Raw genomic sequence first — 72,089 nt, 5'->3', positions numbered from 1 at the left:
TCCCCTGGCCTGTTTTGAGTAGGGTCATGAAAATTGGCACACATGTGTATCCCCTCAAGACGCACAAAAAAGTCTCTTGGACCCCCCCTCCAAACCCAACAGGAAGTCCGCCATTTTGAAATTTCTGTTAATTTTTGGTGATTTGTGACCCTGCTACAAAACTTTTCATGCCTCGCATACTTCATCCAATTGAGCTAAAACTCACTGTGTCAACTCAGGACACCATAGGGAATAGACGCATTCAAAAACTCTTACAAAAGTCTGACGGTGGGGTGGGGGCGTGGCCTCAAAGTTGACCATTCGCCATTACAAAGGAGCTCACTGTATTTATTGCCCTAATGCGTAGCCCCGCTGGCCAGTTTGACACAGGATCATGAGAATTAGCACACATGTGTATCACCCCAAGATGCACAAAAAAGTCTCTTGGACCCCCCCTCCAAACCCAACAGGAAGTCCGCCATTTTGACTTTTGTGGCCATTTTTTGCCTATTTGTGACCCTGCTTCAAAACTTTTCACGGCTCACATACTTCTTGCAATTGAGCTGAAATTCACTGTGTCCACTCAGGACACCATAGGGAATAGACGCATTCCAAAACTCTTTCAAAAGTATTACCGTGTGGCGGGGGAGCGGCCTCAAAGTTGACCATTCGCCATTACAAAGGAACTCGCTGTGTTTTATGCAGTACTACCCATATACTTTATGCAATGTGGACAAAATCTTACAGTACTGCTATAGCCCCGAGTCTGAACAGATATATATGCTAATAGGATGATACGGTCATAGCGCCACCTACTGGTAGCAGGAAAGTTTGGTTGTAAACATGTGTTTGTTGTATATCTGTGGAAATGAGAGGAGGAGAGCATAGCACAGGAGAGTATAGGAGACGAGAGCATAGGAGAGAAGACTGCGATGACCCCGCGGATCGCAAGGTGCGCAAGGGCCCGCAATGCTGCTTGCAGCTTTAATTTTACCTGTTTATGGTTTAATAATATGAACAATGAGCATTCAAACGTGTTTCTGTGTGGGAGCTTCTTTGATGAAGATCAGAGTGAGTCTTAAATGTTCATATGATTTATCAGATTTGTCAGAACAAATATAAAACAAATACAAGTGAATATACACACACACACTGCATACAAGACTATAACATACTATTCAGCCCATTCACCCATGTGAAAATATATACAACATATACAGGTCAAATATTATACAATAAAATTAAACGGCACTGCATAAAGACAGCCTTATCTAGACATGGAGGACAGTGTCAGTCAGTGTTGATCCTAACTGGACAGGCTGATTTCACACAAGTGTGACTGACTTGGAGTTACATTGTTAAAAAGATTTCTTCTCTTCATTGTTCTCCTCTTTTTTTCATTCATTAGAGTGCTAACCATTACACCATGGAACCTCCTCTTTACGCAAACCTGCCTGGAAGAGAACCAGAGACATGTCTTGTCCAGATGGTCTGTCTTTCCAGAGTCTGTCAGTGGTTAAAATGAGTGAGCTGATGTCCAGGTGTAGAACAAAGGAGCTCCTGCTAGCAGTGGTACAGTTTGTACCTACCAGCTTCAAATGAGACAGAAGTGTCCTCTGAGGACTCACACAGCACTACAGTAGATCCTTATTATAGTCATCCATCTTGTCACATGACCTCACAACACACTGAACTGTTAGTGGGATTTGAACCCACACTATCAACAACAAATTTGGAACACCTTTTCCCCTCTCATTGATCCTGACCAATTATTAACTTCTTACTGATTCTTGTTGTCCATTGATTCATTGATCAATCAGTGACATCATCAATGCAGCAAAGCTGAACTTCATGTGGTTCATTAATGCCAGCCTCTTATTGGTTGTTGCTGGTCATTAGATAAAGAATGACAGACCTATAAAAGGCTGAACTTTTCTTGCTGAACCTTCTCTTCCCTCCAGCCAACCCTACATTCAGGTACTTTTACTGCCATAAGCTGTTGGCAAAGATAGGACCACTGTCCTCTATGGACTAGACTGATACCATCAAGGCCACAGCAACAGTAACTGTAATGTGAGGAACTGGGCCTGCTCATCTGACAAAGATTGCTGAAGGTAAACCTGTTTTATATTTGGAACGATCTTTATATGTCTTTAATGTAGTGCTGACTCTGCGGATGAAGGCCCCAGTCGAGCTGCCTACGGCTCCAACACAAAGATGTGCAGGCAGCGTTGGTGAGGTGGTCACCGCTGCAGAGGACCAGCAGATACATGAGACTGCAAGCAGGTAGGAGACCGGCTACATGTTCTTTTACATGAAAGAGTGGACTGCTGATCGACACACACTTGGCCCACTGTGAGTGCCACCACGACAAAGATATATTTGGCTGTCTGAAGCCACTCATCCAAGTGCTGCAACCTGAAGCTGAGGCTGGACACCAGTGGCTGCTTGGGCGAGGAACAGGATGTCAGCCAGCTGGAAAAACAAGCACTGGCTGAAGGACTAAACTTTGCCAAATTGCCGGAGCAGATTCCATTGGTGGAACTTATCATGAGGTGGAGTCCTCAACACACAGTAGAAGAGAGATCCCACTAGCAACTACAAGAAACAGATAGTCAGCTACCTACAGACACTGGAGAGGGATCAAATAATCAGCTGCAAGCTCTACTTCCAGCTTTATCCAGGCCTGTATGGACTCCAAGATACACAAAGAAGGAGTCTCCACAGAGCCATCATCAGCAGTACAAACTCAGTCACACAGAATGCGGTTAAGCACTTAGCTGAACTCCTGACACCACACTGCTTGTTCTGTGCAAAAAAGGACAAAGAGTTATTTACTCACTTGCTAATATGTGAAGAGACCTGAGGTTACAAAAGCAGGATATGGTTAAGAATTAAAAGTTAACGCCACTGGAATTTCCAGTTAATACTTGATCACTGTAAAGCCCTCTGGTAGGCTGTGGCCTTAATCTGCTATATAAATAAACGTGACATCAACATGGTGTGAGTGCAGGCTCGAAGACGCTCTTTGGCAACCTTAGGTGTTGTTCATGTACACAAACTGGTACTGAATATAGGCGACTGCAGCTCTAAGGAATACCATAACCCCATGTTAGCAGCATGTGTGTAGGTTAGTAATTCACAGCATGAAGATTTGATCCTTTAAGAGCTCCTTGAACGTCCTGCTGCTGTGTCTCCTCTGGAGTCTGCTGTTGGTAAGTTTGATCAGATGGTGTCTACCCTCTGCTGGAATGAAACAGCTCAGTGCATGTGTCACAAAGAAGTTCAAGCATTTCTTAAGGAGGGCTGTTAGGGTGTGTATATATGTGCTAATGTTGGTACCTGATTTGTTCACGGGGGATGGGCTGTAGCTCAGCTGAACTAAGGATTTGGACCATGAGTGAGACACAACAATATGTAAACGTAATTACATGATCCAACAACTCACCAAGTTCACTTTTTGGAGTGTCATCAAAGGAGAACTGTGCATGTCACACAGTCAAGTGCTACCACCAAGTGCTGCCACCTGTCAGGTATAGGTATCAAGCATGTATCCAGGGTCAGTTCTGCAGGCTTGTTATACTGGCCCTTACACGGTCCTAGAAAAAGTAAATGACTGTGATTACATACATTTTTATCTGCCATGGCATTCACTACCTCAGATTGGTCAACACTCACAACATCTACATGAGCATCAGTGTGACTTGGCTGCTGAGCGGGACCATGAGCGCTTATGCCGGGTTGGTGCTCAGCCAGATGAAGTTTGACTCCCAGCAGCCAACCAGTGGTCTCGTGTGTGAGGCCGTCTCCCTTAAAGAGCGCCTCCCACTCACCACAAAGGAGGACCTGCTGCTGTTTGGACCCCTGTCTGTAATAATGTGTCTTTGCATGCTGGCCATCTGCTACTGCTATGTGTGTGTGTATCGGGCTGCACTCGGCGTGAACACAATGTTGAAGTCCAGCAACCACCGAGCCAGATGCACCATAGGACTCTACCTCTCACTGTTGTTGCTCCAGCTGTCATCAATCATATTTCATATCATCTTTACCAGGACGCTGAAGAGAGAAGCCCTCTGCAGCGTGACCACCTCCATGGTGGTGCCTCTGATAATCATAATTCCCTCGTGTATCAATCCTTTCTTCAACGCCAGGAATCCACAAATCAGTTATCTCCTCTTTTCTGCATCCAGTCAGAGGAGACAGGCTGAAGAAGTGGTAGAGATGGAGGTAATTAGGGCCCGAGCACCGAATGGTGCAAGAGCCCTATTGAAACCCTTAGGATTATTATTTTTTTTTTTTTTTTTCTTTCCCCCCCTTAGATCGCATTTTTGGGGGCCTTAACATGCCCAAAAACTCACCAAACTTGGTAGAAAAATTCACTCGCCCGAAAAATTTTGAAATTTGCTGACTTTTGAAATGCACATATAAAAATGGCTCTATAGCGCCCCCAACGCGTAGCCCCTCTGGCCGGTTTGACACAGGATTATGAAAATTGGCACACATATGTATCACCTCAAGACGCACAAAAAAGTCTCTTGGACCCCCCCTCCAAACCCAACAGGAAGTCCGCCATTTGAAGGTTTGTGGCCATTTTTGGCGATGTGTGACCCTGCTGCCAAACTTTTCACGCCTCGCATACTTCATCGGATTGAGCTGAAATTCGCCGTGTCCACTCAGGACACCATAGGGAATAGACGCATTCCAAAACTCTTACAAAAGTCTGACGGTGTGGCCGGGGCGTGGCCTCAAAGTTTGACCATTTCTGAGGACACAGAAAGTCTCTATAACTTCTTCGTTTTCTGTCCGATCTGTACGAAATGTCACATGTATGATCAGAGTCTGACCCTAAACACATCTATACAACAATATTGAGGCTTTGACAGAGCGCCACCTACTGGCTACACAAAATGTTGTGTTTTCATAGGTTTTTCTGCCTGCCCCTGTGGCCTGTTTTGAGTAGGGTCACGAAAATTGGCACACATGTTTATCACCCCAAGATGCACAAAAAAGTCTCTTGAAACCCCCCTCCAAACCCAACAGGAAGTCCGCCATTTTGAAATTTCTGTTAATTTTTGGCGATTTGTGACCCTGCTACAAAAGTTTTCACGCCTCGCATACTTCATCCAATCAAGCTGAAAATCACTGTGTCCACTCAGGACACGATACAGAATAGACGCATTCCAAAACTCTTACAAAAGTATTACGGTGTGGTGGGGGCGTGGACTCAAAGTTGACCATTCGCCATTACAAAGGAACTCCCTGTATTTTTTGCCCTAACGCGTAGCCCCGCTGGCCAGTTTGACACAGGATCATGAAAATTAGCACACATGTGTATCACCCCAAGACGCACAAAAAAGTCTCTTGGACCCCCCCTCCAAACCCAACAGGAAGTCCGCTATTTTGACTTTTGTGGCCATTTTTTGCCTATTTTTGACCCTGCTTCAAAACTTTTCACGCCTCACATACTTCATGCAATTGAGCTGAAATTCACTGTGTCCACTCAGGACACCACAGGGAATAGACGCATTCCAAAACTCTTACAAAAGTCTTACGGTGTGGTGGGGGCGTGGCCTCAAAGTTGACCATTCGCCATTACAAAGGAACTCCCTGTATTTTTTGCCCTAATGTGTAGCCCCGCTGGCCAGTTTGACACAGGTTCATGAAAATTAGAACACATGTGTATCACCCCAAGACGCACCAAAAAGTCTCTTGGACCCCGCCTCCAAACCCAACAGGAAGTCCGCCATTTTGACTTTTGTGGCAATTTTTTGCCTATTTTTGACCCTGCTTCAAAACTTTTCACGCCTCACATACTTCATGCAATTGAGCTGAAATTCACTGTGTCTACTCAGGACACCATAGGGAATAGATGTATTCCAAAACTCTTTCAAAAGTATTACCGTGTGGCGGGGGAGTGGCCTCAAAGTTGACCGTTCGCCATTACAAAGGAACTCGCTGTGTTTTATGCAGTACTACCCATATACTTTATGCAATGTGGACAAAATCTTACAGTACTGCTATGGACCCGAGTCTGAACAGATATATATGCTAATAGGATGATACGGTCATAGCGCTACCTACTGGTAGCAGGAAAGTTTGGTTGTAAACGTGTTTGTTGTATATCTGTGGAAATGAGAGGAGGAGAGCACAGGACAGGAGAGCATAGGAGACGAGAGCATAGGAGAGAAGACTGCGCTGACCCCGCGGATCGCAAGGTGCGCGAGGGCCTGCAATGCTGCTTGCAGCTTTAATTTTTTTTTTCTTTCCCCCCCTTAGATCGCATTTTTGGGGGCCTTAACATGCCCAAAAACTCACCAAACTTGGTAGAAAAATTCATTCGCCCAAAAAATGTTGAAATTTGCTGACATTTGAAACGCACATAGGAAAATGACTCTATAGCGCCCCCAACGCGTAGCCCCTCTGGCCAGTTTGACACAGGATTATGAAAATTGGCACACATATGTATCACCTCAAGACGCACAAAAAAGTCTCTTGGACCCCCCCTCCAAACCCAACAGGAAGTCCGCCATTTGAAGGTTTGTGGCCATTTTTGGCGATGTGTGACCCTGCTGCCAAACTTTTCACACCTCGCATACTTCATCGGATTGAGCTGAAAGTCACCGTGTCCACTCAGGACACCATAGGGAATAGACGCATTCCAAAACTCTTACAAAAGTCTGACGGTGTGGCCGGGGCGTGGCCTCAAAGTTTGACCATTTCAGAGGAAACAGGAAGTCGCTATAACTTCTTCGTTTTCTGTCCGATCTGTACCAAATGTCACGTGTATGATCAGAGTCTGACCCTAAACACATCTATACAACAATATTGAGGCTTTGACCGAGCGCCACCTACTGGCTACACAAAATGTTGTGTTTTCATAGGTTTTTCTGCCTGCTCCCCTGGCCTGTTTTGAGTAGGGTCATGAAAATTGGCACACATGTGTATCCCCTCAAGACGCACAAAAAAGTCTCTTGGACCCCCCCTCCAAACCCAACAGGAAGTCCGCCATTTTGAAATTTCTGTTAATTTTTGGTGATTTGTGACCCTGCTACAAAACTTTTCATGCCTCGCATACTTCATCCAATTGAGCTAAAACTCACTGTGTCAACTCAGGACACCATAGGGAATAGACGCATTCAAAAACTCTTACAAAAGTCTGACGGTGGGGTGGGGGCGTGGCCTCAAAGTTGACCATTCGCCATTACAAAGGAGCTCACTGTATTTATTGCCCTAATGCATAGCCCCGCTGGCCAGTTTGACACAGGATCATGAGAATTAGCACACATGTGTATCACCCCAAGATGCACAAAAAAGTCTCTTGGACCCCCCCTCCAAACCCAACAGGAAGTCCGCCATTTTGACTTTTGTGGCCATTTTTTGCCTATTTGTGACCCTGCTTCAAAACTTTTCACGGCTCACATACTTCTTGCAATTGAGCTGAAATTCACTGTGTCCACTCAGGACACCATAGGGAATAGACGCATTCCAAAACTCTTTCAAAAGTATTACCGTGTGGCGGGGGAGCGGCCTCAACCCTAACCCAATGCTGCTTGCAGCTTTAATTTTACCTGTTTATGGTTTAATAATATGAACAATGAGCATTCAAACGTGTTTCTGTGTGGGAGCTTCTTTGATGAAGATCAGAGTGAGTCTTAAATGTTCATATGATTTATCAGATTTGTCAGAACAAATATAAAACAAATACAAGTGAATATACACACACACACTGCATACAAGACTATAACATACTATTCAGCCCATTCACCCATGTGAAAATATATACAACATATACAGGTCAAATATTATACAATAAAATTAAACGGCACTGCATAAAGACAGCCTTATCTAGACATGGAGGACAGTGTCAGTCAGTGTTGATCCTAACTGGACAGGCTGATTTCACACAAGTGTGACTGACTTGGAGTTACATTGTTAAAAAGATTTCTTCTCTTCATTGTTCTCCTCTTTTTTTCATTCATTAGAGTGCTAACCATTACACCATGGAACCTCCTCTTTACGCAAACCTGCCTGGAAGAGAACCAGAGACATGTCTTGTCCAGATGGTCTGTCTTTCCAGAGTCTGTCAGTGGTTAAAATGAGTGAGCTGATGTCCAGGTGTAGAACAAAGGAGCTCCTGCTAGCAGTGGTACAGTTTGTACCTACCAGCTTCAAATGAGACAGAAGTGTCCTCTGAGGACTCACACAGCACTACAGTAGATCCTTATTATAGTCATCCATCTTGTCACATGACCTCACAACACACTGAACTGTTAGTGGGATTTGAACCCACACTATCAACAACAAATTTGGAACACCTTTTCCCCTCTCATTGATCCTGACCAATTATTAACTTCTTACTGATTCTTGTTGTCCATTGATTCATTGATCAATCAGTGACATCATCAATGCAGCAAAGCTGAACTTCATGTGGTTCATTAATGCCAGCCTCTTATTGGTTGTTGCTGGTCATTAGATAAAGAATGACAGACCTATAAAAGGCTGAACTTTTCTTGCTGAACCTTCTCTTCCCTCCAGCCAACCCTTCATTCAGGTACTTTTACTGCCATAAGCTGTTGGCAAAGATAGGACCACTGTCCTCTATGGACTAGACTGATACCATCAAGGCCACAGCAACAGTAACTGTAATGTGAGGAACTGGGCCTGCTCATCTGACAAAGATTGCTGAAGGTAAACCTGTTTATGCTATGTTAATGCTTCCGGCGCGGCCTCGCGGTAGCAGCCAGCCAGAGAAGCTCCGCACACCGCGGGTGTATTAAGTTGTTTTTCGTAATTTATTCCTACTCTACACACTCTACTTCGTACTAAACCGAAGTATAAGCGGTCAGGCACTGCAATAATGCGTCTTTTTCGGACTTTCTTCGTGGTCTTCATCGCTTTTGGAGCACTTTTATCATGCCGCGTCTCGGCCGTGACGGAAACACGCCAGGGCTCCATTGTTTACACCAGGGATCAGCTGATGAGTCTCCAGCACAGCGGGATGTATGGCCAGCGACACGAAATCCCCAAAGAACTAAGAAGGAAACAACGTGGAAGCAGAGGGGGCAAAAGAAGACAGCTGAGGAAAAGAAGATACAAGCCGTATCTTCCTTCTATCGTCATGGGTAATGTTAGATCACTGGGTAATAAGATGGAAGAGTTAACATCTCTCACAAAGAGCGAGTGTGTGTTTCGTGAGGCGTCTGTAATGTGCTTTACAGAGACGTGGCTGCACGCAAACATACCGGACTCTACCGTGAGTTTAGCCGGCTTTCAGTTGGTACGGGCGGACAGGAACTGCACCGAGAGCGGCAGGAAGAAAGGAGGGGGACTGGCGCTCTACGTGAACAACCGGTGGTGCAGCCCTGGACACGTTACGGTAAAGGAGCGTGTGTGCAGCCCGGACATTGAACTGCTAGCGGTGAGTCTACGTCCGTATTATTTGCCCAGAGAGTTCTCTCACGCCATTGTACTCGTTGTATACATTGCTCCCTCGGCTGAGGCGTCGCGGGCTACTGACGTCATCAGCTCTGTGACCGCGAGGCTTCAGACCCAGCACCCTAATGCCTTCATAGCGATTTCTGGCGATTTTAACCATGTTAATCTGAAATCAACTCTGCCCACTTTCAAGCAGTTTGTGGACTGTAAAACAAGAGAAAATAAAACTCTAGATTTACTGTATGCTAATGTTAAAGAGGCATACAGCTCCATAGCTCTCCCTCCCTTGGGCAGATCAGACCATAGCCTAGTCCACCTCAAACCCCAGTATATACCAGCAGTACAGCGGCAGCCGGTGACCACCAAAACTGTACGGAGGTGGACACCGGAAGCCCTGGAGACCCTGCAGGGATGTTTTGAGGTGACTGACTGGGATGTGTTCTGTGACACCCACGGTGAGGATGTAGACACACTCACAGACTGTATCACAGAATATGTTAATTTTTGCACAGATTCTCTAATCCCCACCAGGTCAATACGCTGCTTTCCAAACAATAAACCATGGGTGACAAAGGACATCAAGGCATCACTCAACAGAAAGAAGACAGCCTTCTTGAGTGGAGACAGAGAGGAGATGAGGAGGGCCCAGGCAGAGGTGAGGGAGAAGATTGGAGAGGGCAAGGAGAGCTACAGGAGGAAGCTGGAGAGCCAACTTGCCCGGAACAACTTGAGGGAGGTATGGAGTGGTATGCGAACCATCACCGGCCACAATAGGATCTCCGACCAGCTGATGGATGGAGATCTGCAGGAGGCCAACCAGCTGAACCTGTTTTTCAACAGGTTTGATAGTCCACTCCCTGACCACCCTCCCCCTCCCTGTGATGCACCATTAACACCTGTCGATAACAACAATGTACCTCCTCCTCCTCCCCCTCCCCCTAACCACACTAACCAGTTTCACCTCCCCATCAATAACATCACCCTGCCCCCCTTACCCCACCTCCCATTAACAACCCCCCACCCTCCCCCTTCAGATCTCTCTCTCTGCTCTTCTGTGTCCACAGTTACCATCACCACAGAAGATGTGAGGAGGGAGTTCAGTCGCCTACGACCGGGAAAAGCTGCAGGACCGGACGGACTCAGCCCCAGAGTACTCAGGGACTGCGCCACACAGCTGTGTGGGGTCTTCCAGCACATCTTCTCCCTGAGTCTGAGCCTGATGACTGTCCCTGCCCTGTGGAAGACAACATGCCTTGTTCCTGTGCCCAAGACCAAACATCCAAGCACACACAGCGACTACAGACCAGTTGCTCTGACTTCACATGTGATGAAGTCTCTGGAGAGGCTGGTCCTGAAACACCTGCGTGCTGTTGTGGAACCATCGCTGGACCCCCTGCAGTTTGCTTACCAGCCCCGTATTGGAGTGGAGGACGCCATCATCTACCTGCTGCACAGAGCACACACCTACTTGGAGGAGGCAGGTAACACTGTTAGAATCATGTTCTTTGATTTTTCCAGTGCGTTTAACACCGTGCAGCCTGCCCTTTTGAATAGGAAGCTCCTGGACATGCAGGTAGAGACCCCACTGGTCACCTGGATCACTAACTATCTTACAGGTCGACCACAATTTGTGAGGCTGAGGAACACCGTCTCGGACACGATAGTGAGCAGCACGGGGGCACCCCAGGGCACGGTACTGTCTCCATTCCTGTTCACACTCTATACATCGGACTTCAGACACTGCTCACAGTCCTGCCACCTGCAGAAGTTCTCGGATGACTCTGCCATTGTGGGCTGTACCAGCAGAGGTCGGGAGGCGGAGTATATGAGTGTGGTGGACAGCTTTGTGGAGTGGTGCGGACAGAACCACCTGCAGCTGAATGTCACAAAGACAAGAGAGCTGGTGGTGGACTTCAGGAAGCACCAGACACTCCCTAACCCGGTCAGCATCAAGGGTACCAACGTGGACATTGTGGACAGCTACAAATACCTGGGTGTCCACATTGACCACAAACTGGACTGGTCCACAAACGCAGAGGCAACATACAGGAAGGGACAGAGTCGCCTGTATCTACTGAGGAGACTCAGGTCCTTTAACGTCTGCCAGACCATGCTGCAGATGTTTTACCACTCGGTGGTCTCCAGCGTCATCTTCTACGCTGTAGTGTGCTGGGGCAGCAGGATGAAGACGGCCGACACCAACAGACTCAACAAGCTCATTAGGAAGGCTGGCTCGGTGCTGGGAGTGGAGCTGGAGTCTGTGGTGGAGGTGACGGAGAGGAGGATACTGAGGAAACTCCTCAGTATTCGTAACAACACGTCTCACCCCCTGCACGACACACTGCTGTCCTACAGGAGCACATTCAGCGGTAGACTGAGACTACCGAGGAGCAGCACAGAACGCCACAGGAGGTCCTTCCTGCCAGTGGCCATCAGACTGTATAACTCCTCCCCTTTCTGTAGGGAGAAGCGCTAGATAATCATGTCAGGCATCACTGTCATTCCCTCCACTGGTCTATATTTATGTTTACTTAGCACCTTACATCTCCATATTGTATCCATGTATCATATATTGTGCTCATACTGCGTACTGTACTCTTATTTTGGATTATAGTGACACTTATACTCTTATACTCTGTACTTAACTGCATTTAATGTAACTTGATACCTCTGGCACAAGAATTTCCTTCGGGATTAATAAAGTTTTATCTTATCTTATCTTATCTTATCTTATCTTATCTTTATATTTGGAACGATCTTTATATGTCTTTAATGTAGTGCTGACTCTGCGGATGAAGGCCCCAGTCGAGCTGCCTACGGCTCCAACACAAAGATGTGCAGGCAGCGTTGGTGAGGTGGTCACCGCTGCAGAGGACCAGCAGATACATGAGACTGCAAGCAGGTAGGAGACCGGCTACATGTTCTTTTACATGAAAGAGTGGACTGCTGATCGACACACACTTGGCCCACTGTGAGTGCCACCACGACAAAGATATATTTGGCTGTCTGAAGCCACTCATCCAAGTGCTGCAACCTGAAGCTGAGGCTGGACACCAGTGGCTGCTTGGGCGAGGAACAGGATGTCAGCCAGCTGGAAAAACAAGCACTGGCTGAAGGACTAAACTTTGCCAAATTGCCGGAGCAGATTCCATTGGTGGAACTTATCATGAGGTGGAGTCCTCAACACACAGTAGAAGAGAGATCCCACTAGCAACTACAAGAAACAGATAGTCAGCTACCTACAGACACTGGAGAGGGATCAAATAATCAGCTGCAAGCTCTACTTCCAGCTTTATCCAGGCCTGTATGGACTCCAAGATACACAAAGAAGGAGTCTCCACAGAGCCATCATCAGCAGTACAAACTCAGTCACACAGAATGCGGTTAAGCACTTAGCTGAACTCCTGACACCACACTGCACTCTGTGTTCCATGTGTATCCATTCCTGATAAGGCTCCCGATGAGACAACACCTCGATTCCAATGTTATTATTACTTCTCCCCTTATCCAGGTAAAATCACTGACAGCCCAGCTGTGAGGCAGTCCTACAGTGGCATCAATAGAGTGAATGGCATTGTTTTCCCTTATGGTGTAATAGATTACATTTGTACTATAGTTAGTCCCTTCATTTTGACACTCTTATCTCTAACACCCTAAACTACATGTTTATGTCTTTATATGTTTTCAATAGATATGCATGAAGTTTATTTTTCGCTTGATTTTTTTTCGTTCTTTCTGCACTAGAGTTTTTATTAGTCATATGACACCACTATAGATGGATATTATGAAAGCCCAGGTTGTCCTGTATATTACTTGATTGTGGATTACAAGATGAATGCTTTATGAGCAATAATACACAAAGAATGCCAGGCCAGGAAAATCCCCCAAAATCCCCTTAGAGGGTTAATGACATCATAAGCTCTGATGTGACTTCATGTTCTGTTCCTGTTGGTGATATCTTCTGTTCCTTATACATCTCAGCCACAGGAAGCTATAAAAACAACAGCTTACACAGGCAGTGTGAAGACACATGGAGAAACTCTGCTGCCCTGTGAAACTGGGTCAGCTCCACTTGGCTTTGATTTCAATACAGAATTTATTAAATTATTACATTATTTCTTGAACACTGTTTTGAATTCTGTGCTTGTGTTCTTCAAAACATCTTGACCTTTATTTTTTGCTGTTTACATGTGAAGCAGGTTGACTTGGATGACTGATGTACTTTTGACAAGTGACACACTGCGACCGTTAATATAGAAGTAAGAGGCGGGGCAAAGGGTTCTGTGCTTGTTCTGTGCAAAAAAGGACAAAGAGTTATTTACTCACTTGCTAATATGTGAAGAGACCTGAGGTTACAAAAGCAGGATATGGTTAAGAATTAAAAGTTAACGCCACTGGAATTTCCAGTTAATACTTGATCACTGTAAAGCCCTCTGGTAGGCTGTGGCCTTAATCTGCTATATAAATAAACGTGACATCAACATGGTGTGAGTGCAGGCTCGAAGACGCTCTTTGGCAACCTTAGGTGTTGTTCATGTACACAAACTGGTACTGAATATAGGCGACTGCAGCTCTAAGGAATACCATAACCCCATGTTAGCAGCATGTGTGTAGGTTAGTAATTCACAGCATGAAGATTTGATCCTTTAAGAGCTCCTTGAACGTCCTGCTGCTGTGTCTCCTCTGGAGTCTGCTGTTGGTAAGTTTGATCAGATGGTGTCTACCCTCTGCTGGAATGAAACAGCTCAGTGCATGTGTCACAAAGAAGTTCAAGCATTTCTTAAGGAGGGCTGTTAGGGTGTGTATATATGTGCTAATGTTGGTACCTGATTTGTTCACGGGGGATGGGCTGTAGCTCAGCTGAACTAAGGATTTGGACCATGAGTGAGACACAACAATATGTAAACGTAATTACATGATCCAACAACTCACCAAGTTCACTTTTTGGAGTGTCATCAAAGGAGAACTGTGCATGTCACACAGTCAAGTGCTACCACCAAGTGCTGCCACCTGTCAGGTATAGGTATCAAGCATGTATCCAGGGTCAGTTCTGCAGGCTTGTTATACTGGCCCTTACACGGTCCTAGAAAAAGTAAATGACTGTGATTACATACATTTTTATCTGCCATGGCATTCACTACCTCAGATTGGTCAACACTCACAACATCTACATGAGCATCAGTGTGACTTGGCTGCTGAGCGGGACCATGAGCGCTTATGCCGGGTTGGTGCTCAGCCAGATGAAGTTTGACTCCCAGCAGCCAACCAGTGGTCTCGTGTGTGAGGCCGTCTCCCTTAAAGAGCGCCTCCCACTCACCACAAAGGAGGACCTGCTGCTGTTTGGACCCCTGTCTGTAATAATGTGTCTTTGCATGCTGGCCATCTGCTACTGCTATGTGTGTGTGTATCGGGCTGCACTCGGCGTGAACACAATGTTGAAGTCCAGCAACCACCGAGCCAGATGCACCATAGGACTCTACCTCTCACTGTTGTTGCTCCAGCTGTCATCAATCATATTTCATATCATCTTTACCAGGACGCTGAAGAGAGAAGCCCTCTGCAGCGTGACCACCTCCATGGTGCTGCCTCTGATAATCATAATTCCCTCGTGTATCAATCCTTTCTTCAACGCCAGGAATCCACAAATCAGTTATCTCCTCTTTTCTGCATCCAGTCAGAGGAGACAGGCTGAAGAAGTGGTAGAGATGGAGGTGATTCAGCAGATTCAGATTCAGAGCAGGAGTCCTATTTATGTGCCTCATTTGTTGAACTTTAAACAGCATATTTATTGGATTTCTCCCTCAGACTTTGCAGGAGCAGGATAAATCTCAAAAATCAGAAATCTGAGTTTAGATTAAGGATTTTGGGGAAAGAAATTGTCTAAATGATCAGAATTCTGAATTGAATCTAAATGAGCTATGAATATATGATTACAAAATAGATTTTTAATTTGTATGAATTTAATCTATTCATATATACTCCATTATTGACTGTTTATCTTACTGTGTCAGGTCCCCATTAAAATGTACCCCCTCTTGTATTATTTGAACCTATTGTGTGCAGAGGCAGCTGAGTGATACTATCACACTGTATTAAAAAAGAACAAAATAATTACAGAGAGCACAAAATGAATTGAGGAAAGACTGCAAGCACCTCAAATAACAAACTCTACATTGAATCTTTGTGGCATGTGTGATACGTCGCTCCATTTGAATGCTTGGTGTTTATTCTAGATATCATTAATATAAGTGTCCGTGCAGTTATCACAAAATAGCTTTTCTGGCACTGTCAGGTTTCTGAGTGCATATCTATCAATCACAGAAGTATATCTGTGGATGCTCTCATTCATCAGGTCAGAGTCATTTCCAAGAGTTTCAATCGAGGCAGCTGGACTCCAGGACTGTTTTTGAAGATGTTTCCCACTCCCTCGAGTGGCTTCTTCAGTTCTGCTACTGCTCTGGTTGGAATCTGAGTTTTATGTGTTCAGGACCTCTGTGGGTGGATCTTGCAGGAGCTACCATGACTAAGATCTCTCAGAAAGTGTGTCTGGGCCCTGTGCAGGACTAGTTGACGGCCCATCGTTAGAGTTTTAAAATTTGAATGGGAGTGAAGTCTGCTAGGCAAAACTGTAGCATATCAATATTTATCTGCCATCAATAATGTATAGGAAAGCATGTATTCTGATTAAATCACAAAACACGCTGTTATAAGTAGGGATGTCCCGATCAGGTTTTTTTGCCCTCGAGTCCGAGTCTGAGTCATTTGATTTTGAGTATCTGCCAATACCGAGTCCCGATCCGATACTTTCTATAAAGGCACTCATTGCGGCAAAACCTGTGTGTGTGTGTGTGTGTGTAGGCCTGTCACGATTTCTAAAGAACATTTAACACTGGAAAGGCCCCCAATCATCAACACTATTATTATTATTATTGTTATTATTAATGATATTAATATTATTATTATGAGTAGTGGTAGGCCTATTACCACAGCTTATCTGAGCATAGTCAATGGAGTTAAGTCAAACCAACTAGCACGTCATGAGCAACAGAGCCAAACAACACGCACTCTACCTGCTGCTGGGAGTGGGCTCACCTGTGCGCACATGTGTTTGTGTGCGCACGCGTTTGCGTGTGTGTATGCGCATCAGCGAATTTTAAAAACGCCACCATGTAGACAGAAACACATAAAATAGCAGAGATGGCACAAGAGGACTGGGCAAGAGGACTATGGGTGGCGCTGCCGCGAGTGCCGCCAGTAAAAAGGCAGAGAACTTCACTCGTACAACGCGGACTCTCTGTGATGGCACGTTATTCATAAGCATGTTTAGTCTCGTGGTGAATTGTGTGGAAGTGTTGAAACGGTGTTGAGCAGCTTCACAGCTCTCTGTGTTGCTGTAACCAGCGTCCAAGCCCTGCAGCGCTGTGACGCACCGTGGCGACGCAGACAGCAAGCTGACAGAGGTCTGCTCAGAACATCACGTAAACGTCACACAATGAGTTACAAAATAAAGAACTACCTGTTGATTTGACACATTTTAAGACAGAATATTAAATCTGACGGCCGGACTTTGCACACTTTACGCTACGACGCACCAAGTGACGCCTTTTGTCATCCAGCCTCTTTGGCAGCGAGAGGGAGAGAGAGGGGAAAACAAACCAGCATGCAAATGTAATTTATCGCGGCCGAAAAACTTAGAGCCCATTTAAAGTTATCGTGCAATTAATTGATTTATTGTTTAGCGACAGGCCTATGTGTGCGTGTGCCGCCACACTGGGAGATTTCACACACGCAGCACATCGAGGTCTCGAACCAGGACCTGTCGCACCAAAAGCAGCTGTCATACCCCTGCACTACAAGACACAGAGCCACCCTGCACAGAAGGCGTTAACTTTGACAGCCCTAAAAAAATATCCGAGTCCTGATCGGGAGGTAATGTCCGATTCCGATCGAGTCTGAAATCACGTAATCGGGCCCGATTTCCGATCATGTGATCGGATCGGGACATCCCTACCAATCAGTATCATCAAAGACAGCTGGACTCAGATGAAGGTGTAGAACCATCTGAAGGACGATCAGAAGAAATGGACGCAGCTGAGTTCAATATATGAGAGTCACAGCAAAGGCTCTGATACTTAGGACCATGTCATATTTCACTTTGTCTTTTTAATACATCTGCAAACATGTCAACAACTCTGTGTGTTTCTGTCAGTATGGGGAGCTGTGTGGACATTAATGAGGAAAAATGAACTTAAATGATTTTAGCAAATGGCTGCACTATAACAAAGTGAAACATTTAAGGGGGTCTGAATACTTCCTGCACCCACTGTACACATAACAAATGAATGTGACTGAAACAACAGCTCTGTGTGTAATATAAATATACAAACTAATGTGATTTGATCAGAACATTTTAAAAGACAGTGATGATCTGTTCTTATTGTCTAAACAGGAACAGTTGAAGCTCAGCTTGCAGCCCCTGTATCTCAGGCTTCTCAGCTTCTCTTCAGATGTTTGGACGTTTCTGCTGGAACCTCTCATTTAATGACTCACATTTAGAACTTCTGACTTTATGTGGAGGAGGGATTGATTTTGGAATGAGGAGGCTGCAGCCTGCGATTCCACCACTAGATGTCAGCATTGCACAGCATTGGTGGTTCAGTTCAGATTGAGAGAATGCAAAGAGTGTGCAAAGCTGTCATCAAAGCAAAAGCTGGCTGCTTGGAAGAATGTCAAACATCAAACATATTCTGCTTGGTTTAACACTTTGTGTTCACTACATCATTCCACATGTGTTCCTTCATAGCTCTGATGTCTTCAGGATGAATCTACAATGTAGAAAGTCATAAAAACAAAGACAAACCACTGAGTGACTTTTGACTGGTACATTGTACATTGTCATCATATGTCCTAACCAGCAGGGGGAGCACTGATCATAAACTCTCTGTCTCACATGTTATTGTCATGTGTTTTTATGGAAGATGATGCTGACTGTTGTTTTCTTGTTTCTCTCTGTAAACAGCTTGTACGACACACTGCTGTCCTACAGGAGCACATTCAGCAGTAGACTGAGACTACCGCGGAGCAGCACAGAACGCCACAGGAGGTCCTTCCTGCCAGTGGCCATCAGACTGTATAACTCCTCTCCTTTCTGTAGGGAGAAGCGCTAGATAATCATGTCAGGCATCACTGTCATTCCCTCCACTTGTCTATATTTATGTTTACTTAGCACCTTACATCTCCATATTTTATCCATGTATCATATATTGTGCTCGTACTGCGTACTGTACTCTTATTTTGGATTATAGTGACACTTATACTCTTATACTCTGTACTTAACTGCATTTAATGTAACATGATACCTCTGGCACAAGAATTTCTTTCGGGATTAATAAAGTTTTATCTTATCTTATCTTATCTTAAACAGCAGCTTCCCTGAGGGGAAACTCAGCTAATAAATGATGCTGTAACCTCTGATCTGCTGGGTGGGAGTCCACTACATTATCCATCCATCCTCATCCATCCAGCTACACCCTCCCTCCTAAAATGCAGGCTGGAGGATGCGGGCATCGATCCCGCTACCTCTCACATGCTAAGCAAGCACTCTACCATTTGAGCTAATTGAGCTTATTATTTTCTTCTTAACCAATAAAGATACCAGTTACAAACTGACCAACATGGCTGATGTCGTGACCTTCCCTGGTCACCCCGGATTGTCAGATTCCGTCTCCTGTATTCAGAACATTGAGTGAAAGAAAATACCCTGGGTTTTGTAGTTTCGCCTTTTGCAAAAGGGAGAACACAGTGAACACAGGCCTTTCAGTCTGCTTCACTCCCGTCCATACGTGTTCTGCCCCTCCCCTGGACACAGGCTTTTTTTATTGAAAGTTGAGGTACATTTGCATAATAGATAAACAGTTCTTCAAGACCCTCGTTGGTATTCCCATATTGGGACATGTTGCCCCTTTATCTCCACCTACTAATTATCATAATGTTATTTATGACTGTGAAACACTCTGTTTCCCTCCTATGTTGGATGATTTATCTTACATCCACCTTCACCACAAAAAGGGCTCCAGTAATGTAAACATCCTCCCTAACTCTCTGTAAGGGTGTATGTGTGTGTGTGTGTGTAGAGAGTCCCCCTTTTTCTCTGAGTAAAAGCATACATACGAGTAAATATGTGCTCTGTATCATGTCAGCGCGTAGGTAACCTTTATATACTTCCACAATTCCCCCTTTTGGACTCTACTAGAGTCCAACACCTAAAGAAAACCGTGACAAAGGTTATACGTATCAAAAATAGTAAAAAATAAAAAATCATGAGCAATCAAACAGTAAACATGTGTTCAAAGCTAATAAGAAGTTAGTGAAAAGTTAGTGATCATTCACCATGTCTCGTTAATCTGTCCTAAGCTTGCACCTGTAACCATAAGGTTTACACAAGAAAAATCTGTGGAAAACACAGGATGTTTCTCAGATAGCTTGGTGATGGGGAATATAACATCCCATTCCATGCATTTTTTTAGGGGAAACCGAGCGAGCCATAACTAGTATAAAACAGTCGGTGGTCAGAGAAGCTGGCACCACCTGTAACAAAGGTCTGGGTCCCAAGCAGACCACACAATCAACTTGGAATGCATTAGCTGACTATTCAGCTAATAAAAACCAATTATTCCTGTAGCAACCTGAAACCATTGAGCAGTAGACAATCCTTCTGTTCCTGATACAATGACAACCCCTCCTGAATTAGCATTATTCTTACCAGTCACTAAGCTTCCCTGCACTGCTGAACTCTCTGGGATTGTGGAGGTGGTTGTATTAGGCAGACTATGTGTTTGCCAAAATCCCACCATCCAACAGGGGTCATGACCTACAAACACAGCACAGACAAGGAACCATGTGCCATTCTGTGTTTCGGGAAGTATTAGTGGAGTTAGTGCATGGATCAAATAGTACAGTGTGTTGACCCATCTGTAACAACACATAGACCGTCAGGAGGAATAGAACCACAACCATGATTATAACCAATAGGATAATATAAAAATAATATAAGTAACAAGTAGAGCAGTATAAAGATTAATAATATAAAAAATGAATATGTAGTTTATACCTCTGTCCAGGGAACTCGCAGTGTAACCAATAGATCAAAAAAATTATGAACAACCCTAATATGGTTATCCCAACAAGAAAACAAATACATGTTATACATCATAGTATGTGGGGGTATTTTAATCGGTCGGTCTTTCACCGTTCCCGCCCCCAGATACTCCTAACAGCTCAAATGTAATGAAAATTATCCTACAGTTAGAATGTTCAAAATTGTGTTTTATCAGTTCATGTATGTGTTCCTGTCCATCTGCCTCGTCGTCCAGCGCCCCGCCTGATTCTCTGGTCCTCTCGTCCCTCAGGATGTGTTTTCTTTCTTCAGATCCCTGGGGTTAGACTACCCGGGATCCTGGATTCCTGTCAGGGGATTATTCTGCCCCTTTTTGTGACAGGATCCGTATCTAAATCAGCCGATTCAGACTTCTGCGCCCTCAGATCAGCGTGGACGTCCTGTAGAGATCATTGAGGCTCCTCTGCAACTGTGCACTGGCTCCAGTGGAACCAGGTGTCCCCCTTTCCTCTCAGCCGAACTGCGTGTGAGGTGCGTCCCGTCACCTGATAGGGACCTGTCCACCTCCAACCACTTCTTTTTGATGACCCTCAGGAGTACCCACTCGGCTAAATACTAACACCAAAGCTTTAAATTCATTATGGTTTATATTAATATCGTACTACATACTCTTTCAGTCTCAGCCGGCCAGCTGGTCCAGGAAACTGTCGACCTGTAAGAAGTTCATAGGGTGTAGATTATATGGCGTTATTACCAGAACATCAATACAATAGATAATACTTGAACCCATATAAATTTGGTCTGTGCACAGATTTTAGCCAATTTTTGTTTTAGGTTTGATTCATCCTTTCCACCTTTCATTGAGACTGTGGATGATAAACAGTACCAAAAGCATGCTTCAGTCCCAACATAGCCTCCACCTGCTGGAGGTCTTTATTTCTGAAATGTGTTCCATTGTCAGATCTGATTTTTTCAGGAAAACCATGTCTAGGGATGTAGGTGTTAATCAGAAATTTAATGACAGTTTGTCACTACACCCCACATGGCCTACCCCATGTGCTTCTTCCATGGCAGTTTGTCTCAATCCAGGTGGCAGTATGGGTCGTCCATCCTCCATACTCCTCCTGTGTCAGTTGCCCCCCTCGCTTTCCACAGTCTTTTCCTTTGGAGAGGCTTTGTGTTGTAGTTGTGTTAAGTCATTCCAGTCAACAGGGGGAGGTAAGTCTGTTTCTGAACACATCAAAATCATCTGTTCAACATAGCCTGCTGCCTGCTTTGCTGCCTGATCTGCTGCATTATTTCCTCTGGTGATCCTATCAGCGCCTGTTCCATGACCTTTGCATTTTATTACAGCTACCTTGCTAGGCAACAACAGGACTTCTCAAGTTCTCTCATTTCTGCCTCATGTTTTATGGGTTTGTTATCTGCAGTCAGAAATCCTACTCTCAGCCACTGGCCCAACTCCACATGTACTGCTCCTGCCGCATATGCTGAATCAGTGAAAACATTGATGTGTTGTCCTTCCCCTATTTTGAGTGCTTCAATCACTGCTCTCACCTCTGCTCTCTGTGCTGACTGCTGTCCCTCCAGTCTTTCTACTTTTAGCGTTCTCATCTCTTCCTGTGTGTCTTCAACAACTGCGTATGCCGAGTCCTTCTGTGTCATGTCTGAAACAGCACCCGTCTGTGAACAGATTTCTAGCCTCTGTTAGTGGTGTGGCCTGTAAATCCATTCTGACTTTTTCGTCTCTGGTTACCCTCTCTGCACATGTATGTGGCTCTCCAGCTCCTATCTGCTCTGCCATGTTTATACCATCATGTGTGAAGGTAATGTTTGGTGCTTCCAAAATCTTGCTCATCCTCCTCTGTCTCAGTGGGGTGAGTGTGAATGTCTCTGAGTTTACATATGCGACTACACTATGTGTTGTGAGTACTTACAGCTGGTGTCCCATGACAATGTGTTCAGTTTTCTGAATTAGCTTAGCTATTCCTGCTGCATGTTGTGTGCACTGAGTCTTTTTTTCCATGTACATCAGTATTACTCTCTCTCCCCCTTTTCTCTGGAACAGGATGCTGTTTGCACAGGTATCCGTTCCAGAGACATCTAAATAGAATGGTAAAGTGTAGTCCAGCGTGGCTAGTTCTGCTGCTGTAGCCAAAGATTGTTTCAGTTCAATGAAAGAGCGTTCAGCTTCCTGTGTCCAATTTAGGCGGGCTGTTAAATTACGCATGCCATATTCTCTAACTAGGTCTCTAATTGGCTGTGTGAGACCAGTGTAGTTTGCAACGTAGTTTAAAAAATATCTCTACATTCATGAGCCAGCGGAAGACAAAAGAAAGCATTAGCCAAATCTAATCCACAAAGGTTCAGATGTGTAAACCCGGAATGTCACAGGCTCACAGTTCACCAAGCCTACATCAGTGGGGCCCTCTGCCCATATATGTGTCGGTAAGTCATTAATCAAAGCCTGAGCAAGAGGGTGATCTGTTTTTTCTCTTCCATGATATCTGGCAAGCTGTTCGTGTGCTAATGTAACAGTGTTAGTAGCTGAAACGTGTTTTCTATATGCTTTGGCAAATGGAGAGTACATGATTTGTGCTATAGGTGTAGGTTGCCAATCTGTTTGAGCTATGGCACGTTTAACCATGCCACCTAATTCTTTTGCCTGATGTTTTGGATGTACAGCTAATGAGACGTGGACACAGGCTAGTTTTATTGAAAGTTGAGGTACATTTGCATAACAGATAAACAGTTTGTCAAGACCTTCGTTGGTATTCCCATATTGGGACATGTTGCCCTTTTATCTCCACCTACTAATTATAATAATTGGTCTAACATATTTCTGTGAAACACTCTGTATCACTCCTATGTTGGATGATTTATCTTACGTCCGTGGCTCCTAGTGCTTCGGCCTTCACCTCATCAAAGGGTTCCTCCCTAACGCTCTGTAAGAGTTATAGATGTGTTTTTCTCTAAGTGTAAGCGTATATAATCAAATACATATGTGGTCTATATCATGTCATTGCGTAAATAACCTTGTATACTTCACAGTTGTAGTATAGTAGCCCTATTAGAATTCATGGACGGGCTGCATGGGAGCATGCTGCCTGGCCAGAGAACAGCCTCCCCATGTAGCAATGAGCGTCCCTCTCTGGGGAATGTGCCGGAGTACTGGGGGGCTTCAGGAGCACAGGGGAGAGGAGCGGCGCGTCCCTCGCCCCGTCCAACTTCTCTAATGGCTCTAGCATCGCTTCCTGCTGCCCGGCGCGGGCAGGAGCGGGCAGCAGGGAGCGATGCTAGAGCCATTAGAGAAGTTAAAGCGACATGATGGAGAGGGAGAGGGGCGCTCGTTTCTTCCTGCTGCACGGGGAGGCTGCGTCCTGGCCTCGGTCCTTTTTACCGGCAGCTGGATAAAAGCAACTCTCCAGAAATGCGAACATTTGTAAACCATGAATTAGTTTGTGCCGTGTGAGCAGACTGTCTGTTATAAACTGTGATGTTTTATTGGAGCAGCAGAGCAGTCATTACGTTTTTACATCTCATTGGCATGCACTGCAAACCTGTGTAAACATTAAATTACCAGACCCTTTGAGATCAGCACTAAATGACTCCCACCTGGTCTACCTGAGATTTTACTGATGTCTGCTGCTCCTAAACCAGACCTGCCACATATGATCAGATCTCACCTTCACAGTAGAGTCAATAACTTGCCTGTTGCTCTGTTATCACAACCACACAGTTTCTGAATGTTTTACATGTATGCTGTAAATTCAGATAACATTTTCTGATCTGTCATCTGAATGCTAAGATGTTATTTTGTTTGCAGTGTAAGATGTAATATGTTACAAAACAGCATACATAGTTTTGTTTAAAATAATGACATCGGGGACTGTTGGCCCTCGTAGACTTTTGCATTATCGAATCTGGCCCTCCCCGAAATAAGTTTGGCCACCACTGCAGTATAGTCTGCATCATGCATGTATCTCTAGGTTTTTCAGTTATATTATTTCATGTTATTTTATTCTAGAAATCATGTGTTTATTATTAGACTGCTGTCACACTGCTCTTCTGTCTTCAGAGGCACTGCTGAGGTTCCTTCTCCTGTCAGCTCCACCTCAGCAGCACCACCCAGCACTGATGAATGCATCAAGCGGACCTTCTGTTGCTCCAGTAGTGGAAGATGGAGCTGGCAGCCATGTACATGATCCTGGCAAAACAATCCAGAATGAACTGATAGAGTCCATCAGTTCTAAAATAATAGAACACATGGTGACAGAGATCAAAATATGCAAATATGTCTCCATCATTTTAGACTGCACCCCTGATCTTGTTGTGGATCGTCATGTTTATTCTGTTCCCTCATCATTTGTTATGATTTTTCTGTTATTAGTCCTCCTCCTCCTCTGATCCCTCTTTCCTCCCTGTTGTCCTCAGTGTTGCTGTGTCCCCCTTGTCTTATTCTGTAGTCCTGCCTTCCCTGTATGTCTCCCTGTTTTTACCTCCTCCCAGTTCCCTCCTCCTGACTACCAGCTCCTCCCTAATTGTGTTCATCTGTGTCGTCTCTCCTCTATTTAAGCCCTGTGCTTCCCCTTTGTCTTTGTCAGTTCTTCCCATGTGAATCCCTGCTCATCTCCCCTTGTGGTTACCTGCCTTCCACCGTCTCGTCGTCCTCCTTTTTCCTCCGTGTTTCTTCATCCTTTCTTCATCATCATGTTTATTGGTACATTTGTCTTTTGCATTTTTGACTGGCACTGTTTTTCAGTAGCCCTCCTTTTGTTCTCCCGCTCCTCTGGTCATTGTTGTAGTTTAGCTTTAAATAAAGCTCCCTTTTGTTGAACTTTATTTTTTGTCTGCGCCTGGGTCCTGTTGAAAACCTACACCTCACATAACAGATCTGAGTCATAAGGAGCAGCTCTCGGTCCGGACAGTGTCACAAGAAGACGTTCCTCAGGTAAAGGAGCATTTCTTGTTCTTTCTTGTGGCAGAGCAGTCAACAGGAGAACACTTGTCATCTCTAGGCCTATATTGCATATGTTCAGTATGTATTTCTTTAATTCTAAGTATTTTGAATGTGAACTTGCTTTATTAAAATGAAAGAATGTCTAAGACAAAGCTATTAAGTTTCTTATGAGTATACAGTATAGTAATACATTGAGGTGGGTTCAATAAATAAAGACGGAGACCAGACTGCAGCTGACTTATTCTCAATACACTACACTCCTTCCCTTAAAACTTTAACCCCTAGTAACCATAAAACCAGAAAAACTCAAAATACTGAAATGTCCATACCTACTATTAAACTACTACTACTATTACCTACTATAAACAAAGTTTACCTTGTATTAATTTAAAAGAAAATCCTCTCTGAAAAGAATTGTTTTTAGCTGCTCACAACCACAATGTCCAACCACAGACACCAATAATACAGTTTCTTGTTCCTTAAAGGTTCAGGCTTTTAGGTGCAACCCGCAACTGCTCAGGATATCGGCGGCCAGGTGTTTGTGTGGTGGCTGGGCCAGCCACTGGCTCTGCTGGTTCCACTGTTGTATTTCCATACTGAGCTGGGGATTCTGAACAGGGCTTAGAGCTGAGTCTTACAGGAGAGGCGGTAGACTGAGAGACTGAGCCGGTACTGGATCAGAAATCTGACTATTTTTGCGAAAGGCAAGACTTTTGCAATCAATTGCCTTTCAAGTACATTTAAATCGCACAGTTCGGGGGGCTACGTCTAAATGATTTGCCACTGTGACAGACGGCATATTTCCTCGGTAGAGGTGCCGGTCACAAGTGTAGCAGATCCACTCCAACATTCTATGTTGTGGAGTGCTACAAGGGGCCAAACACTCACCGCCACATACATGAACATATGTTCCAGTCAAGCAAGCCTCTACCACACAATTTGGGGGCAGCAGTGGCTCAGTGGTAGAGCAGGGTTGTCCAATAACCTGAAGGTCGGTGGTTTGACCCCAGCTTCTACCTGTGTGTCCTTACCCGCATTGCCTCCAGTGCACTCACTGGTGTATGGATGCGTATGAATCGGCAGTGGTCGGAGAGGCCATAGGCACACCTTGCCAGCCACATCTCTGTCAGTCTCCCCCAGGGGAGACCACTGGTAGCTCACCACTGCCACTGTATGAATGTGGTGTGAATGAATAATGCATCTCAATGTAAGCGCTTTGAGTGCCCAACAGCAGAAAACGCACAAAGTGCGCAGTGGTGCCAAAAAGCTATGTGTAAATGAATAATAATAATGCATTGGTCTTATATTGCTTTTCTGCTCTGTTTTTTTATTAGTTACATTTTTTGTAGTCCTTTATGAGTGCTGCTCTGTGGTTTTTTGACATGTATAGTCATTTGTGATGTCTGCTCACAGATGTCAGTGTGGTCGTTCAGGAGTTTGTTCCGGTGATGCTGTACTTGAAGCTTTTTTGGGTAGAGTCGACACTTTCAAAAGAAACAGGCACAAACTCAGACCCAGCATGAGGACCACGGCCTTCAAACAGCTTGTCCAAGTGTTTGATCAAGTCAGTTAAGTGAGCGAAAGTAAGCATTACCGCCATTCCTCCTGGTTGGGGCAAGCCTGCTGCACTTCTGGAGTGTGGATCGAACACTCCATAACTTCCCGATCTGTCTCGAAATACCGCGACGAACTGGGGGGACACGACGAGCAAAGCATGGCTGACATCTACCGACAGACACTGAAGACCCGAGGCAAGAGGCAAATACCAAGCTTCCCTTCGAGTGCTTCCCTCCAGGTTTCCTACACTGATCTCAGCCATGTGGACGTTGTACTGATTTGTGTCCGTCTGAACCTGCTGGGGCAACTCCTCTACGGTGAGGTGATCACTCCGAAACTTACCTTATGTCAGAAGGTTTGTTTTGACTTCAACATAGACAGAGTCACCGCACTGTTGAAGCACAAACCTTCACTGTGGTAGGCCAGGAACAACGGAGCATTACAGGCACAATGATGATTTCGGGAAAACGGACCGTACCTGTAATTGCCCTGGCTGTGAGTCGCTCTCACAGAACAAATCTGTTTACCAGGACCTGTCACAGTCTGTGGTGGTGTGTGTAATTCCTCATGCAGCTTTTGGAAAAATGTGAGGAGGAACTCTCATTACTACTACTGTAGGCAAGTTAACAGCTTGATTCAAAACACAACATTAAACCTAAGTTGAGAGGACCACTAACAGAACAATGTATAAATGAATGAATAATATGTATGAAAAAAGTTCACATCTTTCTCGTTGTTTTAGGTCTGTTTTCCAGTGCACTTATTCTTTGTGATACATGTAACTCAATACTGTATTATGACTCAATATAAAGGAAATTTAAAAGATGTATTAAACTGAGGAGAATTTCATGACTGTAATTGAGTGGAAGATGCAAAATACATACACCTGCAGTTGGAGAATGGGAGCAGGAGGGTGCAGCATCCATTCTCTGCAACTGTGTTGGTGGTGGAGGTGTCAGGGCCATCTGAGAGCAGAGCATTTTAGGCATACTTTACAACTACTGAAAGGCCACCTGATAAGCAAAACTTTTGACATAAAAAACAGCATATAATCAAAGCAAATGTTGCCATATGACATGTCTGCAACATTAAAATATAATATTCATTTATATTCATTTAAATGAAGTCAAAATCCATTACTAATCCTGTACTCCTGTTAACCTCTCATTGCGATTAACAACTACATATAGCAATTAGCAGAAAAAGTGTCAATATTTCCATTCCAAAGGGCAGCTAATTAGCACCCACTATTTTAACAGAGACAAAATGGCTGACATGGAACGACAAGAGAAAATGGAGGGCACCACAGTGTGATTGACAGAAGTCCAGGATCATAGGAACTCTACAGTAAAATACTTCAATGAACTGCCACTGTTGTCATGATGATAAAACACAGCAGCACCAGGCTCCAACAGATGCTTCTATCACACTGCAAAGACAATCGCACCATAATCACATCTTTCACACAGTGCAGCCAAACAGACCAACAAGTACAGCTCCCACTGTGCTAACATGTTAACACACACAGGGCTCTAGACTAACTTGTTGCACTGGTGTGCCTAACTTTTTTTCTTAGGTGCACCAGCAGGTGCCTATGTATTTCTTTTCTTTTATTAAAAAGAAATACATCAGTCTGTGCGGAATGCAAACATTCATTCCACACAGACTGATGTATTTCTTTTAATTCTGATGATTATCAGAGAGGTTGAGGCTGGCTGTTCACAGAGCTCTGTCCAAGCACATTAACAGAGAGGGAAGGGGAGTACAAGCAAGAGGGAGTACAAAGTGTTCTGCCCAAACAGGGACTTGAACCCTGGACCCTCAGATTAAAAGTCTGATGCTTCCAATACTTCACTAGTACACTTCATGTAGTGCAGTGAGTCCTGATTGACTTGCAATTGACCCTTTATAGAAGGGGGATTAGCTCAAATGGTAGAGTGCTTGCTTAGCATGTGAGAGGTAGCGGGATCGATGCCCGCATCCTCCAGCCTACATTTTAGGAGGGAGGGTATAGCTGGATGGATGAGGATGGATGGATAATGTAGTGGACTCCCACCCAGCAGATCAAGTCCCAGAGGTTACAGCATCATTTATTAGCTGAGTTTCTCCTCAGGGAAGCTGCTGTTTACAAGCTGTTTACAGAGAGAAGCAAGAAAACAACAGTCAGCATCATCTTCCATAAAAACACATGACAATAACATGTGAGACAGAGAGTTTATAATCAGTGCTCCCCCTGCTGGTTAGGACATATGATGACATTTTAAATGTATCAGTCAAAAGTCACTCAGTGGTTTGTGTTTGTTTTTATGACTTTCTACAGGTAGATTCATCCTGAAGACATCAGAGCTATGAAGGAACACATGTGGAATGATGTAGTGAACAAACAGTGTTAAACCAAGCAGAATATGTTTGATGTTTGACATTCTTCCAAGCAGCCAGCTTTTGCTTTGATGACAGCTTTGCACACTCTTTGCATTCTCTCAATCTGAACTGAACCACCAATGCTGTGCAATGCTGACATCTAGTGGTGGAATCGCAGGCTGCAGCCTCCTCATTCCAAAATCAATCCCTCCACCACATAAAGTCAGAAGTTCTAAATGTGAGTCATTAAATGAGAGGTTCCAGCAGAAACGTCCAAACATCTGAAGAGAAGCTGAGAAGCCTGAGATACAGGGGCTGCAAGCTGTGCTTCAACTGTTCCTGTTTAGACAATAAGAACAGATCATCACTGTCTTTTAAAATGTTCTGATCAAATCACATTAGTTTGTATATTTATATTACACACAGAGCTGTTGTTTCAGTCACATTCATTTGTTATGTGTACAGTGGGTGCAGGAAGTATTCAGACCCCCTTAAATGTTTCACTTTGTTATATTGCAGCCATTTGCTAAAATCATTGAAGTTCATTTTTCCTCATTAATGTCCACAGATCTCCCCATACTGACTTGGACTTGATGAGGACAGACACACACCTGTCTGTATAAGACCTTACAGCTCACAGTGCAGGTCACATACTGGGTGATGACGTCCTCCTGCAGGTGTTACTGTGGAACAACTGCTCTGGATTGGGATTAGTCTGAATCTGTCGTTTGTCCCGCAGTTTTCATTTACTTAATGTCAGGGTGGTACAACCATAAACAATGGGCTTCTATTTTGAAGTGAAGAGACAATAACCGTAAACAGGATGTTGTATCAGCCAGAGGACCCCAAGGGACCCTTGGGATTAAGCTAAAAGGTTTGTAGCTCTCTCTTAAATATTGATAAAAATAACAACTTTCAATTCATATATAGACTGGTACACTTTCTATGTCAGGTGGTACAACCATTGGAAAACTAGAAAAATACATTTTATCATAAAACACTATTTATAAAAATTGATCTATATGAATATGATGACATGGGTAGACACTAATGCAGGGGTCACCAACACGGTGACCACGGGCACCAGGTCGCCCCCAAGGACCACAAGAGTCGCCCGCTGGCCTGTTCTAAAAATAGCACAACTTATCAGTGAGCTGCGTCTAAAATTTAATTTTATTCTGTTGTTCTTTTTTAATTACACTTGTATTTAGATAGATGTGAAAATGACCATCTTTGAAATAAATACTAAAAAATGTATTATATATGTAGCTTAGGCGAACTCTGACCTATTTAGTTCAAAGGTTAGATAGTGCGCATGTCAAAACTTTAGCCCTTGTGGCGAGTAAGCTAGTAGGCGCAGCGAAGATGGAGAGCTGAAGGCAGTTTCTAACCCCAAAAACATACATGGCAGAAAAAAGAAAGAAAACGTATCACTTTCACAGTGAATGGGAGGAAGAGTTCTTTTTTACTACTGTAAAAGAAACGTGTGTGTGTCTCATTTGTGGAGCGACTGTGGCGACAGCAAAGCGGCACAATGTCGAGAGACACTTCACTACATGTCACAGGAGCTATCATGCTAACTACCCACCGGGAAGCGCGCTACGGGCAGAAAAAGCCCGTGAGCTAAAGGCGTCTTTGGGTAAGCAGCAGTCTTTTTTCACGAGACCGGCGAAAAAATCCCAAAAAGCAACCGAAGCCTCGTTTAGAGCTACACATTTTCTGATCAAGAAGAAAAAGTGGTTTTCAGACGGAGAAGTTTTCAAAGAAGCAATGATGATAATTGCTAACACTGTACTTAAAGACGAGAAAAATGGAACTGATTTAATCTCCACTCTCTCCGATGTCCAACTGGGGGCATCTACGATGGCTAGACGACTGTCAGCTATGTCCGGTAACTTGGCCGATCAGTTGGACCGGGATCTGGCGAAGTGCAGGTGGTTTAGCATACAGTGCGACGAGTCTGTGGATAGCAGCAGCACAGCACAGCTGTTGGTCTTTATCCGGATGGTGTTTGAAGATTTCTCCACAAAAGAAGAACTCCTCACACTACTGCCCCTAAAGACAACTACGAGGGGAGCTGACATTTATAACGCGGTGAAGGAGTTTTTCGTGCAGAAAAAGGTACCACTGGAAAAGCTGGTAGCAGTAACTACAGACGGGGCTCCTGCTATGATCGGCCGACATACAGGTTTCATTGCTCACTGTAAAGGTGACCCAGACTTCCCCAAATTTCTGCATTACCACTGCATCATTCACCAGCAGGCGATCTGTGCCAAAGTGATCGGCTTTGATCACGTAATGACTCCCGTTGTGAAAATCATAAACAGCATCCGCTCCAAAGCGAAACAACACAGAACATTCAAGCTGCTATTGGAGGAGATGTCAGCTGAATATGGTGACCTGCTGCTACACACAGAAATCCGATGGCTCAGCAGAGGACGAGTTTTACTTCGTTTTTTGTCACTTTTGAGTGAAATCAAAGAGTTCGTGCAGTCCAGAGGTGAAGATGCCTCCCTGCTGGAGGACACAGAGTGGACACTTGACCTTGCATTTTTAACAGACATTACTAGGAAACTAAACCACCTGAACCTCGAGCTGCAAGGCAAAGATAAGACTGTTGTTGATATGATAAGTGCTTTAAATGCATTTAAAGCTAAGATGAACATTTTCTTTGTGCATTTGCAGACAAAAAAGGTGCTGCACTTTCCCTCTGTGCAGTCTGTGTTGCAAGACAATGCTTCTGCATCTGAGACATTTGACAAAGCTGCAGAAAAGTATTGTCAAGTCATACACAGACTTGGGCAAGAGTTTGAGAATAGGTTTTGTGACCTTGATCAGCTTGAGCCATGTGTGTCATTCATTTCCAATCCTTTCCTGAACGTGGACATAACATGTATTGCTGAGCAACTAAGTGAAACATTCAGCTTAGATGCTGGACAGGTTGAGATTGAAATCATAACCTTGCAAAATGACCTCCACCTCAAAGCCTACCAGACTGCACCAAACTTTTGGTGCCTTGTTGACAAAGAAAAGTACAGTGGAGTATGCACAGCAGCCATGAAGGTTGCCAGTCTGTTTTGTTCAACATATCTCTGTGAATCTGCATTTTCTGACATGAACTTCATCAAGAACAAACATAGAACACGCCTCACTGATGCACACCTGCAAGACTCACTCAGAGTTGCAGTGTCAAGTTACACACCAGATTACAATACACTGGTGAACAGCATGCAATGCCAGTCTTCCCACTAACAAAGAAACATATATCAGATGTTGTCAGTGGCAACATGGCAGTGACATGGCAAAGGTGAATTAAAATATTGAAAAAAGTTTGTTCATGGAATGTAAGAGATATAGTTTTGTTTTGTAAACATTCCAAAATTTATATTTTTTTGAAACATGGTGCAGCATTGTTCATGATTTGTTAATATTATTAAGGGTGTGTCTGTGGCTAAGGAAAATGGCACATTTCTTCTATAAAATATTGTAGAAGTGATCATCTGAAAATGTAAAAGAAAATGCTGAGATAATAGAATTAAAGTATTGAATATATCTGGTATTTTCCCCCCTTGTTGTCATTGTTGATCATTATTATAAGAAATCATTAATGTGATCAGTGTCTTCACATAGGTATCGTTAAAAATTCTATAAAACTAAAGGCAAAGAGAGCAGATTTGTTATTTTATAGGAGTGGTTGCCCTTTATATGACTCGATACCCATGAAGTAGCTCACGGTTTCAAAAAGGTTGGTGACCCCTGAAGGGTGAAAGTATTTACTTTGCACTGTGTTACCATGTAGCGTGTGTTCACATATATTGAAGTTTGTTTCTATTCATTTTTATACATATGCATTGTATTTGTAAGTGTTTATTATTCAATAATGTGTTTTTATTAGTTTTTATGTTAGGAACTTTTATAGAAAATGAAAGTAAGTATACTGAATGTATTAAGAAGTGTGGAATGTTATTCTTCTCATATAACTTAGATTTGTAGCTGACTCTCTCTGTCTCTCTTGTTTTTCTGCTCTCTGGAGAGAGCTCCGGTTGGTACGAGATGGTCATAAATTCAGACCAAGGATAGCAGCACCTTTGACCTGATAAAAGCCAGATACTAAAGGAATGTGTTTTTCTCCTGAGTGCCCAGTTTATGGTCATCCGTACATCAGCCTCCCAACCTATGAGATTTAAGGAATTGAAGTTTTACCTTATTTGGCAGTAAACACTAATGGTCTATGTTGGAATCAATGTACATAAGTTATCCTACTTTTACTTTTAATTTATGAGTTACATCTTACGTCGTTATATGAGTTACATCTTACTCTTTATGTGTGCCTAATGATTTAAGTATCTTGCTGTGTGTAGTATCATTTAACCTGTTGATTTATGAAGACTGGAGAAAGAACAGAGGCCGAAGATGACACACACACACTTTCACACAGAGCTTGTTGAAGATGTTCAAGGACATCGTAAAACGAAACTAAGATTTGTGATGCATGAACCCTTTGTCCCTTAGTAAACTATGTATTAGGGCGTTCCCAACTAATAAAAGGCTTGGAGAACCCAGAGCTGCTTCAGAGTGGCGTGGGAGATTGTAACTGGGCAGTCTCTGGTCACTCTCCTTGCAAGTAAAAGATATCTAACTCTCTGTGTCTCTTTTGTACAGGTTGTGTAATACAAATGTTTGGGGTTTGAACCTAACATTTAATTGGTCCTTCGAGCCGGATTCCAAGATACCTGACGATCCCAGCGGACGAGGTGAGATCCAGAGAAAGACAGTGGCCACTGCTTGAGACCCTTTCCGGGACTGGTCCCTCCCTCGTGGGCTGGGGTCCGATGGTTGACGGAAAGTCCAGGAGACACAGACGAGTGTGAGTATAGATTTCCTTAAAAAGGGGGAATGTGTGAAAGACGCGCGCAGTAAAAGATAAGAAGTACAAGAGGATAGTGAGATCCTCTGTGTGTTGAAGAAGTGACAAGAGGATAGTGAGATCCTCTGTGTGTTGAAAAAGTGAATAAAACCCTGACAATTCTAGACTCTATCAGGTCAAGTAAAAAAGTCCGCAGGAGGGTAGACTCCCCTAGTTTAAAACGACTAGTTAAATTCTACGTAGGTCAGCGGAACCTGTTTGGCAACTGTGTTAAAATTAAAAGTAAAAAGTGAAGTGCACGTTCGAACAAAAAGGTGTGAAAGTGAATGTGTGAATGGAAACATAATTACCACTAGGTAATTATATTTCATATAAAACAACAAGACTCAAATGGTGAGCCTTTGTGGATGCATGTAGGCAAGAAAACTCCACCTGAAAAGGTTGAAGTGAGTTTTACCACAAAAGGTTGTTGATTGCCATCTTGTTGAAAGAAATCCAGTGTTAGAATACAGCAGGTATTAAGACCCACTGGATCCAACATCTAGATCAAAATGGGGAAGGGGCAAAGCAAAACCCGACAAAAGTTAATTGATGAGTTAACTTGTAAAGATTGGAAAATAGTTCAAAAGGCAGATGAGGCCGCGATAGAACCGTTAGGTCGTTGGATAAAAAAGTATAGTTTTAATGGTAAACTATCAACTACTGATGTAAAAGACCTACAACTCAAAATTAGGATCAAATGTAAAGATGATAAAAATAAATTGAAAAAAGAAGGTTATGAACACACGCAGGTCTGGATCAAAATAGCAGGACAGCGTGAAGAGGGATGAGAAAAAGAAAAAAGGGGCAGCAGGCAGTGACAGTGTAGGAGAGAAACAGACATTGATGTTTCACAGGAAGGAGGATGATGAATTTAGTGGGCCATATGCAGAGGCTAGACAGCTGTTGCAACAACAGGCTGAGGTCTCCGCTCCAGACACACACATAGCAGCGGGGCCACCAGGGGGGCCGCCCAAATACACACCTCTTGCAAATGCAATTTCACAGCCCAGCTACGCACCTCCTGTATTTGAAACTCCACACACAATGCTGACCCGTTCAAAAGGCAGTGTAGGAGACTGGTCAAAAGGCTTAACAACCGGAATACAAAATATGTTTTCTCCGAAACCAAAAATACCTGATTTCTCACAAGAGAGAGAAGACACAGATGTTTTCCCTCTAATAGAATTACCTAATCCACGCGCAGGCCAGGAGGGTGAGAGAGAGGTGATTAGAGTATTCAGAACTTGGACTCAAAGTGATGTTAAAAAAGCAGTTGAGGGGATTCCACACCCTAAGGAGGATGTTGAGGAATGCATCACACAAATGGAAAATCTGCGACAATCATATCACTTAAATGGAGCAGAAGTTCAGCAAATTTGGATGACCTTAACAGGTCCTGACTGGTTTTATGTAAAAGGAAATTATTCCCCTACTGATGCACAAAACCAGATTCATCCTCCTGAGAGTGGGGAATTAGATAGAAATGTGAATCCGCTTTTAGACCGGATCAGAAACAGATATAGAAGGAGAGCAAATTACACTGAAATTGGAAGGTGTAAACAAAAGCCAGAGGAGCCGTTTGAGGAGTACAGAGTAAGGATGGAGAAAATTTTTAGAGCGCACAGTGGTCTAGAGATGAATGACGCTGATGATGGAGCTTATAAACAACAGCTAAAAAACGCTTTACACTCAGGCTCACTACCAGAGATTAGTGGGTGGGTAAGTCGTCATTATATAGGCATGAGCGGGGGAACACTCGCAGAGTATGTAAATCATGCCCTGCATGCGGAGAAAGTCATTAGCAGCAAAAAAGGAAAAAAGGAGTTGGTTTTCTATCAGGAAGAAGAAGAGCCAGCTGTGTTTTATCAACAAGCCAGAGGTCGAGGTCGCGGACGCGGTAGGGCCAGAGGCAGAGGAGGTTTTGGATCACGCTCAACTGATAACCCCAGAGCGTGCTGGTCATGCGGAAAGGAAGGCCACATAGCGAGAGATTGCAGAAGCAATCCCTCCCCCCACAGTCACGGGACAGCATGACTAGAACATACACAGTTAGAAGGAGAACCTGAGGGAGAGGTTGATGAAGGAGAGGAAGTGTTAAATCTAGAGGATTTGTTTTTTGAGGAGAAAATAAGGCCAGAGATCACTATAATGGTACAAGGCACTCCAGTTAAATTTCTTTGTGACACTGGAGCGTGCAGGACCACAATTAGAGAAAAGCTACCGCACCTTTCATTGGGCCCTAATTATTCTACTGTACGATCAGCACAAGGTGCTATTAAAATGGTTCAAGAAACAGAACCTATATGGCTTAGAGACCCGAAAGGAAAATCATGTCAGCTATCAGTTTTGTGGCTGCCAGAATGTCCAGTAAATTTGCTTGGAAGAGATGCCTTAGTTTCTCTAGGCCTAGCCATTGTACCAACACCTGAAGGATTAAAAATGATCAGACAAAAACCAGATGAAGTATATGTAGTGCAAGGGACAGGGAAACCTAATTACTACTATACACTTGACGTTCCTAACAGGCAACCCATTTCTATGGGAGATTCTCTTATGAATGAAGGGAAAGGAGCGGTGAGGCAGGTTCAGGATCAAATGTCACCAAATGATTTGCATATCACCATGTGGTACACTGACCACGTTGATCCTAAGTATAAAGAACGTTTGGATAAAGTCACACCTGCTAAAGTGACAGTGACATACTTGTATTCTGATGGTATAGCAAATGCTGCAGCTGCAGTCACTGTACCAGATCAAGTTAAAACTTTGTACAGACAACACTGGAACCACATGCACATCTCTCTATGTAAACACACACATGCTAGATGGAGAGATCTCGGACAGCTAGTGAATAGAGGAGAGAAAGCGTGTGATTGGACAGCAACAGGTGTAAACACCTGGTATAGTGATTCAACTGAACTGACCAGAAAAGCATTATTCTGGACTGTGACTGTCCAAGCAGGAGTACATTTGGCTGAAACTGAAAAGTGATACATTTTCTTCACTGATGAGCAGGAAAATTTATTGAAACAAGTTCCCTCTGAACTATGGTCACAAGGACCCACGGATGTAGGACTAGTGAAACGAGCACAACCGGTAATAATCAGGCCCAAAACAGAACATCGTCCTAGAATAAAACAGTATCCTTTAAAGCCTGATGCAATGGAAGGAATAGAACCGGTAATTGAGGATTTAAAGAAAGCAGGTGTATTGATAGAATGCGCAGACTCCCCAGTGAACACGCCTATTTTTCCAGTGAAAAAGGCGCCTCCATCTACAGGGTGGAGGATGGTTCAGGATTTGATAGCAGTGAATAATGCAGTAGTTCAGAGGTCTCCATGCGTAGCAGACCCACATACACTATTAAATTCACTGAATCCAAAAGCTAAATATTTTACTGTGATAGACATAAGCAATGCATTCTTTTCGGTACCAGTGCATAAAGATAGCCAATTCTGGTTTGCATTTACTTTCAAAGGGAAAAGATACACATACACCAGGTTGCCTCAAGGTTATTGTGAAAGTCCAACTATCTATTCACAAGTAATTGCTTCTAGTCTTTCCACTTTTGAACCTCCAAGTAAGAGTCAATTGCTTACTTATGTAGATGACATTCTCGTGGCGTCAGAAACAGAGGCAGGCTGTAAAACGGACACGATTGCATTGTTAAAACATTTGGCACAAGAGGGCCATAAAGTAAACAAAAGCAAACTACAGTTCTGTCAGGAAAAAGTAAAATATTTAGGACACCAGTTATGTACAGGGGGGAGAACAATACTGGAGGAGAGAAAAGCTGCAATTCTACAAGCACCCAAGCCACTAACAAAAAAGCAGATGATGTCATTTTTAGGTTTGACTAATTATTGCCGAAGTTGGGTGCCAAATTATGCAGAATTAACTGCACCATTGCAGTCTTTGATGTATAAGGAAGAATTGAAAATGTCTGACAGCCTTAAGTGGACAATTGAAGCTGAAAATGCTCTGTGCAATTTAAAACAGGCCATGGTAAGCAGCTGCACATTGGCCTTACCAGACTACCAAAAGGAGTTTGTGCAAATGGTAGATTGTAAAGGATATTTCATGACCTCAGTTTTGACACAAATGCATGGAAATAAACTCAGGCCAATTGCCTACTACTCGACAAAGTTGGATGCTGTAGCATGTGCATTGCCTCATTGCGTGAGAGCAGTGATCGCTGCGTCATTAGCTGTAATTTCAAGTGCAGACATTGTACTTTTTCATCCGTTACTTTTAAAAGTCCCTCATGCTGTGTCTGCCTTATTATTGCAAACCAAAATGACTTTTCTCTCCCCGGCCAGACATTTATCCTGCATGTCCATTTTACTCTCACAGCCACATCTAAAAATAGAACGGTGCACAGCACTTAACCCGGCTACACTCGTGCCCACGGAAGGGGAGGGGGAGCCTCATGACTGTGAATCTCTATCAGAGCAGACAGCTAAGAGCAGAGCAGACTTAAAGGACATTCCTTTACAGCAGGGACACACACTGTTTGTTGACGGTTCTTCTAAAAAGGATGATAAAGGAAAAACAAAGACAGGCTATGCTGTCGTAACACAAGATAAGGTTTTGAGAGCAGAGGCACTCCCTCAACATTTTTCTGCACAAGCAGCAGAATTAGTAGCTCTCACTGAAGCTTGTAAATTAATGAAAGACAAAATAGCAACAATTTACACTGACAGCCAATACGCATATGCAACAACTCATACATTTGCGCAACATTGGAAAAATAGAGGCATGATAACATCTACGGGAAAACCAGTAACGCATGCAAAACTTCTTTCAGAACTGCTACAGGCTATACATTTGCCGAAACAATTAGCCATATGCAAATGTGCAGCACACACAAACGGGACTGATCCTGTTTCGAGAGGAAATGCATTTGCAGACAAAACAGCAAAAGAAGCCGCGCAGGGTGAAATCCATGTTTTCAGTATGTCAGACACTAACTTAAACCATGACATACTACGTGACATGCAACAACAATCACCCAACCAAGAGCTGGAACAGTGGAAACGAAAGGGGGCACAACTAAAAGAGGGAATATACACATGACCAGAAAATAAACCAATCCTACCAAAAAATCTATATAAATGGGCCGCTATATGGAGCCATGGGCAAACACATGTCTCCACAGGGGGGATGTTGAGCTTGGTAGCCAGAAAGTACACAACATATGGATTCAATTCCTATTCAAAAAATTTTTGCAGAGCATGTTTGATATGTGCAAAACATAATGCTCAAGGCAATTTGAGACCAAAAAGAGGACAGTTTCCAAAACCTAATTATCCGTTCCAGCACATACACATGGATTTCATAGAACTAAATAAAAGTGAAGGTAAAAAATACTGTTTAGTCATAATTGATTCTTTTTCAAAATGGATTGAACTATTTCCTACCAAAAACCCAGACGCACTAACGGTAGCGAAAGCCTTGTGTAAAGACATTATTCCTCGCTATGGGATTCCAGAAAAAATCTACAGTGATAATGGTTCTCATTTTGTAAATCAACTAATCTCTAACATAGGCAAAATGTTTTGTATAGATCTAAAACACCATTGTGCTTATCATCCACAGAGCGCAGGGTTGGTAGAGAGAATGAATGGAACAATAAAAAATAGACTTAAAAAATGTATGGAAGAGACAAACAGACCATGGACTAAATGCTTAGATTTAGTAAAGTTGTACATAAACATTACAAGTACAAATGGACTAACACCTTATGAAATTCTGTTTGGCAGACCTTACAGATTGCCTTTCTTTCAAAATGTGTGGGAAACTGATGACGAAAGTACTTTAGCTGACTACATGAGAAAAATGCTGGAGCAACGGAAAGAGGTGTTTAATCAGACCGATAACGATGATACATCCTCTGTGTTCCCACAGGATGACCAGCTAGTAGAGCCAGGAGACTGGGTCCTGATAAAAAGTATAAAGAAGAAACATTGGCATTCACCTAAGTGGGAAGGCCCGTATCAGGTACTTTTAACAACTGGCACAGCAGTGAAGGTTGCAGAAAGGAGTACTTGGGTTCATTTGTCTCATTGTAAGAAAATAATTAAACATGAGTAAAATAACTTTTGTGATTATAGCGCAGGCAGTTGCTATCATCCTCTGTATTGTAGTGTTAGTGCTGTGGTATTTGGCGTAGATTAGTGACTTCTCAAAACAGGCACCTCCAGAGCAAAGGCCGACTACAAAGGGGGCCGTAACCATAGGTTGCTGTCGTCTCAAACCCGGTGAAGATTGTCCACCACTCTGGGCAGGTGATTTAGGAGGAGTCTTAGGAGTGTTGAAAAATGGTGTTGACCCCAGCACATAAGAGGATGGTAGCCGTAGCAGGAGCAATCGGACTCGTTGCTATAACTATAATCTTGTTATGGGAAAGATATGAGACACTATCAGCTAAGGAAAAGAGAGCGATCGACTTTGTTCCTGTACACCCATGCTCAGAAAAATATCAGCAACCTGACTTCAACCCAGAAGTAGTTTTGTGTTACAACTCTGTAGCTGTGAGCCAGACCATTGTTATTCCTAGTTCCGCCTTTCAGACTGCAGTTCATCGTTCACAGCCAAAAGACTATTTCGGACATACGTTTTACCTTGATTGCACTCCCTACGGTAAGTCACCTATGGGTGAAAGCGGGTCGTGGGGTACAGTTTTTAGATCCACTGATATGAAGTGGGCTCCAAATTCCTACGGATGGGCTGAGTGTGCCCAAGAATTTAAGAGAATCATTCCTACTCTGATGGTCACTAAAGACAGTGTAACGTTAAAGGTCAAATCTGGACATGTACTCTTAGACAGAGAAAACTGTAGACGAGTATACTTGTGTGCCTGGATGTCAGGTCGTGATCCATGCTGGATTTTACGATTATGTTCCCTTCTGAGTGCAGGACAGGACACGACTTTCAACAACACGGAGGGTAAACTCGTTGTGGCAGGAGGCCAACCAAGGACAAAGACAATCATCATTAAGGAGGAAGATGGGGAGACGGATGAATGGTTCAAAATTACTACTGGCATTTCAGGATTTGAGAATAATTGGCTTTTAATGGCAGAACAAGCTGCCCAAGCAACACAGGCAGATTGTGTTGTGTGTTTGAGTGCTAGACCACTCCTACAGGTTGTACCTTCAGCTTTGAATTTGACATGCCTAGTAAATGTAATGAACTATACTACTCCGTCAGCAAAATGTTCCTTTTGGGATAAAATTCACCCTCTAACTCCACCTGAAAGGAAAAAGCCTAAGTTTTCTAACAAAGTGGCTGCAGGAAATTTCACATGTGTTAACCGTACAGGTACAGGTAAAAGACTGGGAAGACTGAATGACACACAATGTTATGCTGTGGAAACTGTGGGTGAGCACTTCAAGCCAAAATCCCGCAGCGACATCTGGTGGTGGTGTGGAGATGACAGATTGTTTGATGTATTACCAGCTAAAACCACAGGACTGTGTGCTTCTGTAACATTGATTCTGCCTGTATCCCTCGTTCCTCTCTCAGCTACAGATTTAGTTGAGAATGTTAAAAGTGTGATGCCTCATCATTGGATCCATACAGCTAAAAGGAGATCCACTAGGTCTTGGCAGGGTGATGACCCGACATACATAGACAGCATCGGAGTACCCAGGGGCGTCCCAGATGAGTATAAACTGGTAAACCAAGTCTCTGCAGGTTTTGAATCTGTTTTATGTTGGTGGTGCACTATTAACAAAAATGTAGACCGAATCAACTACATCCACTTTAATGTGCAGAAATTAGGAAACAAAACTGAAGAAGGTTTCTCCGCTATTCACGAGCAGCTTTCCGCTACCTCTTTAATGGCTTTCCAGAATCGTATTGCTGTTGATATGTTGTTGGCAGAGAAAGGTGGAGTCTGTTCCATCTTTGGGGACCAGTGCTGCACGTTCATTCCGAATAACACAGCAGCTGATGGCAGCCTTACCAGGGCTCTGGAAGGCTTAAAATCCCTTAACAGCAAGATGAAAGACCATTCTGGAGTGGACACATCGCTGTGGAACGGTTTTGGAGACATGTTTGGCAAGTATAAACAATTGGTGATGTCCATCATCATGTCTATCGCTGTATTTGCCGCTATTCTCACCTTATGTGGATGTTGTTGCATTCCCTGTATTAGAGCATTGTGCACTAGAATGATAACCACCGCCATAGCACCTGTTAGAGCAGAGATGCGGGAAGTGTATGCTCTGTTACCTTTTGTTGTAGAAACTCCACAGGAGAATGAGGATGACGATGACGAAGACATGGCTGTCTTCCTACCTGACTGAGATGATCCATCCCTCTGAGTGTACCATTTTATACTGCATGTATGAATTTGTGACCGAAAATCTTAACCAGAAGTGGTCATTGAAGGATGTAACATAAAGCAGTAAAAGTGAATAAACAGGAGGGAAATGTTGGAATCAATGTACATAAGTTATCCTACTTTTACTTTTAATTTATGAGTTACATCTTACGTCGTTATATGAGTTACATCTTACTCTTTATGTGTGCCTAATGATTTAAGTATCTTGCTGTGTGTAGTATCATTTAACCTGTTGATTTATGAAGACTGGAGAAAGAACAGAGGCCGAAGATGACACACACACACTTTCACACAGAGCTTGTTGAAGATGTTCAAGGACATCGTAAAACGAAACTAAGATTTGTGATGCATGAACCCTTTGTCCCTTAGTAAACTATGTATTAGGGCGTTCCCAACTAATAAAAGGCTTGGAGAACCCAGAGCTGCTTCAGAGTGGCGTGGGAGATTGTAACTGGGCAGTCTCTGGTCACTCTCCTTGCAAGTAAAAGATATCTAACTCTCTGTGTCTCTTTTGTACAGGTTGTGTAATACAAATGTTTGGGGTTTGAACCTAACAGTCTAGTTGCTGTATGACCCAGGGTCTGCAGGGGGGTAGTAGATGCCCCTGTGGGCCGGCAGGCGGGAACGCCCATGGGGTATATCAATGTGTGAATTCCATGTAGAGTTGTTGTTGATGAGTTGTTCTTTGTTGTTCATGGTTGTTCTTGCCTTGTTCTTTGTATCTCAACAACCCAGAGCTCTGCGACTCAGAATTTGCCTCATTGTTTAATAAATTATAATTTTGAGACCAGAATTTATCTGCTCCTTCCCTACAAACTAATTCAGGGGAATCAGAAGGAAAACAAGGGGATTTTCACCCCGACAATTTGGCGCCCGAACAGGGACTCGAAGGAGTGTGGGTCAAATGACATCTTGCCTGACGGAGTGACTACTGGTGGCCACAATAAAACAAGGTAAGCAGAACCTGTTTAACCAAATTCTGCACATTGGACAATCTAAATTAAGTAGTCACTGTGATGGGTACGGTGTTTTAGAGTTCAAATTATAAGAGGCAGATTGTAAGTCTTAATAAGTAAAAGAAAATGAGATGAAGTAAAAGAGAAAATGAGATGAAGTAAAAGAGAAAAAGGAAAAGTGACACTGAGAGAGATATTAACCAATTAAAAATAAAAAGAATAAAAAAAGGGTTAATACAATAACGTGAATGAGCGTTATGTCATTGGGAGTAGCATCCCCCGCTATATTTGGACGCAAATATAGATAAAGCTCGGTTGAAAGCCCGTGGGATTTGATGACCCCTGAAACGACAGTGATGACCGCCTAAAAAATAAAAATAAAAAAAAGGGTCACACAGAGGAAAAGTGTCACAGTGATCACAAAATAATAAAGACAAAAAAAAGGATCACGAGAAAAGAGAAAAGAGAAAAGAGAAAAGAGAAGAAAATATATAGCCTATTGTTTAAGTTGTGTTTTATGTATTGAAAATTGTGTTAAACTGTTTTGACCTCGCGCCGTCGAGGAAAGGTGTCTACTCCGCGCCGTCGGAGAAGTGAGTGTGTGTGTGTGTGTAGGCCTATGTGTGTGTGTTGCAGGTTGAATGAGTGTCTGTGTGTGTATATGAGAGTGTGTCTCTGCGCCGTCAGAGTCAGATTGAGGAATAGAAGAAGGCACATATAGGAAGGTATATTTTTAACATACAGCAGGTACGCAAGAAGGATTTGGTGAGTGGTAATCATGTCTACGTGGAGGACAATAGACGAGCAGATGAGTAAGATGTTGAGCCGTTGTCGCGGACAGGCAGGTCCGGACAACAAGAAGAGAGCAGCTGCTGACATGCAGGCTGCGGTGTGTGCAGCTTTGATAGAGCAAGGAGTGAAAGGAGATGATAGGAAGCCGCTGAAGAGCGTAATTGCAACAGCGGAGAATAACATTAAATTAAAGCGAGATAAAAATGAGGAGAAGCGTAGGACAGTGAGTGTGTTGGAGAAAATTAAGTGGAAGAAGGCAGCAAAGGCAGATGAGGAGAAACGTAAGATTCTATACCAGGCATATTTGTGTTGTCTTGATGAGGACTGTAAGGAGTTGGACACTACAACTGACACCAAGCAGGAAGTAGAGAGCGAGGGAACTCAGGGGGCGGAGATACCGCCTCCCTATTCGCCCGCTTCTATGGTAGCCGCTGCCCCACCTCAACCCCCACCTCAGGCCCCATCTCTGGGGATGTACCCTATTATAACTATTACTGATGGGAGGGTGGAAGTAACAGACAGACAGACAGGCCAATCCCTTTTAGGCTCAGTGCAGAGGCCTGGTGGTAATCCCCAGGCCTCACCCATACAGCTTTCATCCACCCCCCTTCCACAAGATGCATTTCTATGGAGAAGCCTTCAGGAGGCAGGATCTCCAAAACCTGTCACGCCCCAACATTCTGAACACACCACAAGAGCTAGCTCTCCAGACCTTTCTTGTGGATCATACACCTCTCTGCCACAGACGTCATCCACCAGAAACAAAACAGGAAGAGGAAGGCAGGTGGTAGTGACTTCTCAGTTAGCAGGAGAGGTGATAGATACAGATGATGATGATAATGTTGATATGGTAAACGGTAATAGTAGTGCTCACACCAACACAACTGGTCTGCTGCAACAGATAGACCAAACCATAGTAGAGGTGCAGCGCCAGATGAGTAAGTCTGATCTGCCACGGCGACATACTATGACACTTAGATCTCACACACAGCAAGATAAGCAAACCCAACCAACTGAGACTGTTTCTCAGTTTCCATTAGTACAGGCAGGCTCATTTCTGCGCTATAAGCCATACTCAGTAGGAGATGTGAACACACTGGTGGAAAAAATGCCGCCCCCTAGTGAGGGTGGAGGTTTATGGATGGATAAATTGGCTGAGATGACAGCTGGACAGACCCTAGCTCTAGGAGATTTCAGGGCTATTGCTTCTAGGATGATGTTACGCAGTGAGCTGCATGAGATAGAGACACAGTCAGGTACAGTTGGGCATGGTGATAATGAGAGATTTACTACATACAGTACCTGTATAGGGTTTGCTATGCGTGAATTGTTTCCATTGCCAGTGTCCACAGGTCCCCCTAAGTATACATGGGACCCAGCAGTGCCCCCTAGGGAGCATTTGGTGAAGTGCAGAGAGGATTGGACAAGGAAAACTGGTATGAATCCAAGCCAGCAGGGTGTCCAACAGCAGTGGTTCAGGAAGGCAGTAGAGGAGGGCCTCCCAGTCTCAGTCCAACAAGCCTTGAATAATAACCCAGATCTGCCTGGAAGTGCGTCCAATGTGTGGGAACGACATGTTACACATCACATGGAACAACACAAAATGAAAACAGACCAAGAGAATGTTGAATTAAAAGGGATTCAGGCTCAGTTATTGAAATTACAGCTAGGACAGGCTCGAAAGGATGTTACTGAGCAGAGGAAAGGTAAAAAAGACACCCCAGCAGTTCAGATGGTGGTGCAACCTCAGTCCACTCCTCCTCCACAGCCACAGCCCCCAGTTGCTGATAATTACTCAACCCCACCTTGGGTTTCCCCACCTTTTAATCGTAGAGGGTGGGGCCAGAATCGTAGAGGAGGAAACTGGAGGGGACGGGGCAGCCGTGGGGGAGGGGGGCGTGGACGGGGTGGAAACATGTGGGGCAGGCTTGGGAGCTGCTTCCACTGTGGTGAGCCTGGCCATTGGGAGAGAGACTGTCCTTACAAAGTGGAATACTCACGTCGTCCACAAGGGGCACCCTGGTATCCATCACAGGGAAATGGAGGTCCAGGTCCTCAGCAGTTGGGACCTCCACCACCAGGACAGTACCCCTCCATGCCATGGGGGGGCGAGGGACCACATTTAGCATGAAGGTCCCCACAGAGAGGCTTAACTGTGGGGGTGTTGGCAGAACCCACACTGCAGGTGCAGGTTAATAATTCTGATTTGCCTTTTTTGGTTGATACTGGAGCAACATATTCCACTTTGAGACATCTTCCACCGTCAACCTCATTGTCGTCACACACTGTTCCGCTGGTTGGCTTCTCTGGGGAAACTCAACATCTGCCGTTCACGGATCCTCTAAAAACTGTGTTAGCAGGTCAGCAACACAGACATTGTTTTATATACTCTGACTCATCACCAGTGAACCTGATGGGAAGGGATCTTCTGATCAAGACTGGTGCATCCATCTTGTGTTTTTCAGATGGACTGACAGTGACTTTTCCAAATGGAATGACCATTGCCTGTTCCCAAAGTGTTGGGACGGGTGGACAATGGCTTATGAAGCCACTTACTCATCAGATGATATGTGCAGACATCTACTGGGCAAGACTACTGCCTGAATCTCCTGCAGGGGGCGGTCTCTTGAGTTTGTTTCACCTGTGGAAGCCTTGGATAATGTCTCTTCGACCTTATGGCTTGCCCTCTGACCCTCTGCATGTTACCCTTTTCTATGACAGAGATGAGGATCTTGTCTATCAGGACAGGTTCACGTCTAAAATAGAAGGGCAAATTTGGCCCATAAAAGCTGATAAGTTGTTTGTGGCTGAGGAAGGAGTGGCTGCTGATGTGCAGCTGACATCTGAACAATATGAGTGGTTTAAAATGGCAGAAGAAAGTGTGCCACATGTTTCATTAGCCCTTCATCCAAAACATCAAGCTAAAGAGTTGGGCCCAATGGTTAAGAAATGTAAAGCAGCTTCTGATTGGCAGCCATCCAGATTTCCAGGTGTCCAATATTCACCATCACTTAAGGCTTACCAGATTGCCATCAACACTACTGATAGCTCTGCTTTGGAACATGAACAGCTAGACAGATGGCATGGTAGGGAAATGACTGACCATGATAAGGCTCAGGAAATGTTAGCCACATTGCCTCACCACTTATGGTCTTCCTCCCCCACAGATGTAGGTTTTTGTGACACTTGTGCACCAGTATCATTCACAGTCTCCACATCTATACCCATTTGGAGACCTCAGTATTCTCATAAGCCACAAGCTGAAGCAGGGATAGCAGACACTATTGAGGGTCTACTCCAAAAGGGGGTGTTAGAGCCCTCCTACAGTAGTTGGAACACTCCCATCCTCCCAATACAGAAGCAGGGGACTGATAAGTATCGTATGGCTCATGATTTAAGGTGTGTTAATGCCATAGTGACTACTGCTACACTTCCTGTTCCTAATCCATACACCGCACTGTCTAATCTCACTCCTGAACAGAATTGGTATACATGCATTGATTTGGCTAATGCTTTCTTTTGCATTCCACTACATCACAGTTGCAGAGATATCTTTTCATTCACATATAAAGGCCAGCAACTGCGCTACACGAGGCTCCCACAAGGTTTCAGCCTGTCTCCGGGTCTGTTTAACCATGTGCTTAAAGACATGTTGACTGGGTGTGCTCTCCCTCCTGATACAACTGTAGTACAATATGTGGATGACATTCTGATTGCAGCAACATCTGCAGAGAATTGTTTAGTTGCAACCCATTCTGTTCTGACTAGGTTGGCTGAGAAAGGCTTTAAAGTGAGTAGAGAGAAGCTGCAAGTGGCCAGACGACATGTGTCATTTCTGGGCCGTACTCTGTCAGGGAAAGGATCAGGCGTGTCTCCATTACATAAAGAAAACATTTTACATCATCCACGTCCAGGTACAGTCAAGGAAATGTTGTCATTTTTAGGGTTGACTGGTTACAGTAGACATTACATTCCAAACTATGTAACCTTGACTGCGCCTCTAAGAGGGATGGTTAATGCCAAAGGAATGAGAAACCTGTCTGCTTCTCTGGAGTGGACAGCGGCTTCGGAACAGTCATTCATTGATCTTAAAGCAACTCTGGCGAGAGCGGTTGAGTTGGCTCTTCCTGATTACTCAGTTCCGTTTCACCTTGATGTTTCTGAAACAGGTGGAGTTGTGAATGGTGTTCTGTTTCAGAAAAAAGGGGGTAAGAGACAGGTGTTGATGTATCTGAGTTTTCATTTGGATGCAATGGAGAAAAGACAACCAGAGTGCACCAGACATGCAGCAGGAGTGGCTAAAATGTAAAAATAGTACTGACAACACATAGCGTAGTGGCTTATGTTACATCCCAAGCATTCACTATGACATCATTGAGACAGAGAAGAATGAGTAAAATTTTGGAGGCGAGTAATCTCACCTTCACTCATGAGGGCATCAACATGGCAGATCAGATGGGAAAAGGAGAGCCACACACATGTCAAGCTAAGATTGAGGTTGAGATTAAAGCCAGACCAGACCTTCAGACAGAGCCCCTCCCACAGGCTGAGGATGTGTTTACAGATGGCTGTTGCTTCAGGAAACCCAACAATGAGCTACAGGCAGGCTATGCGGTCGTTAGAAGAAAGGAAAATGAGTTTGAGGTCGTATGCCAAGAGGAGGTTACAGAGAGGCAGTCAGCACAGAGAGCAGAAGTTTTAGCTATGATAGCAGCATTAAAATGGAGCAAAGGTAAAAGAGTGAACATCTATACTGACTCAGCTTATGTTGTAGGAGCAGCCATCACAGAACTTCCCCAATGGCAGAGAACAGGGTTCCTGACTGCAGATGAGAAGCCCATAAAACATGAACAGGAGATGAGAGAGCTGTTAGAGGCTCTGCAAGAACCACAGGCAGTGGCCATTATTAAGTGTAGAGGTCATAGTGGAGAGAACACTTTGATAGGCCGAGGAAATGAGGCTGCAGATCAGGCAGCAAAAGGAGCAGCAGGATATGTAAGTACTCTTCAAATGGTAACCACAGAAAAGATACTGCCAGAACTCCTCCCTAGACTTTCTATAGACGTGATATCAGATGACCAGAATAAAGCATCACCACAGGAAAAGACAGTCTGGGTGCAGAGGGGGGCAGTAAAAGGCCAAGATGTATGGAGGTCCCCACAAGGAAAGCCTGTGCTTCCACCAGGGCTCAGGAAAAGCATTTTAAGCGAGGCACATGGGCCTGGTCATGTGGGACACAAACAGATGTTGAGGAACTTGGTACACTGGTGGCATCCATTTATGCCAGAGATGACCAAGAACTGGGTAAAAGAGTGCAAGATATGCACAGAGTATAATCCCAAACCCAAAGTGAAGCCAGACATGGGAAGTTTTCCACTTCCAGTTGTCCCTGGACAAGAAATAGTCATTGATTATACAGACATGGTGGAAAAGCACCAGGGATATCAGTATCTCCTGGTGGCAGTAGATTCATTCACAGGGTGGCCAGAAGCGTGGCCTGCAAAGAAGGAGGACAGTGCTACAGTGATAAAGTGTTTGATTAACTATTACATTCCACAGCATGGATTCCCAGAGCGGATCAGATCAGACAATGGATCTCATTTTAAGAGTTCAGACCTGGAAAAGGTGGAGCAGGCTTTAGGCCTAAAACACAGGTATGGTACAGTATATCACCCACAGTCACAGGGAAAAGTGGAAAGGATGAATCAAAATTTAAAACAAAAATTGGCTAAAATCTGTGCACAGACCAAATTAACATGGGTTCAAGCACTGCCTATTGCTCTAATGACTGTCAGATGTTCTGTTAATGCTGTCACACAGTTTACACCCTATGAGCTGCTTACAGGTCGACAGTTTCCCGGACCAGCTGGCCCACTGAAACTGAAAGAGTATGAAGTAAGGTATCAGTATAAACCTTACTTTAATGAACTTAAAGCTTTGGTGTCAGCTTTTGCATCACAGGTGAAAGGAGAGACGGAGAGTCCAGACGGAGCCACACCACACACAGCCGAGTGGGTCCTCCTGAAGGTGATCAAGAGGAAGTGGTCGGAGCCAAGGTGGACAGGTCCTTACCAGGTGGTGGAGCGCACCTCCCACGCGGTGCGGCTGAAAGGCAAAGGAGACACCTGGTATCACTGGAGCCAGTGCACCCCAGCTACAGAACCAGGGAGAACGCTGAGCGACATCCAGCAGCAGCAGCAGGAGGAGAAAATGAAAGGGGCAGAATAATCCCCTGAAACCAGGAGTGTGACCAGTAGGTAGTCTACCCTATTTGGTTGAAGAGGATGAGACGGTGAATACACATACATGAGCAATCATCAGGATCAGCGTGGGACTAAGAGTGATAGGCGAAGTTAAGCGCATCACTCCAACTAAGGGTGATAGGCGAAGTTAAGCGCATCACTCCAACTAAGGGTGATAGGCGAAGTTAAGCGCATCACCCCACCAGGAGACGAACCACAGTCATCAGTAAGGTCAGCTGTCGAGAGGAAGGTCTAAAGTTTCAGGAGCAGAGGTTCTAGTTCCTGTGTCAAGAAGACTCCGGCTGACAAGATGGGACTGTGGGGTAACTGTAGGGTGTTGGGAGCTTGTGTTTTCATGTCTGTAGTTATTGTATCTTTGACTTTATTTTTGTGTGAACATAATTATTTTGTAGGTCTTCCAGGATCCAATGGTATGTCAAATCCAGGGCCCAGCACACGCAGGGTGAGGAGAGCACCAGGGACAGGAGGAGATGCATGTGTGAGAAACGGGGGAGGTATAGAGTTAGACTACTATAAGGGTTCAGAGTCCTCTTTTATCTTTGATTTGTGCACAGTAATCAACTGCGGGGGATATAATGCGTCGTGGAGACAGTATGGCGTCTATGTTTGTGGATTGGGGTGGCCAGGGGCCTGGAGATGGTGTTCTTCATGGGAACATGTATGGCAGCACACAAATTGGGCACCTAAAACAGCTAAAACCACCGCAAGGGGGCGGATCTTGTTAAGTGGGTATTTCCGTTTACAAAGAGACTGGAGCTGCACGCAGAATCCCATTATGTTATCAATTATTGGCCTGGACCACAACCCTTATGTTAAATCTTCTGGAGTGCCTGGCCAATGTTGGGACTCCTAACCCGACATTGTAGTCCATGATTACACTAAGCTCACCCCGTTTGATGTATTAGCGTTATCTACTGGATATGAGGATGGTAATATTTGGTTCAGATGGATGGTAAAACAGGTGAAGGAGCAAAATATGTCAGGTTGTGTTGCCTGTGCATCAGCGAGGCCCCACCTGTACACTGAACCTGCCCCATTATATCCAGATGATGCATGGGGATTTGGTTGTATTATGGCCATGACTCGTGAAGTCTCCCCACCAAATTGTACTACGTTGTCCTCCTTATTTCCGCCAATTAGTGAGCAAACTAAAACTGGACCCTTCAAGCCATGGAAGGGTACTGGTAATTATACATGTTTCAACATGACAGGCACAGGAATGGTTAATTATGGGAATATTAACATATCATGGTGTGAGACGGTGTTGCAGCGTAATACTTCAGTTTTAGGATCAAAGGCTAGAGCAGATTTATATTATTATTGTGGGGGGCCTCATTTGTTTGTTTCTCTGCGATTAGATGGAAAGGGTTTATGCTCTATGGTTAGATTGATGTCTCCCTTGCAGATAGTAGGTGAGAAAACTACCAAGGTGCCATCCCAACAAGGAGGAAACGCGGCGCTGACTCGTAGACGGCGGCGACACGTCATCATGAAGCGTTACACAAGTCACTTTGACTTATCTTTAGACAGCCCCACCTACATAGATGCAATAGGGGTGCCCAGAGGCGTTCCTGATGAATTTAAATTGGCTGACCAGGTTGCAGCAGGGTTTGAGAATATTCCTATTATCTCTGCTTTGTTTCCAGTAACTCCTAATAAAAATGTCGATAGAATTAATTATGTGCATTATAATGTCCTCAGGTTGGCTAATTTAACCAGGGATGCTGTAGAAGGTTTGTCTGAACAGCTCGCCCCCACCTCTCTGATTTCAGTACAGAACCGGATGGCTTTGGATATGTTATTGGCAGAGAAAGGAGGTGTATGTGCTATGTTTGGTGAAATGTGTTGTACTTTCATTCCCAATAACACTGCTCCTGATGGTAAGGTGACTAAAGCTTTAGAAGGTTTGAGGACTCTTTCTAGTACGTTACATGAGCACTCAGGGATAGATAACCCCCTGGACGACTGGCTGATTAGGGTGCTGGGACCCTGGAAGGCGGTAGTATTGTCATTACTCACTTCTCTTGCAACATTTTTGGGTATTTTGACTGCATGTGGTTGTTGTTGTGTTCCTTGTGTGCGTAGTTTATGTAACAGGTTAATTGTGTCAGCTATTGAAAAGAAGGATTCAGATTTTCATCCTCCTTCATACCAGATGCCTCTGCTGGCAGCAGAGGTGCCTGTGTCAGGTGATGAGGAAGCTTCGTTGTGAGCTCTTTAAAGAGCTCAAAAGAGGGAGTTGAAGGGTGAAAGTATTTACTTTGCACTGTGTTACCATGTAGCGTGTGTTCACATATATTGAAGTTTGTTTCTATTCATTTTTATACATATGCATTGTATTTGTAAGTGTTTATTATTCAATAATGTGTTTTTATTAGTTTTTATGTTAGGAACTTTTATAGAAAATGAAAGTAAGTATACTGAATGTATTAAGAAGTGTGGAATGTTATTCTTCTCATATAACTTAGATTTGTAGCTGACTCTCTCTGTCTCTCTTGTTTTTCTGCTCTCTGGAGAGAGCTCCGGTTGGTACGAGATGGTCATAAATTCAGACCAAGGATAGCAGCACCTTTGACCTGATAAAAGCCAGATACTAAAGGAATGTGTTTTTCTCCTGAGTGCCCAGTTTATGGTCATCCGTACATCAGCCTCCCAACCTATGAGATTTAAGGAATTGAAGTTTTACCTTATTTGGCAGTAAACACTAATGGTCTAGTTGCTGTATGACCCAGGGTCTGCAGGGGGGTAGTAGATGCCCCTGTGGGCCGGCAGGCGGGAACGCCCATGGGGTATATCAATGTGTGAATTCCATGTAGAGTTGTTGTTGATGAGTTGTTCTTTGTTGTTCATGGTTGTTCTTGCCTTGTTCTTTGTATCTCAACAACCCAGAGCTCTGCGACTCAGAATTTGCCTCATTGTTTAATAAATTATAATTTTGAGACCAGAATTTATCTGCTCCTTCCCTACAAACTAATTCAGGGGAATCAGAAGGAAAACAAGGGGATTTTCACCCCGACACCCCTGCACTAATGCTAGCATCCAAACAGAACCCTATTTATTTTAAGATAAGTTGCCAAAATCAGGTGGTGCAACCAGTTAGTCAGGTGGCACGACTGCAAGGAATGTCGCTATATAATGTTATTAAAAGCTCTAGATATATCCGTGACATGTCTAAAATGTTTACTAGTAGCCATTCAACCACTCCACAGAAGAATGGCTCAGCACAGGAGAGCCACCTCCTCAGGACAAGACTCAGCTGTTCACCTCCACCTCAAAGACAAAGGACACTCCTTTGAGGACAACAACGTTCACATTTTAGACAGGGAGGAAAGGTGGTATGAAAGAGGAGTCAAGGAAGCCATCTATGTTAAGCTGGAAAAACCTTCCCTTAACAGAGGTGGTGGCCTCAGACATCATCTTTCCACCACATACAATGCAGTGATTCCATCCATTCCCAGGAAGTTTGCACATACTCACAGTAAGAACAAAGGGCTGTCAACCAGTCCCCCTCCGGCAGTTTCATAGTCGTTAGCCAGTCGTTAGACACACCTGGCCCAGTCAGCCAGAACATCACAGGTAAGTATGGAAACATTTAGTGCTATTGTTTGTAAGTTTTTTAAATTTTACCAAAGACCCACCCACATAGGTCTGTAACCACATATAAACCATGTTTCCCCACCAAACAGTTAGAACTGATGAAGCTGCTTGGATGAGCAGCAAAACGTCTTCTAGAAAACTCTACAAGTCCAGACGCCTTGCTTCAACCTTCTCTACGTATGATGACCTGGATGACTGAGAATCTTCATCAACATACTAGTTTTAAGTTAAAGATATTACACATTTTTACATACTAATATGTACATTTTAGATGCCGCTTTGTAGGGCAAGTTCTTCAAGTAGTTGGTGAAGAGATTCAGGTGAGCTGCATAAAGTAACTGGGAGGAAAAAAATGCTTTCACTTGGCCCCACCACGCTGACGTCATTTTTTTCTACTCAGCTGAAGTTCTCAGAGTGATATCAGAACCAGAGCCTCTCAATTCATGGCACACATGGCTAATGCTTTCAGACTGGGAATTCTTTGTTACACAGACCTGAGAAGGTCTGTACGGAGCCCCTCTGATGACATGGTAAAAAAATAAATAATTTGTAGGCCACGAAATATGTATAATGTGCGCACAAAATACTAATTAATTTCCACGAAATACTAATTAATTCCCACGAAATACTAAGTGGCCATGAATTAGTATTTCGTGCACACATTTATATGGCCACGATTTATTTATTTTTTTGGTCTGTACAAATATTACTCCATATTTGAAAATGTTTGAATTTTGTTAAAACATCACTTTAGTGTTAGTTTGATTGCTGCTAGAGCCCTTCAATGAGGGTCACCTGCCAAATGTATCTCCTCCTTCCAAATTTCAAGCTAAAGACTCCATTTTAGTCTTGAAACGCTCATTAGATGCTGCTCTTGTAATGGAGTGGTTTTTCCACTCCTCTGCTGTTACCATGGTGACAGGCTGACACACAGAGGCATACAAAGCTCTGAATTGCTCTGATTCCCCAGCAATTCAGAGCAATCCTTCACATCAGCATTCAAAGCCATGCTTCAGCTGCAGCAATCAAACTTGCATTTTCTTCAGGAAATGCCCTTTTCTAGTTATCATTTAGTATAGGGTTGTATCAAACGTAATGTTGTATTAAGTGGTTTTGATGAGATGTTTACTACTCGCATTCTTGAAAAAAAACATTTGTTTTACTTAAAAAAATGTAAATAGAGACTATTTACTAAAACGTAAATGTAAATATTTGAAATGAAATGCATTTTTTCAGCATGTTTCATGTCATTACTTTGTTGTCAGGTGGTACAACTAATAACTGTCAGGTGGTGCAACCAATTTAAACTAATAAATAATAGCTTAAAGTGACCAAATGGTTTCTAAATGTAATTTGTGTACTTATTTTACTGAATATATGAATTTGTGTATTTTTTAAAATATTTTTTCTGTCTTTAAATGCAAAATTGGATGCTAACGATAGTTAAAACCTGACCTACAAAAGGGAAAAATCTTAAATTATTGTATAAACAAAACAAAACTACCAAATAATAATGTGTTACCTAGTGTACACACCCTAATGGATACTTGCCAAAGATTTATCTTGAAATAAATATTAGGAATATATATATATATATAGTTATAAATATTTGGTTGCGCCACCTGACATTTCTTGCTTGTGAAGTTAAAAAAAGCTGTTAAAATATGAGTTAAAACTGTTAGAAAGGTTATTTAATAAATGAGATTTGTTTAAACACATTATTCTGTACTCAAAAATATGCATTACATTATTTAAAAAAATACTTTTTAAAAAGTACAGTCTACATATCCTGGGAGGAGTCCAGAGCTGCAGCTGCAGGTGGTGTCAGTATCCAGCTCTCACTAACACGGTCTGCAGTGAAAGGTGATGCTGGTTGTTGAAATGTCCATGTAGCATGTACTGGAGCTCTGTCTGGGCTGTTAATGGTTAATGATGTAGTTCCTCATATTTCACTGCAGTAGAAGATGGAGATGTGCACTTATAACAGCTTTGCTTTCCCACATCCTGATGAACAAATGTATTCTTGGCTTGAGGGTAAAACATTGATTTCTGCACATGATGCAACAAGAAGAGGGGCAACAGTGGGCGTGGTTACAAAGTCCTTTGTCTGACATCACATTAACATCAGTTTATTTTCTACATCAGATGCTGAAGCTCCTGGAAGAGAGCAGCTGGGTGATTGACAGTTTATCCTTCATCAGCAGGAATGACTCCCTCACCTACAAGGTATTGATGAGCTTTACTGGGATGTGTTTTATCTTATATCTATCTTATCTTATCTTATCTTATCTTATCTTATCTTATCTTATCTTTATTTAACCAAAAGTCCAAACGGGCGGAGAAGCGGGTAAAAATGGAAAGACCATTGATTGAGGATGCTGCCAAATGTGCAAAGCTCACTGACATATTTTCAAGAAGACAGACAGAAGAGGCGAAGGGTAAGGGACATATATCGGTAGGCCCAATTGATCATTTAGTTAAAAACTAGCATACATACACTACCGTTCCAAGGTGTGGGGTCACCAGGCCAGTTCTACAGCTTCTCTGATCAGATAACAGTTCAGCTGTGCTAACAATAGTTTCACAGGAGTTTTCTAATCATCAATTAGCCATTTTAACACGATTAGCTAACACAATGTAGCATTAGAGCACAGTGAGTGATGGCTGCTGGAAAAGGGCCTCTGTATACCTTTGTATATATTCCATCTGCCTTTTCTAACTAGAACAGTCATTTACCGTGTTAACAATGTCTAGACTGTATGTCTGATTACTGATTACTGATTACTTAATGTTATCTAATAACATTAAAAAAAACATTTCCAAGTGACCCATTAAGCTACACACGTCACTTTGAACATGTGCTATGTTACCACAATTAGTAACTAAACTAAACAATAGGCTAATATTTAAAAAATTAATATTCATGCATTGTATACATAGGCAATGGCTACTGAAATGAATTTACATAATATATCATTTATTTAAAAAGTGTAATCCAAGTTAAGAATTAAGAATACCTTTATTAGTCCCACAATGGGCAGATACAGAAAGTAAAAGATAAGAGAAGCTACATACATAATAGGATAAACTACCAATAAAAATATACAATAGAATCAAAGAACAGTTTACATATGAACAGTTGTTGGAGGTAGAAGTGGTTTGTAAATAATAAATAACAATAATAAATATCTGAATAAATCAAATGAAATAATAATATATTAAATAATGTACATGTGTATAATAAGTGTGCTGTAAAAGGATTCCTTTATGGCTGGCTTTTTGGAGCTTCTGAGGAGCAAAGCCAGACCGAAATTAGGGAGAGCCCAGGCACAGCTGAATGGAGTAGTTTATTGTGTTGATACATTACCATAACAAAGATGCTGTTTGTGTCCTGGCATTAGTATTTCCATCTAGATATTATTTCATAGGTGAAGCAGATGCTGAGAGAAGAGTGACAGTGCCCAGTGAGTCTGCAGTAGCCCAGGGTAAACACAAAAAACCAGGCACCGGGACAAGAAGCAGGTGGTATTCATGGTATTCATGCAGTGAATAATTAAATCGTCGTCACAATGCCGAGGTAAGGGGGAGGGTCCACAAAACACAGGGGGGTGAAAACCAAACCAAACCCTCAGAACAATTCAAAGGCCTGGGGCCGTAACAACTGTTATGACCATTAACATGTAACTGTAACACCGACATGTAACACCTCCTGTGAAAACTACCGTATTTAAACTACCGTATAAAACTACCGTATTTTCGCGACCATAAGGCGCACTGCATTATAAGTTATTATTAAGTCGACCTTTATTGTTGTGAAGGAACGACTTTGTATATAGTTTGATTATTCGCTGCATATAGCGCTGTAGCTCGCAATAATTACATAATACAGATGCAGCTGATTGGTTTGTTACTCACACGTTATTCTGCATAACAATTTGAAATGTGTATGTACAATTTTCTGTTTCACATGCCGCGCCTGTGTGGTGTTTTTCTTGTTGTGCTCTGAGCTGCAGTGACGTACGCTCGGACCCTCGGGTCTGAGCTTTCAGACAGAGAGTTACAGAAGTGAAAACCCAGGAAACCGCTCCGCGTCCTCCGCAAGCTGCTCACATCTCTATATGTGCGAGTTCAAACCTGCCAGCTCTCATCGCTGTCAGAGTCACAGCCACACACGTTGCCGGCTGGCTGTTCAGAAATTATTATTATTATTGTTCAGAAATTATGCCGGCTTTCACAAAAGCTCGGGCAACAGTCACTGCAGAAACATAAGTCCACGCATCCACAATCCATTCACATACGCGGGCGTAACTTGCCCGGCGCTGCCTCCCAGTAAAGCTGTGCTCGCTGTCTGCCATCCATCGCTCCTACGCTGCTCGCATCTTTATTTTGAACACCCTGTTTATGCCGATGTCCAGCGGTTGAAGTTCTTTGTTAACCCTCCCGGGATTACGGCAAGCTCCAAGTTCATCTGCTTCACCAGGTTTTTTACACCGGCGGTGAGACGGGCGCGAGCGGAGTCGCAGATCAGCAGCGAGGGTGATGCGTGAAAAAAACCATCCGGTCTCTTTACATAAACCTCCCTGAGCCACTCTCATTTTCCCCTCGTCCTGACTCCAGCTGGAAACTTTTCTTTTGGCAGTGTCTTCCTCTTAAAAATGACCGTAGGCAAAAGTTTTTGTCCGTTACCATGGCAACCGACAACAACATCGAACGCTGATTCTCGTGCCCCGTGGTCCGTATTGATACCGTGCTGGTCCCCGTTCTCTCCACAGTTTGGTTCACGGGGATGTCGAAAGTGAGGGGGACCTCATCCGTGCTGGTGATGAGGCTGGGCTGGATGTTTTTGCTGGCAATGTTGTCTCTGCAGTAGACGTGGAAGCTGGCCAGCTTTTCTTTGTAATCTGCAGGAAGTTGCTGCGCCTGTACTGTAGCGTTCAGCTGATTGGTGAATTGCTGCCAGCGTACGTAGTTTATGTATCACGTCCCTGTGTCTGGTACTCAACCCATACATAAGGCGCACCGGATTATAAGGCGCACGGCCGACTTTTGAGAAAGTTTTAGACTTTTAGGTGCGCCTTATAGCTGTGAAAATACGGTAGAGTACTCTTGTGTTACCAACAATGAAAGCTGTCTGCTTTGTTTGCTAAGTTTGCTTCCTCTGTGTCTTCACAGCATGTCTGCCAACCTGAGCAACCAGACTACATATCAGAATGAAACACAGTGTTATGGTGACATATTCTTTTACCTCACAGTGATGGAGGTGTCCTTCCTTCCCATCAGTGTGCTGGGAATCATCCTCAATCTGTTTGTGTTGGTGGTTTTCTGCTTCCACAAGAAGGCCTGCACTGCGCCTGAGATCTACTTAAGCAACCTGGCTGCTGCTGACTTTCTTCTGATGTGCTGTTTCCCCTTTGACGTTCTAGTTTTAGCAAACGATTACATGAGTTCTGCCATATGCAAACTGATATCAACTATCATCTACATGAACACCTCCTGCAGCTGTGGCTTCCTTGTTCTGGTTAGCATAGATCGTTATTTGGCACTGGTGCACCCGCTGTCCCATGAAAGACTGCGCAGGCCAATTTGTGCCAAACTGGGATGTGTTCTGGTGTGGACTCTGGGTTTTCTTCTGAATGTTGATGTTATCGTTTACTTTAAAGCAGTACGTGATCCTGAGAATAATGTTACTGAATGTAGTAGTGTTTATCCAAGTAGAAGTCATGATGTGCTGTTTAGTGTTCTGTATTCAACATTCACCTTCTTCCTCCCCCTTTGTATTATGTCCTTCTGCACTGTCAACATTCTTCATGTTTTGAGGAACAGGGTAACAGAGAGCTCAAACACTCAGAAAATGGAGCACAGGGCCACCACTCTGGTCCTGGCAGTCCTCCTGGTGTTCATGATCTGCTGGCTGCCAGGCCAAATCGCAAGAGTCATACATTTATTACTTGTATATACCCCTAAGGATGAGTGTCTTGTTAAATTATTGCGCCTCATCAGAGTCTTTTCCTTCTTCTTGGGCATTTTCAACAATGCTCTCAACCCAATTCTCTACGTCTTAGTCGGGAAAACTTTCCGCCGAAAAATGAAGGAATTATTCCAGCAGTGCAGAACATAAACAGCAACCACAAGACACACTTCCACATATACAACAGACACAAGTAACAGTTGATGGTGCAAGATTTGGATTTTCCATTAGCTTTCCATGGTCATGATGTTTAATGTCCCCAACAACCATATAACATCATTGCAGGCATCCTTGTTAAAGTAAATGGCATCATTAGAAAATAGGACTACATAATAAAATCCACTAAAGGAAAGCTGCACTGTAGTGTAACTGTGAAGCCATAATGGACAGCAAGTACAGTTGCTCATTGGATGAACTCAAATTGTGTGCAGGATTTCCATCTGCTATTAAATATGTGTAGCCCAACTCAAAACAGTGGCGAAAAACATCAATCAGGTCTCCAGAGTTTACTTCACCAATACAAAGTGCACTCTACTCAATATAGCTGCTGCCCCGATGCGGCCTTGTTTTACTGTCTTTGCATGTGTGGATGTGGCAGATGTTTTTTTTTCATTGGGACATAGTCAAGGTGAAAATAAGTATGTAAATTGATGTATTCTACATTTAATCTGATTATATTTCAGGTTTTAGCTGCAACAAAAGCAACATCAATGTTACCCTGCCTCCTCAAGAATAATTTCTCTCATAGGAATGATCTCATTTCCTGAGGGAAGCATATTCACTGCAGTTATCTGAAGAAGTGGTGGTTGGATTTGATAATAAACGCATTTCATCTATCAGTGCACAGTGTGAGAAAGACATTTAAATTGTAACATGTCAATAAAATAAACATAAACTAAACTAAAAATAAAATTAACAGTCAGGTGCATCACATGCTGGGTGCTGCCTCCACTGCATTTACATCTGGCAGTGAGACTGAGTACAAAGCTGCGAAGTACGGACTGAGAAAGGCCATCACAGCAGCCACAAGCAGTACAGAGAGAAGCTGGACGCTTCGAGACCTCCACTGTCCACACAGAGAGGAGGCCCACAGACATCTGGACCACTGCACCTGTATCTGCCCTGGATTTAAAAAGGCTCACGCTCCATACTGAAATTCAAAAAACTCATTTCACTCAGAAATTCATGCGACGTTAATCACCTCTCGTGAGCCCCAGTACACCCAGAGCGCCAAAGTTCTGGTTCTGGCATGCCTTAAGATGTTCTCCCTCCCAGGCTACTTCCAACCACTGACTTTGACGCACTAGAGAATAAGTACTTCCTGTATCAATGATGGCACAACGTTACTGGGCACACGCAGCAAGGACAGTGGCACTTTATTCCCTAGCTGAACAATGGTCACCACGTCAGCTGGTTTTCTAGTGGAAACCTTCTCCTGGGGCTTTCTCAGCCCCTTTTCTTTTGCTTTCTGTTGATCCACTATCCCAATATTCCTTGGTGGACATACAGTCTTTCTCCACCAGGGTGCCTACTTTCACCAACTGATCCATGGTGGTGACAGTGCCTCTAAGACACCCACTCCTGCTTGATGCTGGGCAACCACAGAGCCCTCTGTTCTTATGACTCAGAATGTTCCTTCTTCACTGTTAGAATAAATAGTAATTTTGAGACCAGATATGTTTCACTTCTTCTTAAGACATACACTATGGGTGCTCCTTGCAGTGACTGAATGTCAGATGCATGCTGTGCAACTAATCACATGCAATGCACTATGCAATGGAAAACATTGGTTACAAGAAATGATTGATATTAGAAAATGTTATTGTTATCTTCTGAATACTTTAGTGGACAGGATGTATTGAATATTTTAAGAGATATGTGTACACACAAATACAAAGATGGTCCTAAATTATAGCTACATTATAAAAGCTTCAAGTTGTAAAATGAAGAAATGTATGGGAGCTAAATGAGCCGGCATTTCTTGATGAGATGAACCAAATGATCCGGCTCAGTAGAAGTGCTGCAGTTCCCACCATGCAGTTTCCTATCATTATTATTGACAGCGTTTCCCATGAAAAGAATCTAAGACTGATGGTCTGAATTTGTTTCATAATGATATACACACGGAAAATCTCGTTATGTAGTTGTTTAATTTTATTCATTGTGTTTAAATACAGTGCTGCTTGAGAGTTTGTAAAGCTTTCAGAATTGTCTGTATTCTTTTATAAATATGACCCAAAACATCAGGTAATTTTCACAAAAGTCCTGACGGTGATGAAAGAAAAGCCATTCAAAGCAATATTAAAAGAAGAAATCTTTGACTTCATTTATATGTGACCCTTTGCCTTCAGTACCACCTGTGACTCCCTGTATAGCAACAGAAGCAACCAAAAGTGTTTTTAGGTATCTATATGTGCATGCTTGCTTTTCAGGAATTTCCCCTTATGTTATGTTTTTGTTTTCCAGGTGACCTGTCTGACGATCTTTAATCTCTTCTCTATATAAAAGCTTTTCTATCTTTCCTGTCCATCTACAACGCTCTGTTTAAATATTGGCATTGACCCATCATGTCCTCAATAAGCTGAACATTTTGACATTTGAACAGTTTCAATAGCACAAACTATGCCCAAGATACGCTGAGCCAAAAAGTGTACGGAAGAAAATATAATTTAAAAAAAAATAAAGTACTGTCGTAGCAACGGCAATCAAACTAAAGAGGGTGAAGAACAATAGATTGATTGCCTAGCAACGGCAATAAATAATAAATATATATATAATATATAGGCCTACAAGTTTTGTATTGAATAATGATTCAAACATTCAAAAATCAACATTACATCACAGGAATGTGAGGCTTTGATGATGTCATCAGCACACTGACTAGATAGTGCCAATCATTTTAAAACATGCAAGTGAACTCCACCTGACGGAGATACATCTCGACACATTTGCTCCATCACTTCTGAGAGAAATCAAACTTCTCACCCGTCCTACAAGGATTGTTTATCCAGACAAGAGCTCAGCAGACTGAACCCCAGCACAGCTACAAAGCTTCCAGCATGGACAATGTGAGATTATCTTTGATAGTCAGTTATCTTGTATGTACCTTAGCTCTGAAAGTGCACTACTGCTAACACTATATATATTCATGATAAAATAAAAACATGTAAATATGAATGTGTATATAAGATATGTAAACAAGTGGTGAAAAGTGGCAGCTGGGAAACTAAATTAGACTTTTGAATGCATTATATTTGTTTACTTTTAAGATGGAGAGTTGGTAGCTTCCAACCTTTCTGTAACTCTCAGTAACTCTTTAACACTTCTGTTAACTCTTGCATGTGCACCTTGAGGAACTGTTAGCGTTTTGGTACCTTACAAGTGTATTTAAGCAGTTTAGTGACAATATTACTGTATTTTAGCCAGCTTTTGTTGTTGTTAAGTTATGGCCTCGTTGCCATAACAACACAGCTAATGGGTAATGGCATCATTACAAAGTAAGTGTCCCTGCTAGCTAGTGAGTCCCTGCTGCAGAATGAAGGTGGACCTACGATGACACACTGTGACATGGTTGAAGTAAAAGTGTGGAAGCTGTTGCACTAGACATTGTTATGTTCGTATCTAGAATTATAATGCCCTCCCAGTGTTCTTCATCAAGGGATTGTAAAATGACACATGGCTCATCAATCAAAACAAACATTGCTTTATTTGTAGCTGCTATCACAGCACTGAAAACCAAGACTTTAAATAATTCATCATGAAATCAGTTTTGGTTAATGACAGTGTGATTATTGTTTTATTGTACTTTATTTTAACATATTTTAAATTTGTTTTAATTTATTCTTTAATTTATTATTTTTAGTTTATTAAAGTGTGTTATAAATAAAGTTGCAGTTGCAGTTTTGTGGTTATACAGTGCTAGAACACACTATAGTTGTCATTTAATTTAATGTAATTTAATTTGGCACACATTTTGACAGATTGCTATTCTCAATTAGGCCACATTTACTAGACTCCAATCATTTAAAGAGAAGAAGGAGACTCTCAACACTGTAGTAAGTCAGGGTAAGGCATGTTGATAGTTGTGTAAAGAAACACATCAAGGTGCTCCTTCATCGTTTTAAAGGACAGTTTTGAACAGGAGGCACTGGAGCTGGTGATGGCTGCAACAAGCTGTAAACAGCAGCTTGAACTGCAGCTGCTCTGCCTGACAGCTGCTGTACAACTGAAGCTTGATTGATTGACTGATTGTTCATGAGCTTCGGTCTTGTTGAGTGTACAGTCTCCAAAATCAGCTCATCAGCTTCTGCTTTCTTCAAGCTGTAAATCATGAGTGTGGTTAGTGCTTGCAGCAGCCACACTCATGATTTCCGGCTGCTTCTAAACTAAAAGCATCATATCTGATGTCATGTTTGGCTCACACTGTGTCAATGATACATCACAACTATATTCAGAGACAAACAGACAAATATGGGTCAAAGAGGAAACAGCTGTTCCAAACTTTGCTCAGATTATTGTTAAGAGGAGGAGGATGGTCAAGCTGACATTAGCTGTTCGGAGCTAGCTTGTTTTCTGGCCATTCGTATCAATGTAAAGTAGAAGTGGCACATGGATGAACGCTGGCTTTCATTCTGAAAATCTGCGTTTCATTCTGTTATGCTGACTTTCATTCCAAAAAAGTTGCCTTCCATTCAGGGGGAGCTGAATTCTGTTCCACAGTAATGACTGTTATTCTTTATAAAGCTCTGCATGGACTTGCAGCAGACTAGAACGCCAGCATTCCAATTCCTGTCATATTCATTTGTTCAAAAATCAGCATGGTCCAACAACGGATCCACTCCTGACCCCGTGTGTTTTGCTGCTTCCTCTCTGCTCTCCCACCTCTGTGTGCTTGTCCCCCGCTGATTAGCTGCCCTGCCCTAACGTGCTGCACCTGTGTCTGATTGTAGACAGGCTCTGCGCTCTTCACATGATTTGTCTGTGTGTGCAGGTATGTTCAGCACAGAGTTAGGTCAGGCATTGCTGTGTGTCTTAACCTGTTTGACCCGGACTTGCCTCTCAGAACTCAAGTTGTTGCTGGTGATCCCCTTTCCCTTTGGTCTCTTCCAAAAGCTAATGGTCCTTAGAATGCTTCTCAGAATCTCTTGCAAGGTAACAAGAGAATCTGGTGGGGAATGCAGAGAGAGACACACAGAGTAAGTACACAAGGAGCAGGGAGGACAATGAGATGCAGGTGAGACACATTAGGGAGGCAGGTGATCATCGGGAGGAGGGAACACACAAGGAAGGAGGAAGACAAGACACCTGAAACGAGAGGAGCCACAGTGCTTGGCTTGTCTGGGTTGCAGCGGTGGAAATCCCTGAGGATGGGTGACGTGGGTATCCAGGATCTCTCCTCCGGGCCATATCCCTGCCAGTCTACGAGGTACTGGAGCCCCCTGCCATCCAGAAGTCGGTGCACAGTGTTGGCTGGATGGCCGTCGATGAGGCATGGAGGTGGTGGAGTGGGAGTACAAGCAATAGGGCGTACAAAGTGTTCTGCCAAACAGGGACTTGAACCTGGACCCTCAGATTAAAAGTCTGATGCTTCTAATACTTCACTAGTACACTTCATGTAGTGCAGTGAGTCCTGATTGACTTGCGATTGTATTTTTATACAAGGGGGATTAGCTCAAATGGTAGAGCGCTTGCTTAGCATGTGAGAGGTAGCGGGATCGATGCCCGCATCCTCCAGCCTGCATTTTAAGAGGGAGGGTGTAGCTGGATGGATAATGTAGTGGACTCCCACCCATCAGATCAATTCCCATGAGTTTACAGCATCATTTATTACCTGAGTTTCCCCTCTGGCTCAAGACTTGTTGAAATAGCACAGAGACACTCTCTGGCTGTCCACATCAGTGTCAGTGAAGATTTCAGACTGTTTATTAAGTGTTCATCTTGGAGCTGTTCTAAATTTGCTGTGGACAGCATACTGCTCATGTCAGGATGGCCGAGCGGTCCAAGGCGCTGCGTTCAAGCTGGGGAACATTCGTCCGTCTAAGATGGGGAAGAAGGGGGGAGAAGGGGGGAAAAAGAAAAGAAGAGGAAAAAGGGAAAAATTAAAAAAGAAAGGAAAGTTGTGGAAACACATCTAATTTATGTACGTATTTCAGGATGCAGAAACTCAAATTGACACTTTTAGGATTTTACTTTGGACCACAGCTTGGATTCGAACCGGCGACCACAGGAATGCTAGTGTTGATCTGCATCTGCTACATTTTTTGGCATCATTTTTACAAATGGACATATGGATAAACGTTTTAACAGTCTGCCTAAAGTAAACGGAGCGTTACTATTAAGCAGGGACTCTCCTGTGTTGTACTCTATTTACCTTTGTTGCATAATACAGACCACAGACACTTGAATGAGACTGTTTCGGATTTATTAACTCAAAATCATATTTTCTTACATCCCAAATAACGCTGTAATCCGACCCATATTTACAAATAAATGTCCCTTCAGTCCCGATCAAAAAGTAACAGGCAAACAGGCAAACAAACAAAAAACTCCTCCTGGTGAACCCCACGCGGGATCCTCTCTCTCCCTGGGCGATCCTTGTCCATAAAAAAATGGTTATTGTCCGTATTTTTTTTTTCGCATCACGGGTCCCTCTTACTCTCCCCGTTTTCCCGTTTTCCTTCACCTGTCTGCCACCGCTGTCCTTGGCGTCTCTCCTCCCCTGATGACAGTCCTTCGTCTCCTTTCACCCACAGCATGTCAGCTGGCAAAATAGATCACCCGACCCCCGCTGTCCTCACAACAATATAAAATAAAATATTACAAAGAATGCCGTCGCCTTGAGCGGCCTTTCTCTATAGGTAATAGGCATTAAGGGACAATGTTTATTTACAGGAAGACATTTCTATATGGCAATACACCAAAAATCTAAATAAAAACATTACTTATGTGGTAGTGCTTAAACGTGGGTGGAAATACTTTGATTCTCAGGTTTAAAACACTGCACCTTAAATAACATTAGTAAGCACCGAGTGGCAAAACAAAATCCACTTTGTGTAACGGCCGTAACTCAACAAATCTTTCAATCTATAAAAACGTCAACACAGTACAAGAGTTTACATGACACACAAACGTAAACTAGTGTCACACGGCACTGTAGCAAGTGTTTAATTACCGTACAGACTGTTTTTCTCGCTAGCTAGTGCAGAATGAATGACGACCGGTATGCGCCATACTGATTCTCTGCTCCAACATTTGTCCACCGTGATTGGTCAAATGTTGGAAATGTTGGACAGTGGGGAAGAAATCCGCTAGCTGATTGGGCGCACCTCCAGCAATTGAAGGCTTGTGATTGGCTCTTGTGTCCAACATTTTCCAACATTGTAAGGACGATCCTTCGCCAGCTGGCGTTCAGGTCGCAGTCTCCACTGGAGGCGTGGGTTCAAATCCCACTCCTGACAGGTCTGTTTATTTCCTCTGGAGGGGAAATAAGTAATCATTTAAATAATTTATCCTCTGGAGGGGAAATAAGTAATCATTTAAGACATTGACTGACTTAGATTCTAACCCAGACCACAGAAGCCAATTGGATGATTTCATCTGATATGATGAGACATTACACCAAACCTACAGGGGTTCTTCCTGTTTTTTCTTGCCACTGTTGCCCTTAAGGAGGTTCAGTCTCTGGCTCTGATTGGATGACGTCACAGGCTGCTGTCAGGTTAGGGATTTAAGTCCGGAATTTTGTCTACCATTCTGGAATCCTGTCTACCATTCTGGCATGGATGGATGTCTATTCTGGTATGCTGCCGCTCGTTCTAGATTTCTGCCTTTCAATCTGGAATGATTTCTTTCAATCTGGAATGCTTTTCATTCCAGAATGCTGTCTTGCTGACTTTTGTCCCGGAATGTTGCCTTCCATGTCGGAATGCTGACTTCCATGACGTCACAGGCCGCTGTCGGGTTAGGGGTTTAATTCTGTCTACCATTCTGGAATCCTGCCTATTATTCTGGAGTGGGTGGATGTCTATTATGGTATGCTGCCACTCATTCTAGATTTCTGCCTTTCATTTGGGAATACTTTCTTTTATTCTGGAATGCTTTTCATTCCAGAATGCTGTCTTGCTGACTTCTGTTACTGAATACTGACCTCTGTTCCAGAATACTGACTGTTATTCGGGAATTCTGCCTATCCTTCCGGAATACTGATGTCTATTCTGGTATGCTGCCACTTATTCTAGATTTCTGCCTTTCATTGCGGAATTTTGACTTTCATTCCGGAATGCTGTCTTTCATTCTGCAAATGTGCTCTTCATTCTGTTATGCCGATGTTTGTCCCGGAATGTTGCCTTCCATTCTGGAATGGTAACTTCCATTCCAGAATACTGGACCTCATCTCAAGGCATCACAATAGTCAGAATGATTCATTATGTGGTGACCATGAATGCAGATGAAAACTCTCATCTCTGGCTCAAGACTTGTTGAGATAGCACAGAGACACTCTCAGTCTGTCCACATCAGTGTCAGTGAAGATTTCAGATTGTTTAAATAGAGAAGCAAGAAAACAAAAGTATATAAAGCATAAAACTCTCTTTCTCACAATAACATGTGAGAAAGAGAGTTTTATGTTCAGTGCTCCCCCTGCTTGTTGGGACAATTGTAGAGCACCTTCCTAATAAAGTAAACAGCGTAGAATGGACAGTGAAGGCTTGTAATCTCAAACGACCATGTGATCGTGAACACAGCCGGCTTGGAAGCAATTCAACTTGTGCCATGTTGGCACGTGAGTACTTGCTCAGCTGTCGGCAACTTTCTGTGATAGCTGTCTGTCAAACGGAGACTCTGGTCGGCGCAGATTTACCTGCGAATGAAATGGAAAACAAGTAAAGGAGCGCCAACACCAATCTGGACAGGACAAACTGGACAAGACCATGCACTCATGGACAGAACCAACCTGGGTCGTCAGACTCTTCATCGTTACCTTTTGCCGGTTGTTGTGGCTGAGTGGTTAAGGCGATGGACTAGAAATCCATTGGGGTTTCCCCGCGCAGGTTCGAATCCTGCCAACAACGGTTCTTTTCATCTCCAAGATCACTTTATGCCCCTCCATCGTTTACAATTAACAAGTCTGATGTGTTAACAACGAGCTCTATGAAAAAGTTCATCTTCACCAGTGCTGCCATTTATATTTACTGTCTGAGGACCAAACCCTGGCACAGTCCATCTGACACTTCCAAAAACTATCATTTTAAAAACGCTGGACCGAGAGCAACTGGTGTGCAGTGAGGAGGCAAAGGATAAAACGTCCCAGCACATTTCAAACCCAGTTTCACCCTGAGGCAGAGACTGCTTCACCTTAAGGACAAAACACCTGGGAAAGGCAGATCTCAGGGTACTACAATAGTCAGAATGATTCATCATGTGGTGACTAGATGAAAAATCTCATCTCTGGCTCAAGACTTGTTGAGATAGCATAGACAGACACACTCTCAGTCTGTCCACATCAGTGTCAGTGAAGATTTCAGATTGTTTATTAAGTGTTCATCCTTGAGCTTTTCCAAACTTGTTGTGGACAGCACACTTTTTATGTCAGGATGGCTGGACCCGCCTTGCCCTCTTATGCAGCCCTGCTCCTGTGAGTTGGTGCTGCCCACAAGCTGGATTGGGACAAACCACCTTCACTTTCCACAGTCTGTAGGGCATCCAAAGGAGAAGTGGGTGAGCAAAGAAGCGGTCTGGATGGGGCGCCTGGTGGTACAGATGACTCGGCTCTGGTGGGAAGTACCAGAGCTTCAAGTTGTGCTGAAGCTCTAGTTTTCCTTTTGGGCCTATCCTGAATAGGGTCTTCAGAATCCACTTGTGGTCCTGAGGTGGCAGCCCCTCTGACCACAAACGAGGCAGTTGAGGTGCTGGAGTCTCTGTCCTTGACTCAGCGGGCTGTGTAGTGTAATAACAAAACAATTCACAAACATATCTTATATGGACCACAGAGACATCGGATACTCAACATTTTATAAATGAAAATAAAAAATAACTTACTGATACAGTGGCACATGCTGCTCCAGGACTGAGGACAGGCACTGAAGATGGAACATCTGTCTGCAGTTCTGGGAGCTATAGAAACATAGCATGATACTTTATGATTTACACTCACACCTTGAGTTATTTCATTGAGAATACTGTTGTGCATTTTTCAGTGTGTGATTATATTATAAATTATATGGGAAGAAATGCACATGCAGTTTTCAAAATGTGATCAGTACTCACTGAGGCAGTACTGCTGGCTGGGGAAGGGGAAGCTTCTTTAGAGGGGTCACTAACCTCAGTCTGTAAAGTAAGAAGTCTCAGTAACTTGCATTAACAAACAGCTGCTGCTTCATCTCTACTTACCCGGGTTACTTTTCTGGCAGCACTAAGGTTTGGCTTTGCAGCAGCAACATGAGCACCACCAAACCTTGGCTTGGAAAACTGAAAGACAGGAAAGCCATGTTATGTCAGTGTACTGACAAACTATTATTCAGTGATCAAAATGACAATTGTTTACTGCAAACTTATGAGTCAGTATCTGTGTCAATCAACTGTGTAGTGCTATGTATTTGAGCTTATTCAAGCAACCACTAATCCTACAGTGCCTTTGGTAGCAATAATGCCATAATGACAACTTTAGTCAATAAATGTGTTGTTTTGTTGGCTCTGTTTGTGACGTATGCTTCAGTGACGGTTGGATAGTATGGTCTCATACCATTGACAAAGTCAGTGGTGGCCGCTGCTTGATGACCCCCACTCTTTGCACTTCCTGCCCCACAGATGTTTGAGCAGATGTGGTCTGCTGCTCCACAGTGCCTTGGACAGCACCCACTGCTGTGGACTGTTGCCCTGCAGGCTCCTGTGCAGTGCCTGCTGCAGTTTGCTGTTATTACATGACAGGAGAAACATCATTAATAGTCTATACTGTTATTCACACACTCAAGCTGCAGCTTTTTCAGTTTACCGTCTGAGGATGAAATCCATACACAGCTCCTCAACTGGCCAAACAAGGACATTTGTCCATGAACGTGCATGGGACATTTTTCAATCTAAAAATGACAGTACAAATCTGATATAAATTATGTCATGATTGTATTTTGTACGAATCCATAAAAAACAACTATTTTGAGGGTAGATGATGCATAGTCATAGTGCATAGATACTCGTACCCTGTGATACAGCTCATACCACTTCTTCTGCCTGGGAGCTGGCCTGTTTCCTTGATCTGCAGGCCAGCTCCCAGTGCTGGCAAACTTACTCAGGCGGGACATCCACTCTGAGTCTGACATCGCTTTGTGCGATTTGGATGACATTGCTAAGGATGATAAATGTACATTAACATTTATAAATGCATAAAAACAAAGACTAATATTATAGTGTGTGAACAGATATTGTGCTACTGTAATGATAAAAATATCATCAAGCAACTTGACCAAGATGTATATTAGTGACCTGTTATAGAAAATGTTACAATGTATTTGATATCTCGCTATGTTTCTCTGGTAATTATTTTAACATGTATCAACACTAAATTACATAATCAGCACAATAGTCTTGCTCCCAATAAAACAGAAGGGAAAGTTCAACATCACAAAGGCAGTGTGGTGTTTTCATACAACAGATATCATTGATTGATTGATGTTTTATTAAGTTAGCTCAACATTTGACGTAAATTAAAACTCTGTTTACGTAAAAGAAAACTGTGTTTAGATAAGCAAATAAATTAGTGACATTCTCCCTGTTCATACAGTAAAAAAAGGGGAAAATGTGGCCTCGGTGCATGAATGTGGTCTCTAAAGGGACGGCACTGTCTCCCTACTGCA

The 72,089-nt window shown here is 43.3% G+C and overlaps 3 protein-coding genes, 1 non-coding gene and 1 pseudogene across 4 annotated transcripts; all 5 read left to right on the top strand.

Annotated features, from left to right (window-relative positions):
• Window positions 1-31,334: 31,334 nt before the first annotated feature.
• On the top strand, window positions 31,335-46,546 carry LOC114430572 (uncharacterized). The gene is made up of 2 exons (XM_028398647.1): window positions 31,335-31,345; window positions 44,292-46,546. Exon 2 carries the CDS (start codon window positions 44,402-44,404, stop codon window positions 46,544-46,546), a length of 2,145 nt encoding a protein of 714 aa, XP_028254448.1. The 5' UTR covers window positions 31,335-31,345; window positions 44,292-44,401.
• On the top strand, window positions 34,167-42,679 carry LOC114430585 (uncharacterized). Its single transcript, XM_028398657.1, has 4 exons — window positions 34,167-34,275; window positions 40,225-40,959; window positions 41,236-41,328; window positions 41,845-42,679. The coding sequence occupies exons 2-4, from the start codon at window positions 40,638-40,640 to the stop codon at window positions 42,627-42,629; spliced, it is 1,200 nt and encodes a 399-aa protein (XP_028254458.1). The 5' UTR covers window positions 34,167-34,275; window positions 40,225-40,637; the 3' UTR covers window positions 42,630-42,679.
• Window positions 46,547-46,972: 426 nt separating the features above from the next.
• On the top strand, window positions 46,973-50,598 carry LOC114430584 (uncharacterized; annotated as a pseudogene).
• An 8,850-nt stretch (window positions 50,599-59,448) lies between these two features.
• On the top strand, window positions 59,449-60,429 carry LOC114430571 (B2 bradykinin receptor-like). The gene has a single exon (XM_028398646.1). The coding sequence runs from the start codon at window positions 59,449-59,451 to the stop codon at window positions 60,391-60,393; it is 945 nt and encodes a 314-aa protein (XP_028254447.1). The 3' UTR covers window positions 60,394-60,429.
• An 8,800-nt stretch (window positions 60,430-69,229) lies between these two features.
• Window positions 69,230-69,311, top strand: trnas-aga (transfer RNA serine (anticodon AGA)). Its single transcript has one exon. It is a non-coding gene; the product is annotated as a tRNA-Ser (tRNA).
• The last annotated feature ends 2,778 nt before the right edge of the window (window positions 69,312-72,089 follow it).

The sequence above is a fragment of the Parambassis ranga genome, unplaced genomic scaffold (assembly GCF_900634625.1).
Source record: "Parambassis ranga unplaced genomic scaffold, fParRan2.1 scaffold_24_arrow_ctg1, whole genome shotgun sequence".
Classification (NCBI taxonomy): Eukaryota; Metazoa; Chordata; class Actinopteri; family Ambassidae; genus Parambassis; species Parambassis ranga.
The sequence above is the reverse complement of the archived record's forward strand: the minus strand, read 5'-3'. Positions and strand labels throughout refer to the sequence as shown.

What these genes read in the sequence shown, in the direction of transcription:
- LOC114430572 (XM_028398647.1), top strand. Translation starts at nt 44,402, where the DNA reads ATGTCTACGTGGAGGACAATAGACGAGCAGATGAGTAAGATGTTGAGC.
- LOC114430571 (XM_028398646.1), top strand. Translation starts at nt 59,449, where the DNA reads ATGTCTGCCAACCTGAGCAACCAGACTACATATCAGAATGAAACACAG.
- LOC114430585 (XM_028398657.1), top strand. Translation starts at nt 40,638, where the DNA reads ATGGTGTTGACCCCAGCACATAAGAGGATGGTAGCCGTAGCAGGAGCA. An exon ending in CCTTGATTGCACTCCCTACG is followed by an intron (nt 40,960 to 41,235) that starts GTAAGTCACCTA and finishes TTCTGAGTGCAG; the next exon opens with GACAGGACACGACTTTCAAC. An exon ending in CATCATTAAGGAGGAAGATG is followed by an intron (nt 41,329 to 41,844) that starts GGGAGACGGATG and finishes TTCCTCTCTCAG; the next exon opens with CTACAGATTTAGTTGAGAAT.